General features: G+C 37.8%; 2 protein-coding genes across 2 annotated transcripts; one reads left to right on the forward strand and one right to left on the reverse strand.

Moving 5' to 3' along the window:
• Positions 1 to 3,229: 3,229 nt before the first annotated feature.
• Positions 3,230 to 12,934, reverse strand: LOC146304540 (nuclear receptor subfamily 4 group A member 2-like). Its single transcript, XM_084713855.1, has 8 exons — positions 12,787 to 12,934; positions 12,639 to 12,694; positions 11,528 to 12,366; positions 7,713 to 7,842; positions 7,467 to 7,624; positions 6,309 to 6,508; positions 5,557 to 5,735; positions 3,230 to 4,037 (listed from the first exon to the last, which is right to left on the reverse strand). The coding sequence occupies exons 3-8, from the start codon at positions 12,356 to 12,358 to the stop codon at positions 3,790 to 3,792; spliced, it is 1,746 nt and encodes a 581-aa protein (XP_084569981.1). The 5' UTR covers positions 12,359 to 12,366; positions 12,639 to 12,694; positions 12,787 to 12,934; the 3' UTR covers positions 3,230 to 3,789.
• Positions 12,935 to 14,784: 1,850 nt separating this feature from the next.
• Positions 14,785 to 43,463, forward strand: gpd2 (glycerol-3-phosphate dehydrogenase 2 (mitochondrial)). Its single transcript, XM_084713731.1, has 17 exons — positions 14,785 to 14,907; positions 19,397 to 19,506; positions 24,604 to 24,775; positions 25,617 to 25,741; positions 25,828 to 25,925; positions 26,435 to 26,598; positions 28,636 to 28,800; positions 28,902 to 29,046; positions 30,070 to 30,263; positions 31,372 to 31,506; positions 31,586 to 31,761; positions 33,869 to 34,000; positions 34,078 to 34,236; positions 35,481 to 35,593; positions 36,325 to 36,403; positions 36,558 to 36,656; positions 42,204 to 43,463. Exons 2-17 carry the CDS (start codon positions 19,405 to 19,407, stop codon positions 42,327 to 42,329), a joined length of 2,184 nt encoding a protein of 727 aa, XP_084569857.1. The 5' UTR covers positions 14,785 to 14,907; positions 19,397 to 19,404; the 3' UTR covers positions 42,330 to 43,463.
• The last annotated feature ends 20,437 nt before the right edge of the window (positions 43,464 to 63,900 follow it).

The following is a 63,900-nucleotide window of genomic DNA, read 5'->3' on the forward strand; positions in this document are numbered from 1 at the left end:
TCTCATTTGGTGGGTGTGTTTATTGATTAGATGATTAATTTTCTGGTTAATTGTCCATAAAGTGTTGGAAAACTGTGAAAAATGTCCATCACAATGTGTCTTCAATTGTCTTGTTTGTCATTTTAGCAGTCAAAAACCCAAAGATGTTTAGTTTACTGTCACATAAATCTAAGAAGAGCAACATTTGAGATGTTGGAACCAGTTAAAATGGTTGCATATTCATTTTCTCTCCCAAACAATGGAGGTGATTGGTGACCAGTTTTCAAATGTAAAAAGCAACAGAAAAGAAACATAAAATCCCTCCTTTCTGCTCATCTGGTGTGATCCAAGTCTCCATTATTTCAGCCTAAATCTTCACTGCAGAGTTAGCTTGGAGCCATGTTCACATGCACGTGCACACCATCTGTATGTGGTGTGACAGTGTGTGCCACCATTCACTTCCATTATTTCCAGATTCTGCAACACTGTTTTCCCGTGAAACTCCAGCCGTGTTTTGTGGACTAAAAAAGCAAACCTCACCTTCAGTCGACACTAGGGTGCATAGATAATGAGTGAATTTTCATTTTTGGGGTGAACTGTCCCTTTAACAGGTGTTAGACCGTATTTAGCAACGCCACACACCGAAAATTATATCTCATCATTGGTACAATTAATCTCATGTATCAATCAGAGCTGTAATTAAAGGTTTGGCTGCAGGCCGCAGAACATTTTCAGATTTCAAATTGGGCCGTGGCTGTTTGGGAACAGCTGGTGTAGCTCAATAGGTTGTTTAATTCGATTACAGTCCTCTCATTAAGTACTAAAAGTAAAAGTACTGTTAAGCAAAATGGGCTAATTGAGAATAATATACAGTATGTTATGATTGCAATATAATTGTTAATGTATTCATATACTAGATATTTATTATTGCAGCTGGTAAAGGTGGAACTAATTTTAAAATACCGCTGAGAAGCTTGGAGATCAGTAAAGTCTTAATCTATAATAAAACATCAATACATCATGATTTATTTGTTGATTATATCTTGCATTATTCGTCTGAATCTGCAAAGTAGATCAACTTCCAGTGGAGTAATAGCACAAAACGGAGAGTAAAGAACCACAAGTACCTCAAAATTTATGTAATGCATGTCAGTATTTTCCTTTTATTTGTCTGTGATACTCAGTAATGACATGTAGTATTATTAGAGGTGCTTTTCTTCCCTGTCACTACAGTTCTTATATTCCTATAGATCATCTTATCTTCCTATGGAGTAACACTGGAGTCCAGTTGTGACCTTATCACACTTAATGGACTCTTTCAATATCCACACCTATAAAGTTGTAACTGTATTCCTGCTGTGAACCGTCTGATATTGTATTAAACTCCCTCGCTACCTGTCAATCAACATCATCATCAGAATAAATTGGACTTTTCTCCGATACTGCTATCGATTCATCTCTATCTCCGCCCGCCACGCCGGAGCATTGAACAGCCTCCACTATTGATCTGCAGCCCTTATTAAAACCTCCTTGGGAACATCGTGCTATTTTTTATTTTTTATTTTTTTTATACAAGACCTTTTTCAAACCATAAAATCAATTCATTCTGCCAGATAGAAAAAAAAAACATGTCACATTGTTGCAGACTGAGGCTGAGTATAAATCAGCAGGGATGATTTAGAAAGATTTAATTTATCCCTGGTGATCTGATTATTATTTAACACATATTTTAATCATATGTTTTCAGTATGTGGTTGCTCAATGGTGTTTTTGAGATGAAAAAAACAAAATTAATTTTAATTAATTTCCTGGAGTAAATTTTAATTTTAAGAATAAAAAAAAAAAGCTTTTGCAACCTTAGAATGAGCAACAGGAGGTGTGAGATTTGATTTACAGCTGTGATCAGCAGCTGTATGCTCATGTATTTCACCTTTTTGCTGAAATCAAGTCTTTTATCTTTACTAACAGCAGCAGAAATGCCAGATCTAACCAACGGGCTGCAGAAATGTCAAGCAGCCAGCGGCTATTAAACACACACTTTGACTCTTGTCTTCATGTCTTGCAAAATGATGTATGAGTGAAATCTGTCTGCTCATGTTTACTGAAAAACCTCTGGAACATATTGTGGTTATCTTGACCTTTGACCTTGACACACACACATATACACATGCAAATATACACCTTAATGCAGAGTTTGATCATGTATTTCCAAACTTTGCCTTTCTTGTATCTTTCTGTGATAAAAAAAAAAAAAGATTTTTACCTGCAATCATACAGCAATTTATTGGAATCTACTAATGTTTATGTAACTACTTAACGTAAATATACAAATTCTAAGTTCATTAACCTTTTCAGAACTAATAAAAATTAGTTCTTCTAACTTGACGTACTAATTTTGTAATGATTCAAAACAAACTGTTGGAGTAAAATAAATTGAGAAAATGTGAAAGAAAACCAAATTTGTTTGCAATGTTCCTTGTTGGCTCAACTTAAATATCTTAAGCTTATTGAACATGTTTTCTCAGGTACAACAATTGAAACATTACAGAATTACCTCAACTTGTCTTTTCACATTCAGCCAACTTAAGAATTTAAATCAGCCTGGACACTAACTTTTTAAAGTTAAAACAAATAGTTAATTTTTTCAGTGTGTTTTTTCTGTGTGAATTTGAGAAAAATGCAAAATGTTAAAAATTGTCAAGCTCTGTCTATTATTTACTAATTTGCAACATCATCTGTATAAGTTGTTTTACAGTATCTTGTATTATTTTATACACCATGTAATCAGGTCTCCCTCGAAAATAAGATATTAATATAACAATCCAACAGACATATTTATGACTGAATAACCTGTTTAAAGGCAGCCAAAATCACTAAATTAGTAACATTTTCTTTAGATTCTGTATATTTCTTTATATATTCACATGTGATTTATTAAAAGGAGGTGTACTTTTAAACTTTCACCAAGACTTCTTCAGAGAAAACAATGAAAGCAACATTTTCCTGTACAAAAAAAACTTATATCTCATGGCAAAACAGACATTACAACTGAAGTTATGAGATTTTACATGACCATCATTAAAGTTAGAGAAATTTTTAAACACAAGGCTGCATCAGATGAATCACTTCACAATAGAAGGTAACCTGCATGCAAAGTTACATAAAAGTACCATAAATGAGATGGTTTTATTTCCTAAACCCTGCCAACTGCGCCACAAGAAACCTTAAATGAATCCAAGTCGAGCAGCAGTAACGGTCATTTATTTATTAAAACATGAACAATATGACAGTTTACTCTGAAAACACAACAGTCTACTGAATATATATTAATCACTAATTATGAAAAACCCAAACATGAGTGTACACGCTCGTATAAAACTGCCTCTGTACAGGCTGGGAAGCAGAAAATAATGTAAAATGGGGTTGACCAGGCAAATTCACCTGCCAAACATACAAAAATAAGATAAAGTAGGGCTATAAACTATTTTGTTTTTCTTGCAGACAGCAGTAAAATTGGTCCTTTTCATCCTCGCATAGTGAAAAAGTCACCATCACCATGTTTTGGTGTTTAAAATCTTGCACCATTCTGTTGCAATAATGAAGAAAATGCAGGTAAGTGGTCACAATTATTGGAATAAATTGGTTTGTGCTCTGATTTTCACTCATTTCGAGGATTTAACAGCCCGATATTGGGATTTTAAAAATGTTTTTTATGCAGTGCACAGATGTCAAACTGTCCGGAATGACTACTGGGATTAAAACAAAGGTGGTCGTCGAGAAAATCGTCCCCGTGTGTGTTGTCTCATGTCTCTAAAATGGCAACGTGTCGAGGAATAACTTATCTATTATTGCAGGCGGCGGCACCAGGTCCTCCAGCTTCAGGTAGAAGATCCTCTGCAGGCCCTGGATGCACAGAGTGCGGAGTTCACGTAGTTTTTCCAACAGTCTGGACAGATGGTTGGACCAGCAGTTTGAGCCTCCGTCTCCGTCCTTCAGACATTTGACGATGTTGTTCTGCAGCTCCTCCACCTTCTTTGGCTCCTTCAGTCCGTGTCGCTCTGCAGGTCCGTCAGGTACAGTTCACACAAACACATCACATTAAATTATTACACAAACATGTTTTTAAAGAGGCTGAACAACCACGAAACAATGACAAAAATAATAACAATAACAATAATATTAATAATAATCATTTAATTATCTTTATATTATTGGAGAAATAAATAAAATATCTATCTATCTATCTATCTATCTAGCTAGCTAACAGTTTTAACTGATTATCCATTAGCCTACTTTGGCTAACTATTTCAACCATGTATTCATTTTCTTCTGTCACATTTACTGATAAGCCTACTTTGTAACAGTTTATTTATTAGCTGACATTTACCTAGTTCACTGTTTATCCATAGACATATTGATAGATAACTATTTCAACCATTATTCATAATTTTAGCTAACTATTTCAGCAGTTTACCATTACTTTCACCTAACAGTTTCAAATGGTCCTTTACTTTAGCTACTTTTTAAAATCATTATCCATCACTTTTAGCTAGCATAACTGTTTCAGCAGATTAGTCTCTATTTAAGCTAACTATTTCAATCTTTTTGCTGTCTCATATTTATTGATTAGCTGTCTTTTTAACAGTTTATTCATTATTACAGTAGCCATCCCCCTTGTTAACCTACTCCCTCCCCCCTCCGTCCCCCAGTCGTGGAGAGAGTGCAGGGGCAGGGGGGTTGTTTAGTTGAATATGTTTTGCTTAGTCTGCCTAACTCATTGTTCCTTTATCTGACTGAGGTTTGTTCATGATGGAATCTGTGGCTCTGACTGTGGCTCTGAATTATCAGTAACCTACCTGTGCTGTGTATTGATAAATCCATGGAGCTGTCCATGGTGCTGAAGCAGCAGACAGATTTGTAATTGTGCTTTTTTCAGTCTTCTGTCGGTTTTGTCTTGGCTCTATAATATTCTCTAAACAATATATTAAAAAAAATATTCTGTACTATATTATAGACAATATACGGGAGTAGAATCACCTTTATGATCGAAGTGAACTGTAGTATTCCTATTAAATTCCTGTTTTATTTACTCATACTATTTAAATGTTTTACAGTCACTGCACATCAAATTGAAAACACTAAGTAACTTCTAATCAAAGGTATAGCAAGTTTAAATCTGTGCCACTGAAAAAACTAACTTGGAAGATTTGTCCTCATAAGAATTAGTACAATGTTTTGTTTTGTAAAATGTACAAAGCACTGACCTTAATATTTGTGAAAATATTAAGAAAACGTTATGTAGGTCTGATGTGTTATTCATGATGCACAGCCAAGAAAAACTTATTCTCACTTAAAGCTGCATATCTGCATAATTTAATGGTAACAGTGCAGATATCTGAATTTGGGATGTTTTTACTTCAAACATTTCTATAAAATACAACAGTAATCTCAATTTCCAAATCCTTTAAAGAAGTCAGACTGGAGTCCCTGAACGCAGCATCAGTCAGAGATGACCCTCGGTATGGACAGAAATCATGAGTTAAGGGTGTCTCTGTTTGTTTATGAGCTTTGTCTCACCGGTGACGAGGGCGAGGGTGCAGATGCAGGAGAAGGTGGACACGTCTAGGTTCATCCTCTGCAGATTAGCGGAGAATTCAACAATGCTGTCGATCCACTCTCCGAAGCCCCGCAGACACTGGAGCCGGTGCCACACCGAGCCGTCGCAGAAGATCAGCTTCCCTTCCTCCGGCTTGGATCTGAAATAGGATGACAGCTTGTGGGACGTGGATATAAACTGCCTGGTTACACTTATACACACACGATCGGTTCAGAGATGACAAAATGCTCCCTATGAAGACAACTGGACTTTATTCAGGTTCTTAAAGACGTTTTGCCTCTTGTCCGAAAGGCTTTAAACCTTTTGTGAATGTCTGGAACTCCTCTTCAGTCAGCTGAGGTGGGAAGTAACTAAGTACAAATACTTAAAGATGAAAACATAAGAGACATGACAGGATGAGACTTGCTGGGACAGCTATTTTTTACTTGTATACTCTGAGTACATTTCAGAGACCAACAAAATGCTCTGTCCTCCTCTTATACATTCCCATGTCCCTCTGGGGCCTCTCCAGCTGTTAATCCCTCTTACATTAGTGCCAAGAAATGCTAGAATAACAAATCAATTCCTCTGTTTTCTTGTGTTTATTGACAGATACATCAACAGACATATTTACGTGCTCAGGACTGACTTCTCACTTGGGGTGCTCTGTCCAGATTAGCTGAGAAAAGAGAAATATCATGTGAGAAGACGGGTCGCTTTCTGTGTTCTTTACCTGTACGACAGTCGTAAAACGAAGAGCTCCAGGAAAGCCGAGTAAAAGAGGAGGTCTTGGTCGTGTTTGGGCAGGGAGGTGAAGCCTGGGATCTTCTGCGCCCAGCCTCGAATCACCTCCATCGATCTGGTCAGGAGGTCATAAAACTGCCGCACGTGCTGAGCGTCGTCTCCCAGCGGGCTTCCTGGACTCTCCTTGACCTAGTGAAAGGTCACCAGTGGGATTAAATCAAAAAGATGGAATATACATCTATTACAGGGATAGTTTGGATTATTTTATGAGGTACTTGTTGATAACCTCCAGTTTGGAGAAGCAGAGACAAGAGACACCAGCACAGAAGCTCAGCAAGGAGCTGCTGCAGCAACATGTATTTTAGACTCTTAAAAAATGGCCTACCTAAAAAAAATCTATATCAGAGAAGCGTCTTGTCTACCACAGCTTTGATCTGTTGATTTGTTTTTGTCTGTGTGACTATGGTGAATCTGAATTATTTTTTTAATTCACACAATAACCAGAAACAAGAAAAAACATCACCAGAAACTTCCATGTTCTGCAAGGTAAAAGTACTGACTTTTCCTATGGAGTTTGGTTGGTTTGGAGAGAGCACTATTATAGCTTATGTAATGGTCAATTTATCTCTGACAGTAAAGTGGCAAAGTGTTTTGTGTGACTTCTGTCTTTTAAAGGGTTAGTTTGGACTAACAGAAGTCACACAATAATACAAACAAACTAACAGATCGAGGCAGTGGTAGACAAACAACTCCTGTGTTCTGCGAGGAAAAATTACTGATTTTTCCTATGGAGTTTGGTTGGTTTGGAGAGAACAATATTTGGCTTCTATAATGGTTGTTTTCTATCAGAGAAGGGTGTCTGACAGCAAGGTAAATTGATGAATATGTATCAAGACGTTACAAAACATAAAAGTCATGAAAGATGAGAAAGACATAAAAGACATAATCAAACAAAAAATGACCTAATAGATGTAACAAAACAAAAAACAATGTAAAAGAGGTAGCAAAATGAAAATGACGTAAAAGACAACAACATTATTGACTGCCATCTACTGTAGGTAATACACTATGGATAAGTACTTCATCCAACCCCACTGCAAATAATCCGAACTATCCCTTTAATGTAAACGATGTCCACACTTCTTACTTTAAAGCAGTCCAGGAGAGAATGTGGAGGGTTCGACTCCACGTGCGCCCTGATGAGGGCGCTCAGGAGGGTGCTGACATGTGAGGACGAGTCTGGCGCAGCTTTAGGTTTGGACGGCAGGCGACCTCTTCGTCCTTTCAGACTGTCTGTCCTCACCACTGCAGGGCGCAAAGAGAAACAGGAGACACCTTGCAGCTTTTGTTTGAAATCAGTTAAATTGGAAAGGTTAAAGGTTAAAGGTTTTACCTTCTTTGACCATCCCCACTGCAAGGCACTTCTGGAAGCGACAATATTGGCATCGGTTCCTCCTGCGTTTGTCCACAGGGCAGCTTTTGGCAGCCAAACACACGTATTTGGCATTTTTTTGTACTGTGCGCTGCAACGAGAAAGAACAAAGTTTAGAAATATAACCTGAGCTTTGGACAGTGTTTATCAGGCTGAGGTCTTGGTGATTATTTCAGTTTGAATTCACGTAGCTCTGAACTTCTTTCAAGTCCACTCCTCTTTTTAATCTGTTCATATGATAAATACACCTGTTTTTTAAGGGTTCTTTGGTTCAGTGGTATCTGCAACTTTACAAGCACAGAGAGACTTACGATTATGTGCTCTAGTTTTACTCTTAAATGTTCTTAGACATTTAAAGACCCTTCCAAAGATCATCATATTGGTTCTACAGAAACCAATATTGTGCTTTAATGCTCTTTTAAGATGCACTGAAAACTGTTACCAAGGTGCAGAAAAAATGATGGTGCTGTATGTATTAGGTGCTTTTAATGCTGCCATTCAAACTTGTCAAGAGGGATGTAACAATATATTGTATATTGCAATATCTCAATAAAAAGATGTCATTAAAAATGTCTCAATATTAGGGACGTAACAATACTAAATAATAAAATGTACACAAATTTATTGCAATGTTAAAACCCAAAGAATGACGTGTATCACATTTTGTAAACATAAAATTAATTTTCCTTTCAACTTAAAGTTTTACAAAATGAAATAAAAGTAAAAGTCAGCCATGACATAAACGTGCAAACAATTGGCATGAATGCTTGAAACATGCAGTAGTCAGTTTATACAATGAAATAAAAATAATAAAATAACATAAATAATCAGGTAATATCAGGATATGGTATTGGGTAGGGATGTAACAATATATTGAATATCGCAATATCGCAGTATTTGCTATATTGCATTTCAATACCTGTTTTTTTTTTTTTTTGTTTTTTGACTGTTTCAAGCATTCAGTCATAAAATAAAACCATAATTAACAATAAAAAATGGTAAAATTACCCATGTAATATCATGGTTGTCATGGTCACAGTCTGGTATCAATATGTGACGTATCGAATATCGTGATGTTGTGATAATATTGTTACATTCAGCCATATTACCTGGTTAATAATTTACTTTATTTTAATATTTTAATTTTATTTTAGAAAATGAGTGCTACATAGTTTTTGTTTAGTAATTTTACGTTTCAATCATTCATTGCCAAAGACTGCACATGTTTGCATACTTTTAATTATATTTTATTAAACAAAGAAACCAGAGGATTAGAAATGCTGTACACATCAGATTTATCATTTATTTTGTTATTTTTCTTAGTTTTTTAATATTGTGATAAATATCATGGACCTTTTGACATTATTGTGTTTTTGGTATCATAACATCCCTAGTGTTGAGCCCTTTTTTTAATCGCAAAATCAGGATATTCAGTGTTTTTTCATCCTTAAAGACAAGCTAAAATGGCAGCATTAAAACCATACAACTACATACAGAACCATCTTTTTTTCCTGCACATTAGGTCCAGTTTTAAGGACATTAAGACAGAATATTGATCTCTGCAGAGCCAATTTCATGGTCTATGGTGAGGGGAACCTCTTTGGAAGGGTCTTGAAAGGTCTTTGGGAAATGGTTCAACACAAAGAACCTTTTTTTTCAGTGCCTTAGTCCCATTTTATGTTCAGACTAAAGTAAAAACCTTTAAATGCTCCTATCTGAAAATTTAACAGCAGCACTCCTGCTCCTGTGGGCCGTCCGAGGCGGTGTAAGGCATTCAGCCGGCGGACAGGGGCAGTCTGGGTAAATACAGGGTCGTGGTCAGTCATAATTTGGAGAATCGCCCCTGGGAATCTCCTTCAGAGAGGGGAAGGGAAGGTTTTTATTCACGGCACGTCGACGGGCCATTTTCATACAGGACATTTGGCCCTAACACGCATGTGTCAAGAGATCAAAACGTGCGTCTGAAGTATAATGTCCAATTTAAGAGGCTGGTCAGAGCTCCCAGTGGCATTTTTAGATTAGAGCTTATTACTCAAATTAAGCTTTAAGCTAGGCGACGGTGTGATCTATGGAGGACTGAAACTGCTAAAATCATAAATAAATGACTCAGTGAATCATTAATTATGCCATTAAATGCACCAAAAATAAAATAAATGCTGAGATTAGTTAATTTGTGTGGCATAATATTTCTGTTTTAACTTCCTTTTGTATTTCTTTGTCCTTCATCCTCCTATGTATAACATTTTTAATTTTCCATGTTTTTTTTCCAGAAGCTTTAAAGTTTTAATTTTATTGAATTTGAAATGACAAGTTGAGGTAATTTTATACTGAGTTTTGTCAACTTAATATTGATTCAGGTGTACTTGAGAAAAGATAGTCAATAAGCTTAAGATATAAAATTTTAAGTTGACTGAATTTGAACAAAACATTTTGAGGTAATTTTACAAGGATTCAAAATAAATAAAGATAATTCAGCTGTGCTTGACAAAACATGTCCAATAAGTTCAAGTTACTAAATTGCTTTTAAATGCCAAAATATTAAGTTGATTAAATTTGAAAAGACAAGTTGCAGCATTTTTGCAATGATTCAAAATGAATAAACTTTTCTAGTCAATTAAACTTGATATAATTTAGTTGTGCTTAACATAAATTGCTCAACAAGCTTAAGATATGAAGTTGAACCAACAACTACAAACAGTTCCAAACAAATTTGATTTTCTTTAACATTTTCTGAGTTTGAGGAGTCAGTTTAAAAAAAATCAAAGAAACTTCATTTCATTTTACATAGAAGAACTTACATCTGTTCCTGTTGGGACTGCCTTAAAATTTTAAGTAGACTGAAATCCAATTTTAGAAGTTCATTACTGCCTGCATTTAAGTCTTGAGATGATGAGATGAATGAATGTACTGTACTGAGTTCAATCAACTCATTAAATCAAGTTTCTAAAGAAACATGATTAGCATGTCAGCAGACTTCCCAGCATGCATTGTGTGAGAGTTAAAACTCACCAGAGACCCCTCATGTTTGTAGTTTGATTAACTGAAAATGAAATAAATTTAATCTATTTGTCTGAAAAAAGGAGCTGACTTTTAAAATTGGCGGAAAATTTTAAGGCAGCCCAGACACTAACTATTTTCAGTTAAAACAAATGTAAAATAACTGTCTGAATAATACATGTCACGACTACAACTGTATTCATTTAAAATTGTCAGTATTAAGATGGCATCAGCTGCCAGAAGCAAATTGTAACATACATAAAAATGCATGTTAAATTTTAGAGATTTTATAAATTAATCAATGCCTTGTATGTTTAATTTGATTTATTTATGTATTATTTTTAATCATTTTATATTTAATGCTAATTAGGTGCGTTGGGTACCATATTAAGTTATTTACAGAGTCCTTTGTGTCTTTATTTTTGATTTTGGCAGTTTCAGTCTTCCATAGTAACAAATAAAATTAGTTGACATTCACTTTTTTTTAACTGTATTAATTCTCTTCAATATATTAAGGATGGCATTGTGTCACACCATCAGCTGTCAGAAGCCTATTTTGTTTGCTTTATTTTTAATAACATTTTTGATGCCTTTATGAAATTATTTATTGAGTCAATTATTTATTTTGGATTATGTCAGTTTCAGTCTTTAAATGGTGAATATAGTCTTTTCTAACAAGTCGAACAAGGTCTCAAATTTGCCTGACAACTGGATTCATTTAGAGTTTTCAGAATCAGCTTGCAAAATTTATTTTTTCATGCAGCTTGAAAACAACAAACCTTGAAGAAACCCTTGCAGCCCTCGCAGGTGCGCACTCCGTAGTGCTGACAGGCTGCGTTATCTCCGCACACGGCGCACAGCCCCTCCGTGCTCAGCGGTCCTCGGCTGGCTGCAGTAGCTGCAGAAGAAGTCTGGTAGTCCATAAAGTGGTGACCGTGTGCGAGCTGCAGCGGGTGATGAAACCCCACTCCGGGCTGCTTCCCGAGGCCAGTGGAGCCCAAAACCCCGGGGCTGTCCAGCGCCTGGTGCGCGTCCAGGTTCATGGACACGTGAAGGGATCCGTCAAACTTCATCTGGCAGGTGGAGAGGCTCTGCTGCTGCGCGTGTTTGAGTGAAAACAGCGAGAATCTGGAGAGAGTGTTCTTTCTGTGAGCTGCTGCCAGATAGTCCTGTCGGAAAGAGTACAGAGAGCCGGAGTCCTCCCATAGGTGCCCGGGTGGAGTCTGGAAGTTGGAGGTGATGGGTGACGGAGAGCGGTAATAATACACGGAGCCCGGGGAAGAGAGCAGCTCCTCAGACTGGTGGTGATGATTCGGCTGATAGCGTGGACACCCGTGCGCGTCCTCCACCTTTACGCACGACAGTTCCCCCTGCACAGGCATCTGGAAGAGACACGGCGGCTTCACGTCGTAGCCGGAGCCATAAGAGTCACCCAGAGGCCCAAAGCTGGGGCCCGAGGTGGCAGCAGAGATTTCACTATTAGTGAGGTCCATGCTGAACTTTACAAACTCCGGCGTGAGGAAGTCGCAGCTGCGCTCTCCGCCGGTGCTCTGAGAGGCTGGGCTGGCTCCTGGTGGAGAGGAGCCGCACTGGGTCTGGACGCACGGCATGACGGCCCCTGCAGACATGGATGCAGTGCAATCAGGGGACAAAGTGGAAAAAGCAGGCAAGTACACTGGAATGTTGCTTGTATCCGATATTAAAGATAGGTTTAAAAATTTTTCTTTGTAGTTTATCTCATGATTAGCTAAAAAAAAGTCAATTGGAAACATATTAGGCGCAAAATTTCCCACTTGTTGACAGACAGAAGACAACTTAAAACTCCTCTAAATCGGACTTAAATGGCTTATTGTGCAGTGCATGAAAAACCAGCGTTATTGTTAACATTACCTTAAAGCTTTAGTTGTCGTATTTTCCAGAAGGTGCTAATTCCCGCTAGACTTCCCCTAGTGTGAAAAAAAGCATCAGAGCATCATTTGCAAGCCTTACGCATGCGATGTCTCCTTAAAGTACTGTAGAAAAATGTAATTTTTAATACCTCAGACGTCCATCCAGTGCAGGAGGACAGTGACCAGTAATTCCATCTCTGCTGGACTGTTTCTCTCGGATCTACTGAAGCTTTAGTCCTCTCGCTGTGTGGAGAGCCGAGGAAATGACTGTTCACTTCACACTGGCTGCCAGTGACACCGACAATGTGCTTTTGTTTACGTGGTGCGCACCAGTGTGCCAAACCCTATTACGCACAAGCCACAGAGGGGCGGGGTGGTGTGTGTGTCTCTCTGTGTGTGTCTGTGTATGTGTGTGTGTGTGTGTGTGTGTGTGTGTGTGGGCCATTGACTGGTGTGGGCACAGAAAGTGGTTCATGTAATTCGGAAATAATGCTGCTTGTGGCCCAGTTTCCTGCAGTTTGCATCATATGTGAGGAATTTTATTGCGATTCTTAAAGCACTTAACATTAAACCTGTTACTGCTACACAAAGCAGATGTGTTTTTATGGTGATGGAGAGATTCAAACTGGATTCTGTGAAGATAAGGAATATGTCCAATAGCTGTTTTTTGATTTGGGGTTGAGGAACATTATTTTACAGCTTAATGGTTTCTGTATATGGGGTGTAGGGGAGACCGGGGATGGTAGAAACACTGTTTCTTTGAGCATCAATAACTCTGTGATTGTTCGTGCTAGATCTCTAAAACTTTGATAGACTGTTCTCATGTTTGTCAACTTCAAATAAACCCAGTTGTTCATCTGCCGCAACTTCACAAATTATATGAGTTAACGTCAAACAAAAACACAAAAGGAATTCCATTGTTACGCCACTACTAAATGTAAGTTGCAACACAGCTGATTTGCTGAATTAACATCAACACTGTACAAAAGGGTCTAAACCTACCATGACTTTAATATTCATCTAATGTAACTCTGTTGCTCTGAGTGTGCACATTACTGTGTGCTCAGACAGCCAAATAACCTCTTTGTTGTTACCAGGGACGCTTGATACTGGATATGCTTGGCTGTGTACATAGCTACTGTTCACATACTGTAGTTCCCTTCATGTTCGTTAAGCTGCAACGAATATCAAGCTAAATCCATTCTAGGCTGATAAGAGGAGCCTTAGCTATAGGTGTGCTATTTATGTTAGCTTTCAAGTTGTACATTATGCTTAATATTTCCTGTTCAGATATGATTATGCAGTATGTGTAACATTATTTGAGCAGTTTTATACTCATAGTTTAATATCTGTTAATTGACAGAAAGCCAGGTTAATAAGTTAAGAAAAGTGATTATATGTTCCTGATGAAAAATAATTCATTACATTTTTACATTTTCACAACTTTAATAATCAGGCATTGAGTGTATCCTAGCTGAATAGGAAACTAATGATTGAGGTACATTAGCTAGCTAGTTTGCTAGCATTTTGTTAACATTAGCTTATTTAAAATAGGAATACACAGTATGTCTCTTTTACAGGTACCCCAGCAATATCCTTTAACCATCTTCAAAATGTGTTTTTCTTTTTAACAAGACAAGTGTAACACATAGCATGTTTAAGTATTAAAAGGATTAATGGTTACTGAGCGAAAAGGGGCAGGACATAGGAAGGTTCAACTTGCCCCAGTCTCCCCTACCCTACCTAATTAAGGCCAGTGTAAACTGGAAAATAAAGATTATATTTTGAGAAGATATCATGGAATTTTATAATTTTACATGCAGTAGAAAATAGCAATTCAATTTTAGAAAATATTTATATGCACTTAAGGGTCAGGAAATACAAAATTAATTCCATTCTGTGTAAATGTTACAGGTTTTATTTTCCCTTCGTGCCTCCTGTTGCTGAAAGACAGAGAAAACGACAGCTGGTGGCATTTCTCCCTCTTTATTATTATCCTCAAGGAGAGGATGGAGGGGAAGCTCGCGTTGCGCAATCTTGTCCGCACCTTACGTCAACAATGTGGCACCGCCTCCCCTCGAACGCCATTGGACGAGCTCAGCGGAGGGCTGCGCTCTGATTGGCTCTGCGCCGCGTCACTCCCGGCCTGCTCAGCTTCCTGGTTGTAGCTGTCAAACACAGGCAACGGGTTTGGATAACAACCGATGTCCTTAGTCGCCGCCCTGCATCGCCCCGAGCGAGTTAAATTCGGCCACAAAACAAGAAATCCTGTAAGTGGAAATGACTGTTGTGTCAGCGAGTGTGTTTTGGGCAATTTTAAACATGTCTAACTAAGAATTAACCCTGTGTTTGTATTGGCTGAGAGCCAAAAAAGCAGAGCAACATCTGCGAGTCTATGGCAACGAAGGAATAACCTCTTCTCCTTAGTGGTTGTAGCTAAGGACATGCCTGCTTAATATGTGAATTTTTGTTATTTAAAAACGTCAAATTGCTTAATTTTTTCCATACAAGAATAGCCTCTTCCTGTGGAGGTGTGTGAGTCGTCTTTTTCATAAGGAGAGGAGCTTATTCGTGACTGTTAAGACGAAGCTTATTGTTGGTTTGACATTTTAATCCACAGTAAGATGTCAGTTTTAAATAACATCGACTTCCTTCTTCGTGTGTGGCGGATATAAAACAGTATAGCAAAACGTTGGACCTCACCTGACGCCATAAATCAATATACTACCACCTGCTGTTCAAAGCTAACCTGCCGTGTGGGATTTTTTTCAGTAGGGATTCCCAGGTATCCTTTGAAATACATTGGCCTAAAAATAGCAAAAATGTCAGTGGACTTTCGCCATGTGTTTCATGCACATTACAACCAGGAAGCCCCCTCCCCTGCTGACTCATAGTGAGTCTGCAGGCTGATGTATGCATCATCATCATGAGGAAGAGTAGTTGAGTTTACTGGTTATGTCACTCACTTTGTATCAGCTTTGACAGTTTTAGTGGTTCAGCTGGCTGAACTACATCTATCAACATGCTCAAGTCAAAAATCCTCCTCAGGGCTAATTATTGTCATATTTGGCCTTTTATAGTGTCCAGTAATGAGCAGCCTGTGAGAGGGTGTGAAAGTGTGTGGTATGCCACAGAGCCGGGTTTGGTTTCATGGTTTTTTTGAAGGCCAATGTATTTATATTGAAGCTCAGTAGTGGTTTAACGCAGATTTAAACGTGTTATGTGTAATAAAATTGTCATAATATTAGGGGTGTAAAAATATCTATACAGTTTATCTTATAATAACTAATATCTTCATACTATTTATCCTAAAATTAAATTTTCCATACTTACTTACAGTATTGTAATACATTGCAATATTATGAATCGTAACCCCTGTATCACGATACATATCATATTGTATTTTTTTTTTTATTTTAAACTTTGATACAGTACTAAAGAACGTTACTCTATACCTCTTATGACGCTGGGTGATAATCTTATTGTTTCGTGAATGTTTCTTTAAACAGTTTGTGCTTCATGAATTATTATTTCATGCAGGTTAACTAATGTGCCCCTAAAATTGTTAAAATTATAAAGAGGCATGCATTTTGTGTCTTATAAATTATTAATGATAAATTGATTAGCAATTAACAGTTAAGGAAAAGGCACAAAATTTGAATTCCTAGTCTCCAGAACATATTCATGAGACAACAGTTGCAGCCTCCAGCTGTCTCACTCAGACAGACGTGGACACAGTGTTGACATCACATGTTGATTATCCACAAGGTTGCACAGTGGTGTGTGTATTTGAGCATAACCACAGTGACACAATCAGGAAATAACATTTTATTTCTCTGACTCACTGGATTTTATTGCTCTCAGCGATCCTTCTCCATATTCAGTCCCTACCTTGCATGACCACAGCTGCGTGCTCTCTCTCTTTCTTTGTAAGACAGAGTAAACTGCCTGTTTAAAAGAAACACTGAGTGTCTTAGGTTCGCCTAAAGCAGGGGTCTGCAACCTGAATTTTTTTTCAGCATTATACTTTTCATTTATCTTTGTAGGTCTAAAATGATTCTTACATTTTCCAATTGTAAAAATGTTCAGCCTATACTGCCTGTTCTCAACTCAAGTGTGCGTCATGGCCTACAGCACCTTTTCCACTAAATTTTGCTGGGGGAATATCCTGCATAATTTGATGCATTTAGAAAGAGCAACTGACAAATCTTACTTAGTCTACCTTTAAAGCTAAATTTTAACTTATAATTGTACATTGTCATTGTATTTTGTTCAGCTTCAGAAGGAGATCTTTTGCATTGCAGGCTGATATTTAGTAATGATCATTTCTGAGAGATCAGCACTTAAAATAGCTTAATGACTATCACAGGACATTGAAATCTTCTGTCGCAATCATACTCAATGAGAGCTATAATTACATTTCAGTCATATACTGCAGCTCACAGCTTTAGCATCTAACATATGTAGGTATGGTATAATATATTGCACAATGCAGTTTCAGTTCTGTGGAGAAGCTGCTTTATAACAGGCAATGAAAGAGGATAAACCAAAGTACTCATTTATAATCAGACATCCCATGAAACTTAGGTAAACGGTTTTACATTTCTGCAGTTCAACAGTTGTGTCAAGTGACATATTATAATTTAATTTGTTTTTTCGGTGCTAATACTGGCTGACACAATATTATGCTACTTGTAATAGGTCATTAGTTACACCAAACTGGTTGTTGACATTTGTGCCATCTGTAGCCGCTGTTTTATGAAAATGCATTAGAATCTGCTCCAGCGTATGCCACTCCCTGGAAACCTTTATTCAAAGTACTCAACACTTTTCTGGGCGGCCCCTGGTGGGATTTTAGGCGTTCCTCGCCCTGCCAGAGCTGGTGTCATGTTCTGCTCGTTATGGTGCACGCAGGGTCATTATCCTTGCAGTTGCTCAATAATAAACTGCAAATGTAATGTGTGTTTATTCTGTCCAATTTATCTGCTTCTGGACAGGGTCGAGTTTAGATTTTTCTGTTGCATATTAACCTGTTTGCAGTCCTATCATTTATATTTATTTGCAGCATTTTGACCTTTTAACATAATGCTCTGACTTGGAAACTTTTTCAATAAGTGTTTTAAACAGATCTGAAAGAATTAGTAGATGAATTATATGCAAAATATTTAATAATTATTCAGTGTTGTCAGTTATTTTTAAAGCAAAAATGCCACATATTCCCTTGTTTCACCTTCTCAAACGTGCAGATCTGCTGCTTTTCTTTGCCCGACATGACACTAAACTGAAGATTTTTAGGTTTTCGAGTGTTGTTTGGACAAAACAAACATTTTCTAGATGTTCCTTTAACATGTTTTACTATTTTCTGATATATTATAGACCAAATGAACCATTATTTGGCAAATTAATCAAACAAAGTTAGTTTGTTAGTGGCAGCCCCAGTTTCAAATGAAATCATTAAATCAGATTATAACAGAAGTTATTTCAATGCACTTTACTTAATATTTGGGGATACTAGCATTTTTTATCGTCTGTTAATATGTCAGTCATTTTCTTGTTTAATCAATGAGTTGTTTGGTCTTTAAAATGTAAGAAAATTGTGAAAAATGTTGATCAGTCTTTCCCAAAGCCCAAGATGATGTCCTCAAATGTCCTGCTTTTTCCACCAACCCAAAGATATTCACTTTACTGTCACAGAGGACAAAATAAACCAGAAAAATATTCAAATTTAAGAAGATGAAATAGATCATTTAGCCTTTTTTTCTTTGAAACAAAATGCTCTAACTGATTAATCAACTGTCAAAATAGTCTATAATTAATTTAGTAAATAATTTAACAATTAATTGTTGCAGCTCTTGTAGATTTTTTTGTCTTTCATGATGGTGAACTGAATATTTTTAGGTTTTGGATTGTTGTTTGGACAAAGCAAAAAAAAAAAGAAAGATGTCACCTTAAGCATTTTAAACTATTTTCTGGCATTTTAAAGAACAGTTGTTTGGAGATTAATTAATGAAAATGATAGGTTAGTTAGTTGTTTAGTCGCAGGCCCAGTGTCAAACAAGTATAATTATATTATTATTGGCCAAAAGTTTTTGGACACTCAAAGTTTCTTGTTTCTTGTGTTACTACAAAGCATGAAGAACAAAAACTTTATGAGTCATTTTATGTTACTGATTATTTACATTCGTTGCACAGAGTGAATGATGCTGCATAGCTGGACAAACATGATTTTTCAAAAGGTGCAGCTGACAGCCATTTTCATTATTGATTAATCTGTCAATTATTATTTTTTCAGCTAATCAATTTGTCTGGTGTCGTGTTTTAAATGTCAGAAATAATCACAAACTCCCATCACCAGTCATCAGTGACAAAATACAACATTTAAAGACGTTACTTTGGAATTTAATGGGCAGTTTTCCTTTTTTTTTCTGATGATTAATTGACCAAATGATTAATTGGGAAAAATTTGGGCGGATTAATCGATAACAAAGATGCAGCTCTGGACTCTGAGTGTTGAAAGTTTCCGCTCAGTCTGTGCAGCAGGTGACATAAACACAGTGCTCCTCTCCACACCTTCCCCACGTGAACTTCTCTCGCCGTCTGTCTCTTTCAGCCTGACTTGCAGCTTTTTGGACCCTCCCACCCCCCTTACCTGCCCCCTCAGACTCGCATGCCTCCTTCACATGATCACCTGTCATGTCAGAGCCTTATAACCCGGCCGTCTCTGCTCTGTCTCCTCACTGCACTTTACTGTCTCCGCAGGGCCCACGATGGCGTTCAGGAAGGCTCTGAAACGGACGGCGATCTTAGGCGGCGGGGCGGTCGCCGCAGTTTTCGGCCTCTCGCAGCTGGTCGAGTACAGAAAGACGCAGGTAAGTCGATGGAAGATGCTGCCACTGCTCAATCTGTGTCGCTTTAGCAAATGTTTGCTTTTGTTTTTTGTTGCATGAGTTTGCGAGAACTCCAGTTTTGCAGGATTTGACAGAACTGAAGGCTTCTGTTGTCATTTTTTGTTTACATATTCATAATGGCTTCCTGTATGTGCTGCTTCATGTGGTTTTCTGCCCTGACAGGTAAAATTCAGGGACAAACTTTAATTATTTCAATTTTTTAGGTGTGTCAACAGCACAGTTTTTAGAAAAGCATTTCATTTGTTCTGAACACAGTGTATAAAGAGGAGGGAGGAGCAGCCTTTCAGGGCATGTCCTGTCTAGATGTTGGTATGTGCTTACTGTGGTCTCCAGGGTGTATGTTTTGTTTTTTATTGGATGATTTCCAGGAGGCATCAGCTCACATGCAAGCATGGAAGCACTGGATCCCAAACTGCTCAGAAACGATGATAAAATGAACATGTTCTCTTTGCACCAGCAGCTTTTTTGCATTGTGGTAAAAACTCTTTTGAAACTAACCACCTCTGATTGTTTTTCTTCCGTTTCCTGGTTCAATACAAGGAAACTAAAAAAAAAAGAGGAAGGGACATTACATCACTCTGGAACATACTATGCTGCATACTTTGGTGTCACTTCAGTAGCCTGGGGGAGATGTAGTGTCAGTCGTGCTATTTGGAGACCAACAGCAAATAAACGAATGCACACAGTTGGAAAAATCAGTCAGTTTAGGCATTTCTTCATCTACAGATCCTTAAAAGTCTAAAATCAAATCATCTGAATTTTAGGGCCTGACATGTCATAAAATGTCTTAAATTTGATTTAAAGAAAAATCTCTAATATGTTTACTGTAATAAATCATAAAATGACAAGGATATGACATCATAGATTTGGAGAAACATGCTAAGTGTTTCAAATTTCCACATTAATTATAGTTCAAAGTTGCATTCACTTCAGTCTGGCTTTTAAATTTGTTTTTGGGAAAGATTTGTATTAATCACACTGTACCGACAGCAAAACAAAACCGACATGGAACCAAACTCTACAGGAGCAAAGTTATAACTGTCAGTTGTCTGTCAATGTAAAAAATACACAGTGTAGAGTGACTGTCTGGCTCACTACCTGCCAAAGTTCATTAACATTTTGCTCAATTTTATTGTTATAAACTTCTACTCCTTCTAAAAGAGCATTAATGATTTCTTAAGATGCTTCTCCATGCATCTCACATAATCCTCAATAGAACTGGCACTGAAGTCTGACACCAGTGATGTAATGACTCTTACTTATTTTAATAAAATCACTGTTGTTCATTAATTATAATGGAGGAATTGAGGACAACTTGTTCAAAGAGTTTTAGGTGGGATGGCTGTTTCACATTTGTTCCTTCAAAACAAAGTAATAAACTCAAGTGTCACCGGTGTTTTTAATTCAGGGAGATGTTAAGTTTTGCATCATGGGAATAAACTGGGAATCTTTTTAATGAAAAGTTCTACATTGTGGGAAACAAGTTTATTTGCTTTCTTGCTGAGAGTTAGGGCAGGTTCAGACCTAAAGGTCCAGCTCCTGAAGTTTCCAGCTGCTGAACCCACACACTGATGATTGATGATGTTTCAGCCAGACTAAACAAAGTTAGGGTGAACACGGCTCTAACATGAAAAAAATGATATCACTCTCATATCTGTACTGTAATTATGAAGCTCTGCCTACAGCGGGCTAACTTAGCTTAGAATAAAGACTGGAACCAGTTGTCAGGCAGCCAGTGTAGACTCCAGGCTCTTTGTGCTAAGCTAAGCTAGCTGGCTGTGGCTTCACACTTCACACCCAGCAAGAAGAGAAATAAGGTTATTTCTCAAAATGTGGAACTTATCTGGGAGCTAGGGGGGAGGGGGTAGTTTCTCCTAGTAATGGTTGCCTTGGCAACAGGGCTATACATCACCTCGTCTCTAGCTAAACTGATTCTTTTGAAGAGGTTTATGAATATAGAAAAAAAATCTTGTGTTTTGAACACAAAACATGCCATATCATATATTAAGAAACATGTATTTAATCCGATTATTGTGCTTATTTTGTAACATATACAGTAAATTATGATTTTTCATGTATTACTTGTTTGATGTAATGTAAGATTTGTTTTTATTGACACTTAAATCCCCAAACCTGCCAGACTGACTCATTCTGAACGGGATAGTTTGGATCATTTGAAGTGGGTTTCTGTGAGGTACTTATCCATAGTTAGTTTATTACCTGCAGTAGATGGTGGTTGACAAGCCCTGTGTAAGTATACACCATATTTAGAACATTTTTACCACTTTACTTTGCTGCCATTTTGAACGGGAACCTTTAGATAAACCAAATATAGCTCTTACCAAAAACAGCCAAACGCTATTGGCAAAATCAGTCATTTTACCTCACAGAACACAGGAGTTGCTGGTCTTTCATTGCTTTGATTGGTTAGTTTGTTGGTGTTGGTGTGTGACTGAACAGATCAAGGCAGTGGTACACAAGCAACTCCTGTGTTCTGTGAGGTTAAATTACTGATTTTATCAATGGAGTTTGGTTTGTTTGGAAAGAGCGATATCTGGCTTATATAACAGTATTTTCTAGCAGTGTAAAGCAATGAAAATATTGTAAATACAGTGTACACTGAGACTGATTTAGTTTTTTTTCTCTGGCTAAAATGCAGAGCCCTGTCCCCTGTAGATAACACACTAACTGTGGACAAATACCTCATAAACCCCTACTTCAAATAATCCAAATGATCCCTTTAAACAGCCTTTTTAAGTGGACTGCAAATGATATTTAGCTGCTTGATAATGTAGATGGACATTGACAACACCATAAATTTGAGGAATGAAGAAAATGCACATGCTCAGAGAACAATAGGCCAAGTTATACTGGTATTTGAAGTGTCACCTCATGACTGGTGACACAGGGAACACTGCTGGCCTTGAGAGACACCAGTTTCTGTCTCACTGGCTCGGCCACGCAGCTCAGCCGCCTTTGAGCTGGACAAGCAGCTGTGTTTCCCCTGACCTCTGACCTGACGTAGGCCTATTTTAGGCACCCCTCTCATCTACATACCAGACTTTATTTGACTGTACAACCTAACGTGAACTTTGTTTTGTGTCCTGGCGCGATAATGTCTTCTCTTGCCCACCGTCGTCCTCTCAACCAAGCATGGATTGGTAAGCAAGAAGTCGACCCTGATGAAATATAATTATTTTCACAATAGTTTGTAATCATGCATGCCTTCTAATCCCAGTAATTGCAATGCTGATGAGATGAATGTCCGTCTTGTCTCCTTTAGCAAGGGCATATGGCTTGGAGAAGTTTTCAAGACAGCGGCCGATTGGCTATTAGCATGGGCCTTCACTGTCTTAACTTGATTACGGGGGGCACGGTGGCTCTTAATTCCGTGGCGGAGTTTGTCTGTGTGCATCATCAAAAATAGACAATGATTATATCATCGTCTTGTTTGCGGCTGCAGACCTAAATTACAAACGCCTGCTTGTATTTGCAAGTCAAATGCCACGTTTGCTTCAAAGCAGCTTGATGCAATCATTTAGCTTGAACCTGCTAAATAGAAAAATGAATAAATATTTCATTAGAAGTGAAATCCCACATCCTCACATCAGAGGGGGAGCTGTGCTTTTTTTTATTGTGGTTGTGATTATTTCTTCCAATTAATTATTTTGCTAATCAAACAGTGAATATAAGTGATGTTCAGAGATGTTCAGAGGCTGGATTGCAATTTTATTTTATTTTTTTGTGGGTTTTGGTGACGCTGAGCAGCATGTTGCAGCAGATAGTAACCCTCAACAAACTTTGCTTTGCCACTAATGACATCAAGAATATATTTTCATTTTTTGAAAAGCAACACTTCACTTAGAAACTAGAGGTGAAAATGAGACATCATAAACACACCATGATCTCATTTTTACTGCCAAGAATAGCTTCAACAAACTAATCTAAAGTAAAAGTAAAAGTATGTATAAAAACTACTTCTATCAACAACTATCTAAAGTACTCATTTTGATTTTATATCGTTATGGTATAAATTTAAACACCTCTTTAAGGTTCAGATTAGTTTTTACTCTTAATGTAGATTAAATTTAATTCAAAAACTTTGATCTCTAATTTAAACTGTGATCCAGTTTTAACTTTAAACTTACACCTGAGAAAGTTTAAGTTTTAAAATGGCACTTTTTTTGAGATTGAGAAAAAGAATTGTTAGCTAGTTAGCTAAAGAATTGTTGTTGTTGTTGTTTGAAGGTATATTGTTTCCTACTTAGCTAAAAAAAAGAAAGAAAAAAACATAACATTGTTTCCTAGCTTATAAAAAAGCAAAACAAACCATTGCATTGTTTGGTAGCTCACTAAAAAAGAAAACGAAACATAACATTGTTTGCTAGCCAGGTTAAAAGTTAAAAAAACAAAAAAAGCTTATATTGTTTGCCAGCTGTAAAACTCAATATCTTGTACATACTTTGGTTGCAGTTCTTAAAAACAAACAAACAAAAAAATAAAATATTTAGTATTTCAACTCTCACTATCAATAAAGGCTGAAAAGTAAAAATAAAATCTAGAGGATTATTATCCAAACTGCTTGTTTCTGTTTATTAATGTAAAATAATGAATGTTGTTATAATATATAAAAGTTTTTTTTCAAGCTTTGGCATCAGTTTTGAGTAAGTTTTTTAATAATAGAGTGATTTATGTACTTCTAGGCTTCTGTACATGAAGCTGTATGTCTTACAGTAATCTCATTATACATCACGCCAAATCCATAATGTATTAAAATGATTGCAAGTCATTATGCATTATATCACATGTAATTTTATGAGGTGATTGTAATGCAAGAATAATGCATAAGCACACTGAGAATGTGCTCACAGTGTGTTTATGATGTCTCAGAACTCACCTCAAAGGAAAGTGTTGCTCATTGTTTAACATTTGTTTTGCCTTTTATTCTTTTAACATAGAGTTTAACATAGAGTTTAAATAGAAATTAACACAGAATCTAAATTTTTTGGTATATAGATTAATTTTGAAGTTAAGTCAGTGTGTTTTTGTCACATCCAGGCCCGGTTAGCCCACGTGGCGGCAGAAGCAGAGCTGAAGGCTCCCTTCGCAGACGAGCTTCCCTCTCGGCAGGCGCAGCTCGCGGTGCTGCAGAACACAGAGGAGTTTGATGTTCTGGTGGTCGGAGGAGGAGCCACAGGTGTAGGATGTGCCTTAGACGCTGTCACACGCAGTAAGATCTCTCTCAGACACACAGAACAAGTTTCCAGCTCTTTTAAGTGTCTTTAGTGAGTCATCATTGAAGGAGGGAAACGCCTCGCAGGCTGCTAACCCTCCTGTATGTCAACTGTTATAACTGTAAATACCCTGAAGGAACATGTATCAGAACTGTGGTCATATAGAAGTTATTGGTACATATTTCTGCTGTGTACTTTTTCCACACTGGAGTTATGCATATATAGTACTATGATGCAGATGAACTTTAAACAGGACTTCTCTCCAACTTCTCAGCAGAATCATGTCATGATAGTACATTAGTTCACCTGTAAAGCTGTTTGGAAAATTCTCTTCCTTTTTCAACTAAATAATCCATTTGAAAACTCTGAATGCTGCAGGAAAGGGCCGTCTCTTTTGAATGTGTTATAAAAAGTTTTGGAGAAGATGGGTTTTTGCAGGAGGGAGGCTGTTTATTGGCGAATCTTACTGCAAATTTTTCAGTGCTTTAATTTGGGATAATATTGGCTTTAAAATAAAATACTGGTATAGATCCAAATTGAATATTTCTGCGATGTAACAGATAAAACAAAACATTGCATTGTTTGTTAAAAAAGAGAAAAAGTTTGTTAGATCACTAAGAACGAAAAAGAGACGTTAAATTGTTTGCTAGCTCGCTAAAAAGTTTTTTAAAAAAGTTTTATTGTTTGCTGGTTGACTGAAAAGAATAAAGGTTACATTGTTTGCTAGCTATGACAGTTTAATTCTGTGGTGTGGAGGTTTTTTGAGTCCACACCTGAATCAAATAGTCCAATAACACGTATCCCAAACTGTTCTGGTTGTGATTTTTCTTCCTCCAGACCTCAAGACTGCCCTCGTAGAGCGAAGTGATTTCTCTTCAGGGACCAGCAGTCGGAGTACAAAACTGATCCACGGTGGAGTCCGCTACCTCCAAAAGGCCATCATGCAGTTAGACTACGACCAGGTTCTTCTTCCACCTCCTTTTTTGTTCATTATCTCCATCCGCTGCTCCTCTTTGTCCTCATCATCTTCTTCTCTCCTCTGGAACAGTACATGATGGTCAAAGAGGCACTCCACGAGCGAGCCAACCTCCTGGAAATCGCACCTCACTTGTCCGCACCGCTACCCATCATGCTTCCTGTTTACAAGTACGTGTCGGATTTATACAATATGAAACATGTACAAGATGTGGGGAAAATAGCACAAACAAGCATGTGGATAATACTTGGTTTGTTAGCATGATGCTTTTAATCTTTTAACTGAAGGAAACTGAAGTTATTTATCTGGATGGAACACCAACTTCTGAATGTTTGTTGTTGTCTTTAATGACCAAAAAAGGGTCAACAATGTATAATACATGACAAGATGAAAACCATGTTAAAAGATGAAAATGATGTAGAAAAACATTACAAAACATTAAAAGACAGATGTAAAAGTCTACGCAAAAGACATAACAAGACAAAACAGACAGGGAGGGAGACTCAGTCGTGGAGAAAAAGTGAAGTTCAGTTAGTTTTACACAGAAACAGCCAGTAGAAATGTCCTTTCTTCTACTTTTACCAGAGTATTTTTACACAAGTATCTGTACTCCTACTTGAGTAGAAATCAGTGTGTTCTTTTGCCTCCTCTGACTTTAATCCCTGTCTTTATTTCCAAGATGGTGGCAGTTGCCTTACTACTGGGCAGGGATCAAGATGTACGACGTGGTGGCCGGGATCCACTGCCTGAAGAGCAGCTACGTCCTCAGCAAGTCCAAGGCCTTGGAGCTTTTCCCCATGCTGAAGAAAGACAAGCTGGTGGGAGCCATCGTCTACTACGACGGTGAGTCAAAGCTCGGTTTTCTTGCCCGCAGGAGCCTCTTTGCTTCACTTTTTAATTAGGTATTTTCACACTGGCATGTGTGGACAGTGATCTAAAAGGCATGCTTCGTTTGTTGATTCATTAGTCATCTCTTTATTTTCTGTAAACATGAACAAGGCAGCTGAGTCAGCCTTGTTGCCCTTTTCTACTGTTTTTCTTCTTGTTATTCCAATGACAATGAATTAGGTCAGTTAATTGATTTATGAATATTAGTATTAACCTTTTGAGTACATCTCTGGAACTGATAACAGACCTTTGTGTCGAGTATCTGTCATGATTTAAACAGCCTTTTGAAAATGATGAACTGATCATGAAAATAATCTAATTTTATTTCAGTGTTTTACATTTCTTGTCCTAAACACCTTAAGTCTTGTAGCTCTTTTGTGGGAAAACTTCTCTGTCGTACAGTTTGACTGACAACTTCAACATCAGTAAGCACCAAAATGAGGTGAAATTTAAAAAGAATAGGATTTCATCAACACATATTTGAAAAACTAGAAATTTCTCGCTCAGATTCTGCTTGTGAATAAACTGTAATATTGTGGAAATTGTGCAGAAATTGCATGATTATTCCAAACAGACGAAACCTCAGATGTAAAACTCGCCCCGTGGCCGTCACATCTCCACTGGTCCCTGAAAAAAACGTGTTGACAGGCTGGTAGGATGCCCTCTGTTCCCCTCGGCAGTAAAGGTTGCGTGTTCGCTGGATGAGTACGGAGGAGAACCAAACATATGCTGAATGTCCAGCTGAGTGTGAGGAGCTTCATGTGCCGCGGGCGTCCTCTCCTCCCCGCCACTGAAAATAACAAATTTGTGTCCGTGGGTGATGTGTCTGTTACTGTAGGCTTCACTGAGTATCAGCTCGTCACGTGTGATAACAACAGGCGGCTGGTTTTTATCTCTGATGCTGCTTAAAGAAGCTTTTTAATGTATTAATTTACACAATTTTAGATATTCATCACAATCTGCATATTTTTTTCTGTGATTAGTAGCAAAAAATAACATCTAAGCTGCTTTTTAAATTATGTAACTTGATCAAATTTTGTTTTTAAACCATTATTTCAACTCCAAACAGCCTTTTTACTCTTTAAATGTTGAGATATAACTGGATTTACTGCAGGCTGGAAGAAGGGAAGAAGCATTTCCTTGGTGCAGCATATGTTTGATTTCCACCTCCCCCTCCTCCCGCCGTCATCTGCTGAGGGTGGGGGGTGGGGGTGCAGGGCCAGGATGGTGGAGGGGTGGGGCGTCTTTTCTCCAATTATGCCGTCTGGAACAATCACGGCGGTGACATTTCGAAATCTGACCTTCTCTCCCGGCGGTGTGGAGCACAGAGGAGCGTCGACGACGGTCGGAGCGGCTGAGCAGCAGCGGCAGCTTTTTCTCCCGCTGTCTTGGTTACGGCTGCTCCTGCTGCCACCAAGAACGGCCTCGCAAACACAGGACACAGCAAACGTGTCGGCCTGAACCCTCCACTTTTGGATTGACAGGGTGGTGTGTTTGTTTAAATGGCCTGAATACTCTGGGAAATTAATCTAAAGTATGTTAATGCTGCTGATGTCTCTTCTTACCCTGTCACTGCTGCCAGCAACACTTCTCATGCACATAAGGCCAAAGATAAAACGGAGCATTTCAATTACAGCGACTCAAAGTACTGTAATTAACTCGTTTTTGGGGTTATAATCAGTACATTTTATATTTTATATAATTTAACATTTTTATTGTATATTATTTATGGTTCGTCTTATTTACTGGAGCAGTGAACAGCATTTCCGTTGCATGGGATGGTAATGAGTGTTCTAGGTATTAATCAAACCCTCAGGTGTTACCAATAAAACAAGTTTTGGCTGAAGGATGGTTCTGTTCTCCCCGTCATCTGTTATTTCCTGATAATAAACACCTCGCTGTACATTATCTCTTACCATGTACACCTGTAAATCAGTCTGGGTAAGAGATCCAGCTGAATGTCTAAAATCTCTTCTTCTCTGGCTCCTTCAGGGCAACACAATGACGCCCGTATGAACCTCGCCATCGGCCTCACTGCTGCCCGCTACGGCGCCGCCATGGCCAACTACACCGAGGTGGTCCGCCTGCTGAAGACAAAAGACCCGCAGACCGGCACGGAGAAGGTGTGTGGTGCCCGCTGCAGGGACGTCATCACAGGTGAGGCGTGCAGTTTGTCTTGTATAAAAAATTCCCTGTAGAACCAACGATTAGTGAAACTCTCTGGATGTTTTTTTTTAATCATCACTCCCCACTCACAGGACAGGAATTTGATGTGAAGGCCAAGTGTGTGATCAACGCCACCGGCCCGTTTACAGACTCGCTGAGGAAGATGGACAACCAGGAGACACACAACATCTGCCAGCCCAGTGCTGGAGTTCACATCGTCATGCCTGGTTACTACAGGTGATACATGTGATACATGCATACAGAAAAGCTAAAGATATAACAAAATACTCAAAATAAAGTGACATATTCCTAAACATGTAACGAAATACTTCAAAAGTAACAATAAAAAAGTAACAAAATACTTAAAATGCATAAATAAAAACCACAAAACAAAACCTGTAAAGATAAGAATGCACCGATAAAGGATGGGATTGATAATAATAATGTAAACGGCAGTGTAATTAATAATTATAATGCACAGTGATGGTTCATGCAGACATAATGTAATGACAGTGGTGCCATTCAAACACACTGGAGCCTTAATCTAAGACTCTAGACCACTCAGACCAGCTGCCACTGACAGAGGAAAGCCAGAGTCTGTGTGTTCCAGCATCTTGAATCATCATAACTTGTAAAAATGGACGTTCACCTTTATTGAAGGTGTGGAAACATGGAGATGTTTGATGTCTTTCTTACTTCTCATCAGGTTTCTGCTGTTCTGAATGTATAAACAGTGTTTTCTCATTCCTCTGTGTAAATACTAAACTATAATCTGACCTATACCTACATGCATAGTACAATCTTCTTCTTTGGTTAAGATACAGCAGCGCAATAGAGTGGTTTTGTTGAAGTGGGGGGGTTTTAAAGTTCAGCGAAAGCTTATTGAGTGAAACCCGAGGGAGTGCAAGCCCTTTGAACAGCGGCAGAAATGCCAACCACCTAATTCTCTTCCTCCTCCCTTTCTCTCGTCTTCCTCCTCCTGCCGCTATCTGCCCCCTCCACCGCCTCCTCTTCCTCCCCCATATCTGTGTTTTTCCATTTGTGTCCTTTTTTCTCTGCTCTTCCTCTCTAACTCCTCATTTTGTCATCTTCCTCACTTTTTTTCTCCTTCTCCTACTCTTCCTCTCACTTATTACCTGAGACAGTAAAGATAGTAACAAATTAGACATAATAACAAGGATATTACTCATGCTTCTTCTTCTTCTTCTGCTCTAATTTGTGATAATCGCCACCCCTCTTCCTGTGCGTTCTGATCCGCAGCCCTGACAACATGGGTCTGCTCGATCCGGCGACGAGCGATGGACGCGTCATCTTCTTCCTGCCCTGGGAGAAGATGACCATCGCCGGCACGACCGACACGCCCACCAACGTGACGGCCCACCCAATCCCCGGGGAGGACGACATCAACTTCATCCTGAGGGAGGTCCGCAACTACCTCAGCGCTGACGTAGAAGGTATGTAGAAGGTCTTCTCTTGTCCATGTGGTCATTTATCAGGTTTCCTATCGTATTATTTAAATTTTTTCAGTTAGTTTAAACTGATTTTGTTGATTATTAAACTGTCAATCAAACAAAGTGACGAAGTGAAAACTCGAACTTTTAAAAGAACGCAAACTTATTTGAAATCCTATCAACTGATTTGTGCTCATTTTCCCCCAAATAATCCTAAAACATAAAACATTTCTTGCAGCTTGGGATTATTTTGGGAACTGTGAGTCTAAAAGCAAAGAATCTAGAGTGAAATCTGTCATATACACGTTTTATTGAGCTTTACGGGCTTAAAAATGCTACAAAATACAAAAGATTTAACAAAATATCAGAAATGTAACTAAACTCTAAAATAATAATGAAAGGTAACAAATTACTAAAAATGTAACAAAGTACAATAAATGTAACAAAATATTAAAAGTGTAACAAAATAATGTAAAAAAAAAAATACTAAAGATTTAACAAAATAAGCAGCATTGTAACACAAAGCTACCACTGACTGGGGGAGGCAGCTACATCTGGAGCAATCCCAATTTTTTTTTTATTATGACTTCTTTCCTCCTTCAGTTCAATTCATTGGCCTTATTGGCTCGACTGCATTGACCTCAGTGTTGCTAAAGAATATCAATACAGACTTTGACATAAACAATAACAACACAAAAGGCAAAAGGGCATGGAGGACAAGAGCGGCAATGGAACAGTAAGTGTTGTTGTAGGTTCATCAATTATTGTTCAGTGTTCAGTGTTAATTATTGGCCTTGTGGGACAGGAAGTCCACAGAGTTGCAGAGCTCACGTCACATTTTGCTGCCAGTCTACAGCAGTCTCCCTTCTCTCCCAGTAAGACTGGAAGTCTGTCACAGTCACTTATGTAGAGGAGTATTTTTATTATTTTTGCAAAATATTGCTCACATCTGTGTTTTTATATGTATTATACTTGACCTTACACAACTAAGGGTCTACAGAAGTCAATTCATATGTACAGAAAGTTCTGTACAGTTCTGTCTTAGCTGTATAATAATAATACCTTTTGTGTGAATCTTCTTTCTATAATCTTGTGTTTGTGTCGTCCGCAGTGCGCCGAGGAGACGTGTTGGCGGCGTGGAGCGGCATCCGTCCTCTGGTGACCGACCCCAACTCCAAAGACACTCAGTCCATCTGCAGAAACCACATCGTCAGCATCAGTGACAGCGGACTGGTCACCATCGCCGGTCAGTCAGCCTCCAGGATTATGTGCATTTTAAAGCTGTGTGAGTTGACTGTATTAAGGTGCAAACCGTGTGTGTTCAGGTGGGAAGTGGACCACCTACAGGTCCATGGCTGAGGAGACTCTGGACGCAGCCATCAAAGCTCATGGCCTGTCAGCAGGGCCCTGCAAGACTGTGGGTCTGATGCTGGAGGGAGGGAAGGGCTGGACGCCGACTCTCTACATCCGCCTGGTGCAGGACTACGGACTGGAGAACGAGGTAAAACATGATTTTTACCTCCGTTTCTTCAAGTTAACTAACATTTGATTGAACCATGTTGGAAAAGATGAGTTGAAAACAAAGAAAGAAGTAGAAAACACTGTAGTTGTTACTTTTTAAATCAACATAAGTTTTTTTGTTTGAACTTGAAACTTTGCATATGTCGCTCAGAAATCTGTATGTCATCTTTAACCAGATATTTTTCGTTTTTTTGTTTCTTGTTCTTGTTGTTTACCAGAATTTCAAACTTATACAATACTAGTATAAAAATAACAATACTCCATACGTCTTTAGATAATACAGCACATTGAATAAAAATCCTGGGCACACAAAACAGGATCATTTTCTTTATTTTTTGTTCTCTATTTAATGATGAAGCATTAGAGCTTGAGATCTGTGTCTGAACCCAGTGGGACCTGATGGGACAAGACAGGTTTGGGTCAGGTCGGGCTGTATTTCTCACATATTTCATGGGCTTACATCAAGTTTGGGCTGTAGTATTATTATTATTAGTAGTAGTAGCAGTAGTAGTTTAGTGGCTGAATGTTGAATATATTTTACCTCCTATAAATTATTCACAATAAAAGTCCCCTGTTATTTTGTTATCTAAAAGCTTTTATTATGAAGCCACAAAATGCCAGGGTTCATGGGCAGTAACTTAACACGACTTCTATCAGCTGAAAGTGAACATAAACAGTAAAATAAGTCAGATACCTGCTGGTACAAACCCCTAATCTCCCTCTGTTTAAACAGCCTGAGTTATCCCTTCTTAAAATAATGAAAGTCCCTGTGCTTGACAACAAAGATAATCAATGAATCAGGTCATTAGCATCTTTTCCATTTAAACAATTAGTTATTTATGTATGATTAAAGTGCTGGATTGAGGTTGTTAAAGGGCCGGATTCAGCCCTCTGAGCGCCATTTGAAAAGGCCTGCCGTGATGCCAAAGTCGGGGATTTAAAAAGGTGATGTCCTGGTGGCTCTACAGTCAGTGGTCAGGTCCCATCAAACCAATAGAAAAGGAAGGAACAAGGAAATCATGTAAAGAAAAGAGCCTCAGTCAAACTTGAAATGACATGGAAAATGATGGAAATACGACATTTATGTTTGTTTCCTCAAATTTTCCACCTCAACCAAACTTTTTTTTTGCTTTAAATATTTTGAGTGTTGTGTTGATTTTTTCATTTTTCATCAACCTGGTAAAAGATTCACTGCAGGAGCTTTAAAGGTGCTTTTTGACTTTGGACAGAAGAAAAATGTTCCTGAAATGTTGAACTGTTTCTCTGACTCACTGAAACATTTTCAGCATGTCGAGGCGTAGAAGGAAACAGACCTTTAACTACCGACTGTACGCAGGACCAGACACACACTCGTCTACAAACAAAGCTGTAAAACGACGCTCACACACGCATGCGCGCGCACACTCGCTGTCTTCTTCAGTGGAGCTGACATTAAAGCTGCTGCTGTAACAATGCTGACATTTCTGCTACACAAAAGACTGGACACACGTTGTAACACACTGTACGATTTATCAATGGCATGAAGTAAGGGCACATTGATTTACATCAGCTACACACCATCTTTCCAATAATTAGGCTGCGCGTTTCCATTAAATCCAATAGAACATTGTTCCATGAAGAAAAAGTCCTCGTGCAGCGAAAGTCTGCAGTATACTTACTCCTCATTAGAGGCGTTCTGCAGCGTCTCCGCTCTGTTCTGGAATATTCCTAAAAGGTCACTGTTGATATTTGGACAGCGTTTGCCCTTTCACATGATCGGCGAGCCGGCGATCTGAATAGCAAACAGCCATCCTGTGTTCTGTAAACATGTGACACCTCATCGACAAACTGGCGTTAACGCTTAGCGTTTAACTCCGAGGAGGTGAAATCAATCATGTGACCAGCAGCAGCTACGATCTGCACTGTTTAACCTGTGATTTTTATACTGGACTGTGTGCATAAATAAACTTTAGATACTAGAGTTCCTTTTTCAGTTACATCCATCATTCATTCAAGGTTATCATGAATTAATTGAATATTTTATTAATAATCGATTAAAATTGATTTATTTTATATTTAATGTTTGGTATCTTTCTCTCTGTGCACAGGTCGCTCAACACCTGGCTGCGACGTACGGAGGAAAGGCGTTCGACGTGGCCAAGATGGCTCAGGTCACCGGGCAGAGGTGGCCAATCGTTGGGAAAAGACTTGTGTCTGAGTTTCCTTACATCGAGGCCGAGGTACGGCAGGATTTTAAGGCAAACAGATCAGTCTCGAACGCTCCAGGTGTAACCTCACCTGATGTCTTTTTTCTCAGGTTCTGTATGCAATTAAGGAGTACGCCTGCACAGCCATCGACGTCATCGCCCGGCGAACACGCCTGGGCTTCCTGAATGTGCAGGCAGCTGACGAAGCGCTCCCAACCATCGTGCAGATCATGGGCAAAGAGCTGGATTGGAGTCAGGAGCGCAGGACGGTACGATTTTACAGTTTATTTTATAATAACAAAATTAGCAAAAAAAAAAAAAAAAAAAAGTTGATATACTGGCACATTTTCTGATCCCAAACTGAGGATTTTGTAAAGTTTTTTTTCCCTGCCCCAGAAAACCTGCTCAGTTTTACATCATGCTTTAATCCCTGGTGGAGTTTTGAAGTTTTTCTTTTTACATCTGGACACAATGGACAGGTCCACACCCTTTGTCCCTTCAGAGCAGGAGCTCAGTTTGTGTAGAGAAGTGATACGTGTGCATGAAAACTGAACTCTCAACTATTTAAAGCCGTTATTGTTAACCAGCAACAGGAAAGTCTCCCAGCAGCACTGTAAACAAGATACCTGCCAGTATGAGGGATGTGTTTCATACATGTACATGTAATAAAACTGTAGCTTTATTAAATCAGATACTTCCAATCTTTGTTACTCACCTGTAAAATAATCCTCCTTTATCTTTCTTTTTTCTTTGTTTAACAAAAACTGCTAATGCTAATGTTGATTCTTGGATACACATGTTACTTATGGGACTTTCTGGAAGGTATTTATCTGTTACTCATAGATTTTTCAAATAACAGAATCAAAAAAGGTTCTGGGGGGCTGTAGAGACAGGAGTAACAGTGGTAGACTTCTAATACTGGGAGTAAGAATGACTATATTAAAGGGATAGCTTGGATTATTAGAAATGGGGTTGTATGAAGTATTGATCCATAGATGGTGATCAACACGCCTCTAGCAACAGGAGTACAGCTAAGTACTCTGCTGAGAATATTTCACCACTTTAACTCACCATCAGACAGACTTTTCTGTCAGTAAACTGCCATCCAAATATCGCTCTCTCCAACCAAACTCAACTGAAAAAATCAGTGATTTTACCCTACAGGTTGAAATATGTTTTGTTGCTGACTCTGTCCACAAGTACACAACATATAACACTGAGTATATGTTGTGTATGATGTGAAAAGTTTCAGGCAGAGTAAAAATGTCACTGACTTCTGTGAATCTACTTCTTTTTGACATTTCATAGATTAAACTTTTTTATTCAGAACTGTATACTTGCCTTAAATATGTTTTCTAGTTGCTGTACACGTTTACAGTGGAAATGCACTTTATTATTTTTGTATATAAGTAAATACATAAAGTATGTCGACATATGTTAACAGTAGAAGTGAAGCTGCAGCATCAGAAAACTCACATGTGTTGACTCTTGTGGTTTTCAATGTTTGATTCAGGCGGAGCTTGAAGCAGCGAGGAAGTTTTTGTACCATGAGATGGGCTACAGGTCTCGTTCTGAGCAGATCACCAAGACGTCCGACATCAACCTGGACTACCCAGAAGTAGTCAGGTAATTATTACACCTCCTTTTTATGAAAAATAAAAAAATAAAAGACATGGAAATCGACAAGCTTTTGCTGTTTTCTGATGAATTTTGAGTGTCTGTACAGCTGGAGTCGAGCTCTAGAATGAGGTCAGCCCCACTTTTTGAATCCTAAAATCCCATGTTTGTCTGAATATTGTCTTCTGACTGTCCTGCCACCTTAATACAGGAAAATGTCATCTGATAAGCGTGCACTAACAATAAAGGGATTAGGGAGCAGGACGTTGTGTAGCAAACATTTGTAACTTGCATTTTTGTTGTATTCATTGTGTCCCCTCCCACTGAAACCAAAGCTACACCCTTGGGTTTAGTTGTTACTGTACTACACAAGTTAGCAAAACAAATAGCAGGAACAAATCTAACTGTTCTTTGTCTTAAATCACCATCTCTAATGACCGTAACATTTAAAAAAAAAAAACACTTTGGCTCATCTTTCAACTGTTCCAAAAATCACCAACTCTGGTTTTGGTTGAAATAAAACCTTAGTTCACACTTGAAATTGTTTCTGCTACGTTTGAGTGAAGTGTGTTTTACAATGATAAAATTTGCTTCATTAGTGACTTAGGCACAAAATTGTGGGAAAACAGGGTTGAAGTTGAAGAATACTAAAGTTACCCTGTAAGTCTTAGTTTTCATAAATGCTGTAGAATCAAATGTAAAGAAGTGACAGAGGAAATAATCGCTCGTGTGTGTTACAGGTACAAGAAGCGTTTCCACAAGTTTGACAAAGAGAGCAAAGGATTCATCACCACTGTGGACGTGCAGCAAGTTTTGGAAGTGAGTTGTCTTCCTGTTCCTTTTCCTCTCCTCTCCCCTGTCCTTTCAGTTTCCTTTATTTTCCTTTTTCCTGTCATTTTCCCTGTTGTCTTTCCTTTCCTCTTGTCTTCATTGTAAGTTTATTGATCCCTGCTCTTGTTTTGCATTTCTGCAGAGCATCAATGTCCACATTGACGAGAATTCGCTCCATGAAATCCTTAACGAGGTGGACCTCAACAAGAACGGACAAGTTGAACTTGATGAATTCATGCAGGTACGTAACGCTGAGACGGTGAGAACTCAGAGAGGACAACTGACGTCTGATCAGTTCAGCAGATATTTCACTTTTACTGCAGTGTTGCCTTCACGCCTCTCTGCAGTAGTGAAGTTAATTTATATGTAAAACACTCAGTCAGATTAAGACCGTTCAAGTGAAGAAAGTCTTTATTAGTATTAAAAAATCTCTTCATTGTCACATTTTTTCAGTTTACCTCTGAGACAAATAATCACATTGTTACCTCAAGGTTTTAAAAAATACCACAATGAAGAAATATGCCCCATTTAATCACCAGTATAATTTTTAGAAATGCATAAATGAATCAAAAATCACAATTTCTTATGTAAATAACAAGAGTACCTCTGATGAAGAATCAAATACAACGAAAATGAAATGAAATTATAATTGAAATTTTCCCGTTAACGCTGAAAAAAATATTCAGCTTCTCTCTGTGAGCTCCACACAGCTAAATTAAATTAATAAATCATCATAGGAAGAGTGCAAATGATATAAAAAGATACTATTTGCACTCTTGTTCAGCATATCATTAAGTCCGGCAACTTTATTTTCCCAAAACAAGCAATTGCATTAACATATTTCAACATGTTTTAATTAGAAAACCACCAACACACAGTGAACACTGCAGAGAAACTACATGCACATGGTACAAAAAATCAGCTGAGAAAACTCACAAATTTCTTCACTCCAACTCTTAAATTTTGAAATGAACTTTAAAAAAGTTTTGCTGACCTATAATTAATTTTATTCTTCAGATCAACTTGAATTTTTGAGTTTTAGAAACCCCCTTTTAACAGTTCTTCACAGTGAGATGCAGTGATCATAAATCAATTAACTGCCATTAAGAATTTAACTGATAAAAATGTTTTAATCAATAATTAATCAATAGTCTAGAGATGGCAGTTATTGCACCTCATTTGACATTGTTCTGTTTGGTGGAAGCATTTGTTGAATAAGTTATAACTAAATTAAACTTAACTGAAAATGAGAAAAAATATTAAAGTTCTGAAAAATAAAATTAAAATTGTTAAAATTAATTGATCAGTTGTCAGTGTTTTCACTATTGATAAAGGAAAATGCACAAAATTTTCAACTGTACTGTGAAGCTGATTTGTCATAATTTGGCTGCTTGAAAATTAAATAGCTGCAATTGAAAATATTAAATTATTACTTAGCAAGTTTTAAAATACCTTCTTTTTTTACAGTGAGTTTATTTTGAATTCAGTCTTTGTCATGCAGCAAAAATCTCCCTATCAAGTACATTTCTGAGAGAGAATTAGGTCCTAAATCTTTTAAAAACAAGTGAAAATTTGCCGGTTTCAACCTGTTTCTCATAGAAGTTAATGTTTTGTAAGAATATTCAAGAAATAAATAAAGAAAAATTTCATCAAAGCTCGAAACATGTTGATTTGCATTGAAAAAACATTCTTACTGAACTGGCAACTTCTTTCACTTGTTCTAAGAAAATAGGTCTTCTGGGGAAAATTACTTTATAAAAAGGAGATTTTTGCAGAAAAGACTGAATCTGAAACGGACAATAAAAGAAAAATTTATCTGAGCACACATGCTGTATGCACTGTGGTGTGTGTGTGTGTGTGTGTGTGTGTGTGTGTGTGTGTGTGCGACTGATGAGAAGGACCATTAATGCCTCACACCTCTGTCAGTGTCTGCAGAACAAACAGGACAGAGGACCTGAAGGCTGGATAATAGAAACCCTCGGGAACACAATCCATTACACTCTGATTTTTTTTCTATTTCTAGTCTTCTTTTTTTCTCCTCAGAGTCTTTTTGTTTGCCGCCATATTCCTGTTTTTAATCTGTTTTTTTTTTAACCGCCTTCTTTGTCATGCTTCATAAATTGTTATGAAATTCGTCTCTGAAAGGATTTTTAATACATATTTGATCCTGAAATTTATATCAGAACCTGCTCCAGCTGCAGAGTTTAAGGAATGAAAGTAAAAACTTAGGTACACCTGTTCTCTTGTCTGCAACATGTAGTCTAATTTTCAGTATTTATTTTGCTGGAAATTTGTTTTGAAATAGTAAAAATTCTTATATGATATCAAAGTTGTCTCATTAAAGGGATAGTTTGGATTATTTGAAATCAGTGTATTTTCTGAAGCAGCATGAAAACTATACAGTGTCCTGTTGTGGACGGGGTCAGCAGCAAAATGGATGTTAAAACTTAAAAAAATGTGATCAGTTTAAGTTTATGCTGTATTTAGAATATTTTCATCTCTTCACCATGATGTCAGTCAGCCTTTTCTGATGGGAAACTGTCAAATGTCACTCTATTGACTCTATTGGTGAAATCAGTCTTTTTTTTCTTTGCAAAACACAGAGTTGTTGTTTGTTTGGTTTGGACAGAGAAATCTTTGGCTGATATAACTGTGGTTTCCTGTTTCCTGGTTCCTGTGTAAACCAGTGAAAATATTCTAAATATAGTGTGGAATTAAAATGATACTGATTTTCTGAAGTGACTGAAATACCTTTTTCTGCTGACCCTGTCCACCATCTACTGTCATTAATACACCCCACTTCAAATAATCTGAACTATCCCTTTAATGAGACAAGCAACTTTCATATCACATTTGCATTTTTACTATTTAAAGCCCTATTTCCAGACAGACTATATGTGACAAGAGAAAGACTGTAACCAATCAATTACTAATCAAATATAAACTGACTATTAATCTAATCTAATCTAAATTCTTTGATTTCAGCTTCTTAAAATGTGAATATTTTCAGTTTTTTAGTCACCTTTGAGAGGAAAACCGAATGAAGGATGCTTTGGGAGACACTGATCGTCTGTTTTCATCATTTTCTGACATTTTATGGACAAAACAACTAATTGATTAATCGAAAATAATCGTTAGTTGGAGCCCTTAATGGCTGCACACAAAATAACTCTAAGGAGGAAAAACTGAAAATAGAAAAATCCGTGTGTAATGGATTGTGTTCCTCTCACCTGTTTGCTGATCATTGGTTTGTGGAATTAATTGTGTAATTTTTGTTATAAATTTCAGTGTAACCACGTCCAATTCAAACCTAATATCAGCGAAGTGTATTTTAAATTTGCATTAAAACTAATTTCTCCTTTTTAGATGCTTTCTATTCTGTGCAGGAGACCCCAGATTAAACAGTTAGGAGCATATTGTGGTTTCCAGTGGCTTTAATACAACAGATTGTCCTCCTCATACACGCAGTAACGGTTGCTAAAGCTGCGACACAAATTACCGTATCGTTAAAAAAGACCTCTGTCCACCTGAGCTGTGAGCGCGGAGAACATCCGCTCCTTCAGACAGAAGGTGTGAAGTCTTAACTCGACTAGATGGAGCTAATTAGAGAAGAGAATCTCTGTCAGCGACTCGTGTAATGAGGCCTGAAGTGCGTCCGGGGGCTCCCGTGTCCGTCCGTCCGCCGCTAAATTACTTTCTCACCGGAGTCCAGAAAAGAGTCATTACGTGAGAGCTTGATGACAGACGATGGTTTAGTCTTCATTAGTGTGCCGGCTTGTCCGCCGCGCTGAGGAGGAAACAGGCTGAAGAGACAAAAAACCTTCTAAATCTGACTTTCTCTGCCACTATCAAGTATTTAATCATGCATGTCACGTATAAGATGATGCTGAATGTCTGTTTCTGCTTGTGTACACACATGACCTGCACGTTGGATGACTTAGAGACGACACACAGGTAGTGTACATCGGTGCAGCATCGATGGGAAACACTCAGGCCCCACAGGGCTCACATGGAACGGGGGTTTCCTCTCACATTAACTAAAAAAAAACTTTATTAAGTCCTCTGGTGAATAAAGACGACCGGCTAGAGGGTAAAAAACACACTAAAGAACATCCAAGAAGTGTTAAAGCTGCACGAGGAACCTTCAAATATTGATGACTGAAAGAGAAAGTGTGGTGATGTTATATATATTTCTGATTGTCAACAAATCCTGTGAAAAATCAACAATGAACTGATGATCTGTCTCCTCCATGAAAACAAACAAAAGTACACATATTCATTTGTTTTCCTCACATGTAAAAGAAATACTACAAAGAAAATGTTACAAATCTGATCAAAAAGAAACAAAAATTAGTCAAATTAATCAGATATTTTTTAGGCTTTACTACAGTAAACATACAGATCTAGTCCTGTATACATTTCACACTATTGTGTGAAATGTCTGAAAAAATTCTGAAAAATATATAATTGTGATTATTTTTTACTGATATTGCAATTGCAATATGATTTGCAGTATTAAGAGTAGAACTGCAATAATTTCTTACGTCACAACCATTAAATTACTTCACAACTGTTTTGATAGGCAGTTAATCAATTTGGATCATTTTTCTTTTTTTGAAAGAAAATAGTCCAAATTCTCTGATTTCAGCTCCTCAGATGTGAATATTTTCTGGTTTCTTCACTCCTCTGACAGTAAACTGAATCTCTCTGAGTTGTGGACAAAACATTAGAGGACGTCCTCTTGGACTTTTCTGACATTTTATGGGCCAAACAACTAATTGGTTAATCATAAAATTAATGACAAATTAGCCCTGTCTCAAACTGTCGGCTCAGGGTCTGTTTCTGGCCCTTCGTCCCCCTCCCTCATTTTTCTATTTGTTTCATACTTCTTTAAACCACCGTTCAACTGAATACAAGTAGTTTCAAATCATTTCAAACCACAATTTGAAATGAAAATACAATTCTGCTTTTAGGAGTGCCTGTTGCCGATATTCTCTGTCCAGAGAAGAAAAACTTGTTCAACAATATTTCCTGGACAAAAGTAAAGTTTATTTACATATACAAACACTGCTATACATAAATACATCTACATATATGTTGGTTTTGATCATAAGATTTGTTGACAAGAAGAAAAATCTAGAATAAAATGTTCCTTATCCTTTAAAAACGTCTAATTAAATCCACAGTAATACTTAAATATTACATCTGTAAATGTTTTGTAGCAAACTAAATAAAGAGGCTGAAGAGTGAAGAAAGCTTGAATATTTTTCTGCTTGGTGGAATCAGCTGAAAATGGACGAGCTTGCATTTATTCTATTTTTTTGTAGTTTTATCAAGATCAGGAGTTAATTATTTTTTAATCTCAAGAAATCTACCTGTTGTTCTCTTGAAATAACTTGATAAATGAATTTGTTATCGTGGGAAAAAAATCTTTGTTTCCTCGAGAAAAGGAAATCATTAACTCTTGATCTCAAGGTGACAGACTTTGAAGAACAACTGTAAGCACAGCTGTTCTCAGCTTCCATTATCGTAGAAATAAAGAGGAAGCAGCTGTTTTTTTCAGCATTAAATGGTTTCATTTCCGTGCAGAAAAATGTCCACCGAGTCCAGCTTTAACACATAAAGAACATTGTTGGTGTTGGTTTCTAACTCTTGGGATGTGAAGGTGATTGGACGGCTTTAAAGCCTTTCAATGTTGGTATTTCCGTTGACTATTCCAAGCTCGGGCTTGGTTTCACGCTGTTATCGTACACACTCTAAACTATGTCCTCTGACGTCTCCTGTGCAGCTGATGAGCGCAGTGAAGAAAGGACAAGTGTCCACCAGCCGCCTGGCCATTCTGATGAAATCAGCGGAGGAGACTCTGGATAAGAGAGGGCCGGTGACGGTGGACAGAAGCGGCGGCGGCGTCTGAGCGCGAGAAGACGAGGAGGAGGAGGAGGAGGAGGATTTTTCAAGGATGCCAAGAAAATCTTCTGGTCCTTTTTAAAGGTGGTGATGACAAAAAAACAAAGGGGTCTCATGCAAATGGAGCTATTTGAATGACAATAATGCAATCAAGCACACGGCGGGGTGAATTTGGCCAAATCAAGTGCAGGCCAGCGTCACTCCTGAGTGTTTTGGGTGAAATAGGATCTAATGATTGAGGCTGAGGTTTGTTTTTCATGAAGTCGAGGAGTAGATCTGTCTGTTTGTCTTGTCTTTTGTCCTCAGTGGAGTGATTGCTTCTCAGCATCAGGTGCCTCTGATATTACACAGCGCACAATGTATCCGTTTTATACTGTCTTTTAAACAAACTCTTTGATATTTTAATCATTACATCGTCTTTGTAGATTCTCCAACACTCCTTTTTTTACGTAATTGACACTGATTGTTTGTGAAAAACTGACCTCAATGCGATGCAGCTTTTTAAGATGGCAACTGAGTGTTAATGCTTTATTCAACGGGTCCATTATTTCAGAATAATTCCCTAAAAGTTTCCTGGAAAGAACAATGTTCCTTGGTACTAATTAAACCAAATTAAAATCGAGACAGGGTTCACATAATCCAAAGATTCTTTAAAGCCCCATTTCCCAGTTATATTTGATCTTAAATTTAAGCTCTCTAATATTTTTTTTACACACTTTTCCTCAAAAGAGCACTAAAAGTTAGTGGATGTGAATGGTGGAAAATAGCTGAGGAAATGACTTTTGTTATCTCAAAATGATGAGATAATGTTTTTAAGATAACTAGATAATTTGTCAAGAGAAAGTCTTTTGTTTTCTCAAAATAAGATAATTTATCTTGACAAAACAACGTTTCTTTTCTCGAGATAATTTGTCACAAAAAACAACTTGAGATAATGAGATAACAAAAGCTGTTTTCTCGTGACGATGTATACCGAGAAAATGTTTGTTTTCTTGAGATAATGAGAAGATTTATCACAAGAAAACGACTTTTGTTTTCTCGAGTTCACATGATAATTATGAAGAACTTGAAAATTAGTCTCTGGTTCATGTGAGCACACCTGATTTTAGGCTTTAAGATCAAATCTTGATCTGACTTTCTCAGCTTTAATCAGCCGTTGCACTTGTTACTCACACTAAGAGGAAACAAAGTTTTGTTTTCTTGTAATAAAGGGTTGATTATCTCGTTATCCTGAGATAACAAAATAGTGTACTGCTGGTTGTTACTACATGTTCACAGGTGTGAGAGTGATACCAGTCTTCTCATCTAACTTTCGGCAACAAAGCAAACAAAAAGATTGAAAACTTAACATAGATGAAGAAGAATAAAATTTTCTGGACTAAATCAATGACAAATGAATATGTACTGGGGTTTAATTGAGCTTATTTTGCTTCTAATTAGTACAAAATGACTAATTCTTACCAGGAAACCATCAAACAGAAAAGATGGACCCATCAAATCAACCTAACTGTGCATTTAACTGTGTTGTTTCTGATCTTTGCATGTTAGAAGAACTCGTCAGGTAATTTTTACTGGTTCTTAAAGCACTCTGAGATGTTTCTGCCGCCTGTTTCGTATCCAGGAGTCTGAGGAAAGTTTGAGAAGAATCTTCCATCTTTACTGTCTGCTGTGTCCACTTTTCCATCTCTTGCACTACCAGCGAACTACTACTGATCCTGAGGTTTACATGACGAGGTTTCCAGCTTTAGCGTTACTGAGGAAGATGCTTTCTGTTAATCACTGCTACTGTTCTGTTCTTTACGTATATATATTTTATAATTATTTATTCCCTTTGTCTCGTGTCACTGCAGCTGTTTACAGACAGAAATACAGAGATTATAGATTTGAAAACAGGATTTCAAAGGAACAATGACGAGTGATTTTAGTAGATGGATTGCATGCTACGTGTTACCTTTTCTCTAAATAATGTAAAGCAAAATCTTTATTTTTATTACGCGTGTTTGAAGTGGAGTTCATTCTTTTATTTCTGTGCTTGTTGTGGTCGAGAGCAGAGAGAAACCTTATCTTAAATGCTGTATTAACGCACATTCAGTCTGTCAGCAGCAGACTGATGAATATATAATCCTGCATGCTGTTTTCTTTGTTGTTTATGTGACAAAAAATAGGACATTTGTAATCCAGCATGGACGTTTTAGCATGTTTGATCTTCAGCTTTTAGGTGTAAAATGGAAAGGCAGTGCACTGTATGAATGTATCTATGATATGTGCCTTGATTTTCACAATGCCACACTGTTAAATGTTAAATCTAACACAGGAAATTATGTTCAGAATGTAAAGCTCTTATATAAAGAATAGTATTTAACATATATTGTTAGTTTCAGTTTAATTTTAGAACAGAAGTCTGTTGTAAGCTGCCATGTTGGAGGGATTAACAACCAGAATTTGACCAACGTGGGGTTCAAAGGGCAACAGTGATATTTTTAGTTTGGTCAGTTGAGCTGTTCTTATTTTGAAGGGCTTGGTGTCAAAACACGACTAAAAACTGTCTCGTGCCAAAAGCTGGTCAGATCTGTGAGTTTATTTTCTGATTATTTAATCATTTAGTCCCCATTTTAAATTAAATCTTCCCAGTTTTAGACTATTTTATTGAGGCAAAGTTCTTTATGGCAGCTTTTGTGCAGACTTCTAATATTTAAAGCCTAGAAAAACTTATTTCTCAAAGAGCTTCTTTCTATAAAAGACAGTCCTACATGAACACATTTTTCTGCCAAACTTTGAACAGTTTCAGTTACTTTACAGCAGAAATCTAATTTTCTTTTGGCTAGCAACGAAACAATATAAGGTTTTGCCAACATTTTAGCTAGTTAGCAAACAAACAATATAACTTCTTCTAAATGTAAAACTAGCTGGCAAACAGTACAGTGGAGTTTTTTATAATAACAATAATAAAACTTTATCTTTGTAGCTCTTTTCTTAACAAGGTTACAAAGTGCTAAACAGAACTTTGTAGCTAGCTAGCATACAATGTAACATTTTGCTAACTTTTTAGCTAACTAGTAAACAATAGACCTTTAAAAAAAACTTTTTATCTAGCAAGCAAATGGTGAAACTTTATTTGCCTTTTTTAGGTAGCTACTAAACAACATAAGCTATTTCAAACTTCTTTAGCCAGCCAGAAAACAATGTAATGTATTTTTTTTTATAATAATAATGATATAATACACTTTATTTATATAGCACTTTTTTAAACAAGGTTACAAAGAACTTCACAGAACTTTGTAATGAGTGACGCAAACAATGCAACTTTTTGTTAAAGAATACAGAGGAGGGGAACTTAACTGTTTTCCCCCCTTTGACTAATTCCTAAAGCACTCAAGTTTATCTTTTATTTATTTATTCTAATTTGAGTAGGTTAAGCTGGCTTCTCCATATTGATTAAACTATTTAATTTCGGTTCAGATCACTAAACCTGGATTTAGCAAACAGATTAGTTTTTAATTGTGCAACAGAACTTTAATTTTAAACTTTAAACTATGATTAAGACTAATCTTAGATTAGATTAATCTTTGTTCCCTCCCCTAACAGCAAAAATAAATGGATTCTGCGTTCATTCCTCCAGCATGGCAGCCGTCACTCTTCACTTCAGGCCTCTGTCGAAGGTTTTATATTGTAAAGGTTTGTGTGTGTGCAGACTGTGCTTCCTTATTGCCTTCATGTTATGATTTATATTCAGATTTTCTATGGACTTGTTCTTCTCAGACACTGAACAGAATCATTCCGTATGTTTCCTCCCGTGTACCAAACACCGAACCTGTTACTGAAGTGTGTGTATCAGTGTGCAGTCACATGGGGGTTCGGCCACAATACCTCGACGCTGAGGACCCTTCAAACTGCCAACGCCGGCCCCGTCGAGAATGGCTCGTGGGCAGCAACGACTTAAATCCACATCCCGATGTTTGATTGTCTTCTTTGGATGAAATTACAGCTTTATCCAGGCTCAAAGAGAATCATATTCCTCTGTCTTTTTTTCTTCTCCTCCACTACTGTAAGAATACTGAGTCTTCAGGTAAAAAAAAAGAGAAAACACAAAGCAATTATCTAATTAAATGTATCTGGTTGCTCTCTGTGGGGTTTTTGTGTTTCTTGTGTCATTCATACCTGGCGTCATAACAGCAGAGAGACGTCATGTGACAGCCTGTGAACAGGACTGAAGAGACGTGGACATGTTTACTGTATTCAGTGGTATTTCTACACTTTTGTTTGTTTGAATTTTATTTTAATTTGACGCTTTTTATTGTCTAATTACTGAAAATTTGAACTTAAATTAAGGCATCACTTATTGCTGAAAAGCATCAATTATCAAGGAGCTGATTGAGAATGAATCAATCTTTTTTGATAATTGATGAATCATTTAGATCATTTTCAGGCTTGAATTACAAAGATTTGCTGGTTACAGCTTGTCAACTGAAGATTTACTTATTTTCTATCTTTTTAAACTGAATATCTTTGGGCTTTGGGCTGTTTGTCGGCACAAAACAAGTAATTTTTTGTGATGGACATTTATTCTCACTCCAAATGATTAATTGTGTACATTATCAGTAGATTTATCTACTGATAACTTTATAGTTTCCAAACTCAGAAGACACAAACAAGAACTGATTGTCCAGATGGAGGCGGTGTACGATTTGGCCTTTAACTTTTTAACAGTCTCAGAAACTAAATTATTTTAATTTCTTCCTGTGTTGTGCCCCAAACTAATCTGTCTATAAAAACTGATCTCATTTGGCTGAGAGTCATTTTTTGTTTTGTCCAAATTTGTGTTTTCACTATATGATATTATACAGTTTTAAATCTTCTCTTAGACAGAAGAAGAACTTCACAGAAGACTGTCCTCCATCAGTCGAGAGAGACAAAACTTTGGATGTCTTCTTTGAACTTTCTGTCCTTTTTCTCCCTCCAGCAAATCTGCTGGACTCCTAAATAACAAACCAACAGAGTTTTTATTTATTGTTTATATATTTCTTTGACTTTTTTTTAGCATTTTTCACCTACTGTTGAAAGCATTTAAAGTTTAAATGGACAGAAAATCCCTCAGTCTGACATTGCCTCATGTTGTAAATAAGAATGTGGACAGTCTGGTTTATGATTTAAGATTTTAGAGTTTGAGCCCTGCTCAGGTCGGAGAAAAAAAATACAGACGCACACTGCTTCCAATCTGCTAAATGAGGCTGCAAAACAGTCCTGAGAAGATTCCTCTGTCTCTGTCTGTTTTTAAAGATGTAATATTTTATTATATTTTATATTATATGTTGCTGTGTCATGATGTAGTGGCATCTTGAGCAGAGAATAAAGTCTGAGTTGTTTTCTGAGCTTCTCTGTTTATCCAGGTGGCCGTGGATGCATGTTAGTAGATACTCTGTCCTCCCAGTGTCCGATGTCAACATGGCGGCCTGGTGAGTAACTTTCTCATTTTACAGTCAAACAGTTACAAAAATATGTTTCTGGGAACTTTTCAGGTGAGAAATACGCAAACAGACGTTACGTTAACAGAGGTTTCCTGTCAGAAAATAATAATAATAATTCAAACTATCCCTTTAATTGATCTTGTATTGAGATCTGTTTCTTAATTTGACCTAAATTTCACCCTAATCTTGAACGATCTTTATACAGTTTTTGCCTCACTGCTGACCTCTGTTGTTTCTAGTGAAAACAGCAGCTACTGTAAATAAATTTACAGTAATATAATGATGCAGGTGGAGTTCAGAAGGATTTAGTTCCCTGTTAAGTGTTACCTGTCTGTCTGTAATTGTAAAACACTGGGTCAGGTTGCAGCTGGTAAAAATATCCTCGCTCAGATTGGTTCTCACAAGGATAGAAGCACACACACACACACTCTCACACACACACTTTAAACTTCATGCAGCTCACTGCAAACTGGGTGAAAAACAGCCTTTTCTCCCTAAAGGTCACGGTGAGATTTGAATGACAGCTTTAAGTCCTGCGCTCATATTACAATCTGCAGCGGAGGCGTCCGCCACGCCGCGCCGCCTTCCTGGGAAAAGGCCGGGAGAACGGGGAAGCAATTAATTGTAATGAATAATGGGACAAATCTGGTTGGCATATGACCGCTAATGCTCTTCTTGTCTCTGGAGGATTAGGACGGTGATGCCAGCCACGCTGAGGTGTCTGCCTGAACACTAATTGAAAAGTGTGAGGATGATGGTGGGGGGGTGGCAGCTACTGTCCTGCTCCACTTCTTCTTCTTTGTCTTAATTCAAAGGGGAATTTCTGATCCAAATGAAATGAAATAAAATTGATCTTCTTTGTCTTTAAGGCTCCAAATCACCTGGAAAACACTGCAGACAAGACTGGAGCCCCTGAACCTGAAGAAATATTTGATTGGCCTCTAGAAACTGGTGTTTATGTTCAGTTATGATGTATTTCCTGTGCTTTTTTTCTCTGTTCATGATGTGGTTTCAAAGCCTGGTAGCTAGTAAAGATATTGGAAATACACAAAAACACATTCTTTTGAGTAAAATAATCAAATTTAAAGAATTTAGCCTGAAAAATATCCGAATCAGGCTTTAAAAAGAGGAACTTTTGTGTAATTTGTTGTTTGATGAATGTATATTTGCTATTGCTACAACTGTCAAGCCTCGAAATTTTACGATATTTGTATTATTATTATTTGCTTATTGCAAAAACGCCTAAAAACATTGCAACATGCATCATGGCTGGCTGTTAAATCCTGGAGTCCTTAATAACAACGATTTTCTTAAATTCCACATAGGACCTTTAATTTGCTGATTTTACACAAATAAATTGAACAAAAAGAACTTAAATATAAGGGTTTGGCAGAAGTACTTTAAGAGATGCAGCTTGTCTCTGATTGGCTGTTTCTGCTCTTAAAGGTGACTCTGTACTGAAAGTAAAAGTAAATTGCTTGATTAATAAGTTTTAATTCTTCACCTTCAGCAAAGACTTTCAAGCACAATTTACTGAGCTACCAGGAAGTAAAAATTTAATTTTTTGAAGCTGGATATGAAGGATAATGTCATAATTTGTCTGCATGCAGGTTTTTTTTTTGACCCCCTCCTCACTGATAATCCAGCCATGACTTGCATGTGCTGGCAGTGTTAACACCTCCCCCGACTCACGAGCGCCGGTGTTTCTGTAATTAAAAACTGGCGAGTGGAAATGATCAGCCATTCTCCTGGTTTCCATCAAAATAACGATGTTTTGATAAGTTTTAATTAGAACTGTGAGTAAGAGCGCTGGGACCAGGAGGCCCCACAACAACTCGGCAAACACTCACTTATTCAGCTAATAATTATGGTAAATAAGATGATAATTAACTGAGAAATTAATCACATCGACCTCTTGCAAGCAAGTAAAAGTTCAAATATCGATATGGGAGAGGGCAGGACTGGATTTAAAATATCATTATTTGGTGTTATTTGTGCCTTTAAGACTAATTGGAAGTGAAAATCATTAAATAAGGAGGGTGTTTTTGAAACATGAAGCACTAAAGTGACAATCGAAAGTCTAAAATTGATTCTCAAAGGGTACTGTAGGGTAAGTGAGGGGGAAAGGAGTGACAAAATGCCCTGACACCCTGAAAAATCGCCACTTTAGGGGGTGAAATAATGGTTCAGCCCTTTCTGGGCCACTCTTGAACCTCTTCTGGTCGAACAAAAACCCATTTTAAAAGGTGTTCTGACATTTACCTGGGTCATTCACAGGCTTTGTGTCCGTCTGCGCGCGGACAGGAAGCTCTTTCAGCTGCATTTCAATGGACACCTGCCAATCAACCCAAACAAGGAGGGAATCTTTAGCCGCCGTCCGTCCTCAAGTCCAAGATGAAGACGAGGAATATTAACATCAGTGCAGCAAAGATTCCTCTTTTTTCTCTAAAACAGAGCCTGTTTGTCTCAAAATGTGTCCAACTGGCGCCAAACATCTCCATGAGAGGAATGTGGACAGCAGTTATAGCGTGTTTGTGACGGCAGTGAATCGCAGTCCTCCTACGCAGTGAAAATTAAGCGGACTCTTCATGAAGAGCTTCCTCAGATTGTGTGTTGTGTTGTGTTTCTGCCTGGCAACAAAGCTCTCTTTCACACTGCAGTCTGCACACTGAGTCACTGGCTTGGACGTTGCTGGCTTTGAGTGATTCTGAGTGGGCTGTAATTTGTTGGGAGATATGAATTATACTGTATCAGCTCTGTTTCTCCCAAAGAGTGGAAATATGTGTATTGTAATTATATCATAAAAGCTTTTTATTAATGCAAGGACACTTGTTTTCCAGAATGTCTTTTCTTATGTGAAACTGAAACCAGCTAATGTTACTGTTGCCAAGTCATTATCATGGCCTCTGCTGAAATAATGCTTTAAGTGGGTACAAATGTGGCCATTATTTTTCAGTCTTTAAATCAGAACAGAGGAACAAAATCACAGTTCAGTGACAGTTCTGCTTTACTGTCATCATCCAGCGACTCAAAAACTGATTTAAAGAAACATTTACAGCAAAGATCAACCCCTAATGTAAGCTACGCAGGTCAACAGCTTATGTTAGCTATGCAGGTCAACCACTAATGTTTGCTAAAAAAGACCAACCGCTAACATTAGCTACAGCCAATAATGTCTGCTGCACAGACCAACCTCCAGCTTGGGCACTTGACGTTATGTGAATTTTTAAGGCTGGAGTCCAAAGATAAACGTGAAAACCTCTGAGAAACAGAGTTCATCTGTCTGAAGCAGTGGCTCAGGTTGTAAGTTGACAGCTTTGGAGTTTGGGCTCATGAGTTCAATCCTTATCATCTTGGTGAATTTTGAAGTCCAACACCAAAAGTGAAGACTTCAAAGTGCTCAAACAAGACGCCAAGACGGTTCATTAGCTCAGGAAGATAGATCAGTGCATTGAAGTTTTGAGGACCCAAGTTTGGTTCTTAGGTTGTTTTTAAGGCCTGTGTCCAATGGAAAGAGTTACAAGCTCTAAGAAACAGAATTCTAGTATCTCTGATTCATTGGCTTAGGAAGATGGATCACCTCTTAGAAGTTTTGAGGAGCCAGGTTCAATCCTTGTCTTAATTTTAAGGCCCGTGTCCAACAGAAACAGTGAAAAGCTCAAACAATGAGCTTTCAGGTATCTCTGGTTCATTGGCGTAGGATGATGGAATGCTGTGTATGAGTTCTGAGGACCCAGGTTCGATCCTTGGTTTAGCTTTTAGGCCTGTGTTCAATGGAAAGAGTGAAAAGCTCAAAGAAACAGTGGTCAACTACCTCAGAATGATAGTGGATTGTGTTTCTGGGTTCAAATCGGAAGTCTAACAGAGAGTTTTGAAAGCAGATGTCTCTTTACCAACTTTAAAAGAATCCACAACCACAACATCAAAACTTCAGGAGAGTTCTCTATCAGCCCAAGCTATTGACTCAGACAGACAACTGCTGTTTCTTGAAGCTTTTCTACCTTTCTGAACTAACAGATGGACTTTAAACAAAGTATTTGAGAGCTTTTCACTCTTTCTTTTGGACACCAACTTTTAAAGGTAAGTGAGACAAGTGAGATTTGAAACTACAACCTCAACTTTTCCAAGAAACAGCACTCTAACAGAGTGAGCTATTTCCTCAGACAGAGGGACTTTCTGTCTTAGGGGTCTTTGTTTTTGACAGCAGCCTTGAAAACTAAAAGAATCACTGATAGATGGATCCCATAACATTAAAACACTGGCAGTGCTTCAACACTCTAAGCCAGTGTTTCTCAGTCCTAGTCCTCAGAGCTCACTCATGTTTTACATGTTGCATGTTTTAGATGTTTCTCTGCTCCAACACACCTCATTCACATGATCAGCTCATCATCAACCTGATCATTGGAATCAGGTGTGTTGGAGCAGAGAAACATCTAAAACATGCAGGGCAGTGAGCTCTGAGGACCAGGGCTGAAAAACACTGTACCATGACTGTACTCAAATGTAAAGATGCAACAAAGTTTTTAAAAAAAAAAAAGTGTTAAGAAGGAGCAACACAGATCACATTAAGATTTGTTGTTCTTCCGATGACATGGTGCCAGCAGCATAAACATGTACAAATTGTATGTTGTGCCTCTGTTTATCGTATTATATCTGTAAAATATATACGATAGTAATCCTAATGCTTTAAGGGAAAGGGGGGCTTAAGTCGCAGAAGGGGGGAATTGAACTGGGAACCTCATGACAACAAACCCAGGAAGGAAACCACTACACTAATCCAACCGCGCCACCCACCCCCGCATTTTTTTTTTTTCTTAAATGTCAGAAACTTGGTAAACTCGGCAGACTCTTGCTGACGTGAGACCGACATGGCTTTGCTACACTTGGTAGACGTGGTAGACTTGGTGCACCAACTAGACCTGCACACTTATGAACACCAGCCATGTCACCACTACGTCAGCAGGGGGCAGCACAGTGTCCACCACTTGGACTGGCCTATTTTTCACACTTTATTTTGATCCTTTCTACGGAGCCCCTCTGGTGACATTGGATGAAAAAAAATAATGCGTGGCCACGAGATACTAATACGTGGCCACGCATTATTTTTTTTTCATCCTCCAATCTTCCAATTTTCAGACACTGAACTCTGGAGTCTAACCACCAGACTACTGCAACTGCACCTCTGCCCCCTGCTGACGTAGTGGTGACATTGCTGGTGTTCATAAGTGTGCAAGTGTAGTTGGTGCACCAAGTCTACCACGTCTACCAAGTGTAGCACAGCCATGTCGGTCTCACGTCAGCAAGAGTCTGCCGAGTTCACCAAGTTTCTGACATTTAAGAAAAAAAAAAAATGCGGGGGTGGGTGGCGCGGTTGGATTAGTGTAGTGGTTTCCTTCCTGGGTTTGTTGTCATGAGGTTCCCAGTTCAATTCCCCCCTTCTGCGACTTAAGCCCCCCTTTCCTTAATGCATTAGGATTACTATCGTATATATTTTACAGATGTAATATGATAAACAGAGGCACAACATACAATTTGTACATGTTTATGCTGCTGGCACGATGTCATCGGAAGAACAACAAATCTTAATGTGATCTGTGTTGGTCATTCTTAACACTTTCTTTTTTTTTTTTCAACTTTGTTGCATCTTTACGTTTGAGTACAGTCATGGTACAGTGTTTTTCAGTCCTGGTCCTCAGAGCTCACTCATGTTTTTCATGTTGCATGTTTTAGATGTTTCTCTGCTCCAACACACCTCATTCAAACGATCAGCTCATCATCAACCTGATCATTGGAATCAGGTGTGTTGGAGCAGAGAAACATCTAAAACATGCAGGGCAGTGAGCTCTGAGGACCAGGGCTGAAAAACACTGTACCATGACTGTAACCAAACGTAAAGATGCAACAAAGTTTAAAAAAAAAAAAAGTGTTAAGAAGGAGCAACACAGATCACATTAAGATTTGTTGTTCTTCCGATGACATGGTGCCAGCAGCATAAACATGTACAAATTGTATGTTGTGCCTCTGTTTATCATATTATACCTCTAAAATATATATGACAGTAATCTTAATGCATTAAGGAAAGGGGGCTTAAGTCGCAGAAGGGGGGAATTGAACTGGAAACCTCACGACAACAAACCCAGGAAGGAAACCACTACACTAATCCAACCGCGCCACCCACCCCCGCATTTTTTTTTTTTCTTAAATGTCAGAAACTCGGTGGACTCGGCAGACTCTTGCTGAGGTGGGACCGACATGGCTGTGCTACACTTGGTAGACTTGGTGCACCAACTAGACTTGCACACTTATGAACACCAGCCATGTCACCACTACGTCAGCAGGGGGCAGCACAGTCTCCACCACTTGGACTGGCCTATCACAGTTGAGGAAATTGTGGCTGAGGGGGTGGGAGGTGCAGTTGCTGTAGTCTGGTGGTTAGACTCCAGAGTTCAGTGTCTGAAGATTGGAAGATTGGAGGATGAAAAAAAAATAATGCGTGGCTACGCATTATTTTTTTTTTCATCCAATGTCACCAGAGGGGCTCCGTAGAAAGGATCAAAATAAAGTGTGAAAAATAGGCCAGTCCAAGTGGTGGAGACTGTGCTGCCCCCTGCTGACGTAGTGGTGACATGGCTGGTGTTCATAAGTGTGCAAGTCTAGTTGGTGCACCAAGTCTACCAAGTGTAGCACAGCCATGTCGGTCCCACCTCAGCAAGAGTCTGCCGAGTTTACCAAGTTTCTGACATTTAAGAAAAAAAAAAAATGCGGGGGTGGGTGGCGCGGTTGGATTAGTGTAGTGGTTTCCTTCCTGGGTTTGTTGTCATGAGGTTTCCAGTTCAATTCCCCCCTTCTGCGACTTAAGCTCCCCTTTCCTTAAAGCATTAGGATTACTATCGTATATATTTTACAGATGTAATATGATAAACAGAGGCACAACATACAATTTGTACATGTTTATGCTGCTGGCACCATGTCATCGGAAGAACAACAAATCTTAATGTGATCTGTGTTGCTCCTTCTTGACACTTTTTTTTTTTTTTTAAACTTTGTTGCATCTTTACATTTGAGTACAGTCATGGTACAGTGTTTTTCAGCCCTGGTCCTCAGAGCTCACTCATGTTTTTCATGTTGCATGTTTTAGATGTTTCTCTGCTCCAACACACCTGATCATTTGAATCAGGTGTGTTGGAGCAGAGAAACATCTAAAACATGCAGAGCAGTGGCTCTGAGGTGATCAACCAAGTTCATGTAGCTTTATTGTTCATATGACATGATGATGATGATGAAGATGATGAAATGCTATATAGCACACATGCTATTATTTACTTTTTAAATGAAAACTACAGGCGACTTTAATTGGTAACTTCTACAACATTTTTTTTATTTTTTACTATGGGGACAACTCAGATTTACAACCATGCTCATGAACACCACAGGTGCTAATATTTGAAAAAAAAAAAAATCACAAGCAGGAATAGCTCAGTGAGATAAGCACCTGACGTCTGGAACCTGAGGTGAGCAGTTCAAATCCAAGCTCACCTGTCCGAATATTTTTCAAAGTTTTCTCTTCAGTATTGTGACTAATAAAAACAAGTATAATTCAAACTCAAGGTGTTGCTCAGAATGAAGGTCCTGATATGGTTAATAAACAATTAACTTTTTTTCCACTTTTTCTTGTCGAATATGTGAAGAAAATGTCACAAAAAAGAGATCCTACCACTCTGATCCAGTGGCTCAGGTGGTAAGAGGAGGGACTGAAAGCTAGAGGTTGTGGGTTCAATTCTTATGAGTCTCAGTGACTTTTGAAGGACTCACTCCAAAGAAAAACATGAAGACCCCTGAGAATGAGAACCACTCCAACCAATACAACAGCTCATGTTGTAAGAGGATGGTTTGAGAGCTAGAGGTTGTTGGTTCGATCCTTATGAGGCTCAGTGACTTTTGAAGGCAAGAGTTAAAAAAAGAAAACAGGGAAAACCTCTGAGAACCTTTCCTAAACTGTCTGATCCAACAGCTCAGGCTGTAAGAAATGAACTCCAGAGTTGGAGGTTGTGTGTTCGATCCTTATCCTCCTCAGTAATCTTACACCAGAGAAGATGTTTCTTCTGTCAGTCATGGTTCAGGACGTCCTCTGATGAGGCTCCATATCTACAGACAGAGAAAAGTTTTAAAGGAACAGTTCACATTATTTATATGCTACTTATCCAAAGTCAGTGTGTTACAGTAACCAGCAGTCGACGCGCACAGTTTGTAGAAGCACAGAAGGAATCAACGAGTGCTGCAACTAACGATTATTTTGTTTGATTTTCTGATTATAATTGATTAGCTGGTTGATCTATAGAATTTTTAAAAAAGAGAAAACCAATTGATCGATGCTTCTCAAACCTGAAGGTGACGTCTTCTTTTGTCCACAACCTAAATATATTCAGTTTACTGTCAGAGAAGAAGAAAGAAACCAGAAAATAATCACATTCGAGAAGCTAAAAACAGACAATGTGGACATTTTTACTTTAAAAATGCACTCAAGATGCATAATTGTTTATCAAAATAGTTGCCAATTAATCTAATCGTCAATGAACAATCAATTAATCAATTAACCATCTAAAACCAGCTAAGCAATTTACTGCTTTGGACAGAGTCAGCGACAAAATGCATTTAGCCAGATAGTTTTGTACTTTCTGTTCACTTTATCATCCATGTATGAGTCAGACATGACTAAAACTACAGACTGTCTGTAATTTATTTCAAGTATTGTCTTTGTCCCACACCGATGCAAAAATACACTGCTAGTCATCATCTGACCTGCATGTGACTCCAGTGATCAAATAACTGCAGCTGAAGTCTTAAATCACACTGATTGTCCAGTTCAGTGAAGGGTTGACAGTTATTAGTTATTAAATTAATAATCATCACAGCTCATTTTAAATTTGAGATCCAGTATTTTTCTGATCAGGTATCTGACATCTGTTCAATCGGGTGGAAATCAGACTTTAAAACTTTAAAACATGCCACTATTATTATTCTAATGAGCTTTATGTGTCTATTTGTCAGGATTATAATTAAAATATTGACATATTAATGACATTGTTAGATTTTTGTTTGTTTTCAGGTGGATAAAATACATGTTGTTGCTGAGCCTGTTCACAGAAGTACACAGCTTAGTTTCTGTACTGGTTCTCCTCTTCCCACACTGTATTTGTAGTTAGATTTACAGTCACAAGTCACACTGGAAAGTTGACCAACGTGAAGACTTTTCCACAGTTGCCTCAGACGGTGTGAACAGCAGAACAGTCCACTTGGAACCATCTACAAACAAAACAAACAAAACTGTTACTTTAATTTAAAGTTGGATATGGTGCACACATTCAAACCAACCTTAGTGTATAAAATAAAAACTGCATCTTTGTACTCATAAATGATCGACTTTAAAAGGAGCAGCGGGTCAAATATGGACACCTGTCGAAGGTAACTGCTGCTCAATAAAGTAAAGTAAAATAAAGTTAAGTTGAATCTTTAAATTTCAGAATCGAGGGCTGCAATTAATCATTATATTTAAAACCAATAAAATAACAGGAAATGGTGAAAAACGTCAATCAGTGTTTCCAAAAGCCCAAAAGGACGTCCTCAAATTTCTTGTTTTGTCCTTAACCCAAAGATATTCAGTTTACTGTCAGACAGCAGTGAAGCTATAAAATGATCAATTATCAAAATACTTGGTGATTAATTTCATAGTCAATAAATAATCACTAAAGATTGATCCCTTGAAATTAGGATTTTTCATTTAATTCTATTCATTTTCACTTTCATGAGTTTACTCAATAATCTCATTATTATCATTATTATCATTATCTAAGATCAAAAATTATGTCAACAAAAGATTATATGTTGGAAAAAGCAGTTATGTTTATTGCAAAACGTAAGAGTTTCAGATTGATACAAAACTCAAAAGTTTAGTGACGACAGGTGCCTTGAAATTATGAGTTTGCTCAACTTTATTTTTTACAGCGTTCCAGACTAAACCCTCATTTGTGGAAATCACTGATCGTACAGCAGATACCATCAATAAGTCAAGCTGAGATGTATAGACGTTACCTGCATAAGCAAACTTTTTTTATGCTCAGAACATATATTTACAGTTAATTCTCATTTTGTGAGAATTAACTGGATGTTTTCTGCTGTATCAGCCAACAAAAAGTTTGCAAAAATCATGATATTTTATTTAGGCTTGACTTCAGGACAGCCACTTCTCAATTCAATTATTATTTTATAGATCAAACTTCCTGCTATCTCGAATATTATTCTAGATTACAATAGTTAATATGGAGATCCTTGTGAACATCTAAGATTTGCACAAAACGCATTTTAAATTTGTTTGAATTTCCAAAATCTCTGTGACATAACTGTTTACTTCACATCCTATTGATAATGTTAGCTCATCTTTCTAACGTTTTAATTTTAATTCTAGCCATACATCAAATATTTTTAGCAGCAGGTGGTAATACAGAGAATAAATATCTTACCTCAGAGGTTTTCTCTTCTTCTCAGATGTCCTCTGTGGCCACATATACACGTTGGATTATGTGATGTAGGCTTGTATGAGGTGTAAACACATGCAGCCATCTATATGATCAAACACAAAATAAAGGAATCATCAGAATTGTGAGTCCGTTTTTAAAGGTTCAAAAGAAGCTTCCTTTGTGAAGTTGTTCAACCTGTTTTTCCATTTATGATTATTTTTTTATATTTTTACATGTAAATTTTAAAACTGTATTGTTCAAATATATTTTAGGGAGAGAATTATTATTATGATTAATTATAATTATGATTAGGGAGAAAATGAAACAACACCAGTTCCTGGGTTTTGTGAGGTAAATATAATAATTGCGTGGATAAAAGTCACTAAACCAAAGTAAAGTTTGGATTTATTAACAGTTAAAAAAGACTGCAGTATAAAATGTCCAAGTTGGACACAGAAAGACAGAGAGAGACAGACAGACAGTCTTTTTAAACTGCTAATAATTTAAAAATTTGAGCTGCCTCAGGTGTAATTCTCTCTGTATGAGGTTTCGACTGCCAAAAAACAGCTTTAGGTCAATCAACCAATCAGAAGACAGGACCAGCCTCAGGTTGGTGTAATTGGCCAATCACCTGTGTGTAACCGCACAGTGAAATACGTAAAGGACCAAACGAAAGAAAGACATGAAGTAGCTCAAGGTTTTAATTTATTAACAGTTTAAAAAGACTGCACTCTAAAATCTCAAAGTTGGACACAGAGACACAGACAGACAGAGAGAGACACACAGGCAGAGTGACAGACTAAGACAGACAGATAATCTTTTAAAACTGTTAATAATTTCAAACCTTGAGCTGCTTCAGATGTCATTGTCTCTCTATGAAGTTTTAACTACTAAGAACTCAGGCTGGTGAGGTTGACCAATCACCTGTGTGCAACAGAACATTCAAATTTGAATACGGAGATGACCTAACTGGTTTATTCAGCCAATCACCTGTGTGCAACAGAACATTCAAATTTGAATACGGAGATAACCTAACTGGTTTATTCAGCCAATCATCTGTGTGCAACAGAACATTCAAATTTGAATACGGTGATGACCTAACTGGTTTATTCAGCCAATCACCTGTGAGCAATGGCACAGTCAATTTTAAATGCTTCAAAAAAAAAGGGCAAAAATTGAGATAGCATACCTCTCAGACAACAACTGTTTAATTAAACACCGTTATTGCTACGGCTAAAAACCACATACTGTGAGCGACAGGACGGGATGCCGAAGGCGAAGATGCAGTTTTTATTTCTGTGGTGTGAAAAATGAGGCCAGTAGCGCAATGGAAAATACTGGGATCATCTGCTTTCTTCTTTAGTGCCATTTTAATGTCCGCCATATTTTCCTTCTGTCCCGCTTATTGACACACCTTCTCATATACGTCGATTCTTTACTGAGCACGTTCTACAAACTAATTATGCTCTATAATATGGTTTTATTATGTGACGATAATGTGGTAACAATCTAGCCTGATTTAAGGACAGAAACCAGGAAATCACCAGAAAACACTCTCGCGAGATCTGTCGCAAGTATGGGGTTCCCTTCTAGACACGAGCTTGTCGCTTTCGCTCAGTGCTCGTCCACAGGTGGCGTAGATTTCCTCTGACAATAACAACAGGAAAACTGTAACAAAAGCGATATAAAACACCACGTTGCCTCTCACAATAATCCCTAATTATAGTCTCAAGTCATTCTGATAGTTTGATCACGGGGCGGTTTGTTTACTTACATGAAACAGTCAATATACTGTACGGACAGGTGTTGTTAGCTTAGCTGTTAGCTACCTAGCATCGGACGAACATACGTGTTTGTGTTTGTGTCCATTCAGCCTCTGACTCACCTCATAACTCATAACAAACTCTACTTCTTGCTGTTGTTTTCCTCCAGTCTCGATCATTTTTCCTGTCGATCTCCACACGTCTTTTTAAGGCAGATCCATAACGAATTATTCGCTCATGCCGAGACGTTTTCGGCTGCCGCGGATGCGTCTTGGGATCAGTGCGCCTGGGCGATCATGCTCAGGACAGGGGGTATCTGATGGGTGTCATTGCTAGAGACCAAGATATTTTTTACAGTTTGATATTTGACTGAAAATGAGACATAAAACAACTTCGTTTTGGCTGCAGAACCAATACACAGCCAATAAACCAATATACAATTTAATAAATTAGCTTACTACTGTGCCGCTTTCAAAATAAGAGTTTCCCCAGCAAGTTGACACACTCATCTAAATATGAACTCAGGTACTAAAGATTTTTTAATATTTGAGAGTCATTTCATTGTGCTTAATTTTAGGTTTTTGGTTTTAAAAGATTAATTACAAGAGGAAATAGGGCTTTCAAATGATTTTAATTAAGTATTTCCCCTGGATTGATACAAGTATGAAAAAAATAAAAAATAAAAAAATATAATAATAATAATAATAATAATAATAATAATAATAATTTTCATCTTGTTCATCTTTTTTTTTTGTCTTGTTACATTATCTTTAGTCTTTTTACATGTTTAAGTCTGCCACACGTGATATACACTGATGTATAGACCAAGGCATATTCTTTTATGTGTTATTATGTGTTATTCTGAAGAGATCATAACATATTTGCTTTAGATACTTTATATAAAATGTTTCCCTCTGAAGGACACGTCAACACTGAACCTCATCTTTTCTCCTCAGCTCCAAGCTCTCAGGGTGTCCTGTTGGATCCGATGGTTTTGCGTGGCTTCTCTCTTTTTGCTTGATTATTTGTTTGAGGTATTTCATCAGATACTTGTACTTCCCTTCTTCATGCTCATGGGTGTTTGCTTTGAACAGCGGCCTTCAAAACTCCAAAAAACACAAGACCTTAAACTTTATGGTCAGAGACACTTTATCTTTCTTTCTTAGGTCTTTATATTTGTTCCTTTGGACACCAGATTTCTGACTGAATCACCTGCACATTTGAGCCCACCAGTACAGTGGCCTACCATCAGTTTCACAATCCAGTTAAAGATTTGTCTTTAAATAAACCACAAATCATTATAATTATATTATCGTACAAAGGTTCCCAAGTACCTCTGAGACTTTTCAGGTTGGTTTACTGCAGAATTTTCTTATAATTCATGACCAAACCCATATAATATATGCACATTTTTCACTTCAATATTCATTTAATGCTTGCAAGTCACACTGCAGAATTGAAGAAAGTAATCCCACATCACAGATTTTCCTCATATCAGCAAGGCCTACTGTTAGCATGCTGACATTTGCCAGTAAGCACTAAACTTGATCCTGAGGGTACATGGATGAATGCATCACATTTCATGGCAATCTATCCACTAGATGTTGAGATATTTCACAGGGTAACTTAAATATCCTCTGCAAAAAAAACCCTACCTGAGTAGGATATTTGAGGCTCTTTGGGAATTTTAACAATTCAGGTGTGACTCAAGGCACCACGTTTCTATTAACCCTGTCAAAAATGTCACGTTACTGTACAGTACTTTGAGTACAAGTGTGCACCAGACTATGATTTTGCTGCACAGACATTCAGAGAAAAAGAAGAGACACAATTTGCCACCCTGCACCCCTCGTTCTCACCCATCACTGCTTAATGACTTCTTTAAATGTCACCGTGGAGGGTGCTGTTATATACGTCGGATTAAAATCTCATTAACTCAGAGTGAGACCCTCCAGTACCTGCAGGACTCTGGTCCAATGTTTTTTACGCTCCCTTCAAAAGGAAATCAGACAGTAAAGGCAGCACAACATTAAAGAAGAGGATTTAAACCACAGTCAATGATTCAGTCAAAAGCACTTCATCGATCTTGTTCCCTGGTGGCTTCTTGCTGGCAGTCGCTCTCCCTCTTTCCCTCAATATTACCCCTGACTTGTCACAAACTCCCTCGGAGCATTAGAGACGATGACGAGCCCCGGGCAAGCTGTGATATTTCAGTCTGTCGGCGAGGGTGACCTGCCCTTTACATCACCTCTCGCTAAGGATTCCTCCATCCTTCCTTTCCTGCCTTTTGTTTTCCTGCCTGAAAGAGGAAATAAGGCCGAAAACAAAGACAAAATATGGCAGAAACATATTGTACTTTAAACTGTGAAGGTCAAAGAACGCCCGCGGTGTCTGATCTGGAAGTCCTCCCCGTGACCTCTGACCCCAGAAGCCCTAAAGCTGCAGCTCATGTTCACTGCGAGGTGAGCGGTGACATTTTCCTTTATTCAAATGAACCTGAAATATATGCATCCCTCTGAAATATATGCAGGCGTCCACTTCAGAGACGGGCCAGATTCTAATGGCATTGTTGCTCATCTGTTTTCCTGCTGACCACCTCCACCTGCAGGGAAAACCTGTGCTCTTTCATCGTGAACCGTATGCTAATATGATGGTTCTCAAACTGTGGGGTGAGGCACAGCAGGGTGGATGTGGATGTGTTGAATAAATAATATTTCCTGTTTGTAGCTTGCTGATGCTGGCATGCTGACCCAAATCACTTCCTTTAATTAATATTTACTTGCTTCGACAAAATTATTAATTATATGAAAATTACATCAGTTGAAAAAAAAATATCTAGTTTGATTTTCTTCAACACTGTTTCTAAAAACAATCAAATAAAGATACAAAATCAGCCTCCAAACCCAGACTGTTATAGTTAGCATTAGCAGTAGCTTGTTTTTAGTTTAGCTAGATGAGAATACTGATACCATGGTAACATGAAGCTAAAGCCAGCAGCCAATTAGCTTAGATGATGTCCAAAACTCCCATGACATGATACACATATTTTTATACTCTTTGTGACTTACACTTCCTGAGAATATCACTATCTTCACAAATAAATGTCCATAAATCCACTCAGAAAAAAAGACACTCCCTGTCGTTGCCTGAGAATCGTCACATTTTTAAGTTTTCTTCTGTATCAGAGTAATCCAGAGACAAAGAGTCTGTACATCCACAAGTGCACTGAGAGCTCAAAGTGCTAATAGGGAATTCGGGAACTTTTAATTTTCTAGAATATAAGCAAATGTGAGTTAAAATAGCCAAATGGTCATTAACACCACCAAACCAACATTTACTTCCTGTTTACATCCCACCAAACAACAAATTATGGGAACTATAGCCCCAGATTGATTAGTATGATTATCCCCCAATTAGATCATGTAATTTAACCTTTTAATCCCATTGATGCTTTTTCCTAATTTTTTTTTCCTGCCTACAACCAAATAGTTATTGGTATACATACATATTCTGGACAAATAATGGAGGAAATTATGCTTGTTTTCAATGTTCTCTGTGCAAAAACTCTCTGTTGCTTTGTTCCTCTGCATCGGTTCAATTAAACAAAAATCAATAAAGACACGATCATCACTATTTTCTTTATATCCACAGTGTCAAAAACCAAAATGTCCCTTTAGATGGATACAAATATCTTTCAGTACAACACTGAACCTCTTCTGAATCCATACAACTGCAGATATTCTATCACACACACACACACACACACACACACACACACACACACACACACACACACACACACACACACACACACACACACACACAAACTCACACTT

This window comes from Lutjanus erythropterus, chromosome 24 (genome assembly GCF_056507025.1).
Source record: "Lutjanus erythropterus isolate fLutEry1 chromosome 24, fLutEry1.hap2, whole genome shotgun sequence".
In the NCBI taxonomy this organism is placed as follows: domain Eukaryota; kingdom Metazoa; phylum Chordata; class Actinopteri; order Lutjaniformes; family Lutjanidae; genus Lutjanus; species Lutjanus erythropterus.

Excerpts from the sequence above, each read along its gene's own strand:
- LOC146304540 (XM_084713855.1), bottom strand. The coding sequence starts at position 12,358 with ATGCCGTGCGTCCAGACCCAGTGCGGCTCCTCTCCACCAGGAGCCAGC. Across the intron at positions 7,843-11,527 it reads GCTGCAAGGGTTTCTTCAAG|CGCACAGTACAAAAAAATGC; the intron begins GTTTGTTGTTTT and ends TTCTCGTTGCAG. Across the intron at positions 5,736-6,308 it reads GTTTTACGACTGTCGTACAG|ATCCAAGCCGGAGGAAGGGA; the intron begins GTAAAGAACACA and ends ATCCTATTTCAG.
- gpd2 (XM_084713731.1), top strand. The coding sequence starts at position 19,405 with ATGGCGTTCAGGAAGGCTCTGAAACGGACGGCGATCTTAGGCGGCGGG. Across the intron at positions 24,776-25,616 it reads CTTAGACGCTGTCACACGCA|ACCTCAAGACTGCCCTCGTA; the intron begins GTAAGATCTCTC and ends TTCTTCCTCCAG. Across the intron at positions 28,801-28,901 it reads CTGCAGGGACGTCATCACAG|GACAGGAATTTGATGTGAAG; the intron begins GTGAGGCGTGCA and ends CCCCACTCACAG.